This window comes from Pleuronectes platessa, chromosome 7 (assembly GCF_947347685.1).
Source record: "Pleuronectes platessa chromosome 7, fPlePla1.1, whole genome shotgun sequence".
NCBI lineage: Eukaryota > Metazoa > Chordata > Actinopteri > Pleuronectiformes > Pleuronectidae > Pleuronectes > Pleuronectes platessa.
In genome coordinates this window covers 7653556-7714169 of record NC_070632.1, presented here as the reverse complement: position 1 = coordinate 7714169, position 60614 = coordinate 7653556, and the positions used below count along the sequence as shown (strand labels likewise).

The 60614-nt window shown below is 45.6% G+C and overlaps 2 protein-coding genes across 4 annotated transcripts in view; both read left to right on the top strand.

The window, feature by feature from the left end:
* Positions 1–254: 254 nt before the first annotated feature.
* dusp8a (dual specificity phosphatase 8a) lies at positions 255–41987 on the top strand. 3 transcript variants are annotated; one of them, XM_053427376.1, is made up of 7 exons: positions 255–337; positions 6743–7135; positions 17009–17147; positions 38244–38410; positions 38505–38664; positions 39024–39147; positions 39530–41987. In XM_053427376.1, the coding sequence occupies exons 2-7, from the start codon at positions 6899–6901 to the stop codon at positions 40746–40748; spliced, it is 2046 nt and encodes a 681-aa protein (XP_053283351.1). In that variant the 5' UTR covers positions 255–337; positions 6743–6898; the 3' UTR covers positions 40749–41987. The 3 variants fall into 3 exon arrangements, with proteins under 3 accessions (XP_053283351.1, XP_053283352.1, XP_053283353.1); XM_053427377.1 differs by lacking the exon at positions 255–337 and adding an exon at positions 566–689; XM_053427378.1 differs by lacking the exons at positions 255–337; positions 6743–7135; positions 17009–17147 and adding an exon at positions 31957–32705.
* A 16471-nt stretch (positions 41988–58458) lies between these two features.
* The window catches only part of mob2a (MOB kinase activator 2a), a 58008-nt gene continuing 55852 nt past the window's right edge, over positions 58459–60614 (top strand). Inside the window, exon 1 of the mRNA XM_053426251.1 lies at positions 58459–58615. Within this exon, the coding sequence (XP_053282226.1) occupies positions 58599–58615 (17 nt within the window). The 5' untranslated portion in view covers positions 58459–58598. The remainder of the gene's footprint in view (positions 58616–60614) is intronic.

Sequence of the window (60614 nt, the reverse complement as noted above, 5' to 3'; positions counted from 1 at the left end):
AGTGCACCTTCTCTACCCCCCCCACCCCCTTCCTTCAGACACACTATCCCGGTTTAACTTTAACTTTAACTTAGCACGAGCTAACTCGACCCTGCACGAGCCAAACCAAAGAGGAGCCGGCGTGTGTGTGTGTGTGTGTGTTTGTAGCCGGGCGTTCATGTGTCGTGTGTGTGTGTGTTCGGTTCCCCTCGCGCTGTCACCGTCCGTCACCTGCACCGCCCCCCTTCTTCGACCCCAGGTAAACACCGGGCTCATGAAGACCCCCCCCCCGCCCCCCTCCCTCCACACACTCATGGAGGCCCGCTGAATAACACGCAGCAGCCGCGTGGAGCCCTAGGTGAGTGCGTGCGTATGTGTGCGTGTGTGTGTCTGTGTGTGTGAGTGTGTTATCGATTCGTAGCGTTGCCTTTTAATCAAGTGCGTTGCTATCCACGGAGCTAGCTCACTTTAGCTACCCCCCCCCCCCCCACGCTCCTCCTCGTGCCCCGCTGCGGCAGCGAGACTTGTCAGGCGCGCGCACTCCCCCCCCCCCCCTCATACACCCCCACCCTCGCTCCGTGGTGCGCGCTCGTCTTATGGGAATTAAACCCGTCCGAGCTGAACGCATCCATCCTCTTTTTTTTATATGTATATGTTTTATTTGATTTCCGTGCACACGTCGCTCCCGTGTCCGTGCAGCCGTTTGAAAGGTACGTACAGAACACGCGCTCCTCTCCTCGTGCCTTTGCGCCGCTGCGGTCTTTCTTTTCTTTTTTTTATTATTCTATAATCATCGCGATCAATGGAGAGTTTTCATTTTCACATGCGGTCACATCCACGCGTCACAACAACACGGGGGGCAGGTTTCCCACTAAAACAACGCGACCCCCCTGCCCCCCCCCCCCCCTTTTCTCCCGTTGACTTTGTGCTGTCAACGTTGCTCGATGCTGATCTCGTGTTCAGCGCGTTCGTTCTGTTTCTTATTTCTAATCCAGGTCGGTTTATTCTAGTGCGCTGCGGCCGCTCCGCCTCCATCATTGTTATGAACGTTATCACACAGGCCGCGGTGTGACGTCCATGTCTCTGTGTGCAGCATCGCTTCACCGGCCACGTTCAGCTTCTGTGGAATGATTTGTGTTCATTTAATACACATTTATATTTTATGGTTATTGTGTTAAGTAGGTTTTGTTGGTGTCAGCCAGTCATTGTTGTTATGGGGTAGTCCCATGTTGTTATATGAGCCCAGAGTGTGCAGCAGAGTATTGATCATGCAGAGGACAACACAAGGCTTTATACCTGGTAATGTTATTTACAGTGCGATTAAGCTTCTGCTCCACCAGGGCCAATCAGGAATTGATTTTCTTTTCTTTAAAAAATGACGTGATCACCACTCACGTTGCATTGTTTATTTCCGTATGCACAGTGGGGTTCACGGTTTGCAAGTTTTGTAAGAAACACCGGGCTTGTCTACATAGTACAATCACATTTATATATATCCAGCCGCTCACATATTCACTAGAATCAATAAACAGTTGTTTTTAAGGGTAATGCATGAGTTTGAGTCTGGTAAACACTGGGTTAAGGTGTTATTATCTCGAGACCTAAACTGTAATGAGACCAGTAAGTGATGAGACATGTGAGTAGATCTGTTAGGATGGGCCACAATAGGTGTTGTTTATTTAACTTTTTTTTAAGAACAAATTTGAAGTTAATATCTTTTATCGCCAGATGCATGCAATAGATCGAATATTTTTTCACCAATATGCTTATTGAGTTTTTCTTTTAACAGACTGTATAATTTATGTATATGTGTACAAAACAAAGTGGAAACCAATGGCAATAAGCAATTAATAGGAAGAAACCATTAAAATAACGTAGTCCTGAAAAAATAGACGTATAATTAGACTATAGGAAATAATCTGCAAATTAAAATTTTCTTGAGTAAATAGGTCTGGAAGATAAGCACAAAATATAAAAAATTATCATATTATTATTTTATTTATTTAAAGACTGATTCTTGATCCTTGGTGACAGTTGTGGTTTTAAACTCTTGTCTATGTGCAGCAAAATATAAATTATGTTCTATATCATACCTTTTTGGTTGTACAATGCATTAGCGATGTAGGTTGACATACTTACAATATAATTATTATTATTTATTTATTATTTATTTATTTTTATTATTTTAATGCCCAGACCTAGTTACAACTAGTGATATGACGTCATTTGTTTTGAAATGAAGGGAAGTGAGTTAGACATAATTGGATCCAACTTGTTATCTGATATTCAGGAATCAGCGACGCTGTCCTCCCCCAGCTCTGAACCTTTCTGTTGTGTCTTAAAGTGTGAATGACACATGAACTCTCTGAAGAGGCCGGCGGAGCGGATGATAACCATTTGTGTCGGAGCTGCAGACGAGCGGCTGTGGGACGCTCCGATGATGTCATTGTTTGTGGTCTAAACAAAACCTCCCCTGCCTCTCATTGTATGGAGCTGAGAGCCGTTTTTTTATGTCGGCCCAGTTGAGGCTCCGGCCACAGGTGACGTTATGCACAGAGTTAATGAATAACCTGTATGGTATTACATCAGCGTTGGTCGCCCTCCAGTCGCTCCCTTTGTGTTTGCCTGATATGGCGTTATTGAGCTGGCCCATCATGCTTTGCTCATGGTTTTATATGAAGGGGCTCATGAACGTGTCTGTGTGGATTATCTGCTTTATGTATAACAAAGTAGTTACTTCTTCAGATTTATATAGGTGATGCATTACAGAGAAGTCTTTTTATTAGTAGAATGATTGTTATCAGCTGAAAAGAGAGTAAAGTCTGTAGATGATTAGCGTGGCTGTTTTTTACTCGACACCCCCTGCAGGGGTACATTTACGCAGCTATGGGATTTCCTCTTTCCTAGGAACCCCAGTGCTGAGGTCAGGTTTCAACAGGCCTCTATATCTCTACATTAATGGTATTCATGTTGATTATTAATGCATTTGTTGAATCATGTTGCTCAATTTATAATAAGATAACAATCATCTAATCAGCTAGTGTTAAACCTGCTTTTTTTGTAGTTATGGGCAGAGTAGACATGAGATAATAAAACACATAATTTATACTTATTCTTTGATTTCATCTGCTTTTACAATCTGTATAAACAGGGTTTAATCACCAGGTGCCTTTGCATACATGGTTCTTCTGGTTTTAATGACACACTAATTAAATTTGCAGTATGCTTTCCCAACGACATGATAAAAATATCCTTTAAAATTGACCAGTCAATCTGGTTCTCCTGCCTTCTTCCAGTAGTCAAGGTGTAACATGTGCATATTTTCGACTTGAAAGAGGCGCCCAACCTTGTTCGACTACATCTCTGACCCTGTATGTAATCACTAGATTTTTGGAATAAATATCAGAAGGATGTCGTTTTTCCAACCATCTCAGGACATAGACGGAAAAAAGTGATGCTCAATTTTCTGTCTCAGACGAGAGAGAAAAAATGGGCCAAACCGAGACAGCAGAACAAATCAGTATTTTTTATCGTTTACTTAACTTAAACAAAAGAATATCTCCTGAGGGCAGCATGATAACTTCAGCCCAGCCACTCAGCTCAAGTTGTCACAATCTATTGCTCATGTGTCTGCACCATTGTCAGTTTTAGCTCTCTCCGCTCTTTCATCCTCCATCCAGCATCAGCACCAGTAGCATCTCATCAGCCTCCCAGTGCCCCCTGATCGCCCCAACAGTGCTGTTTCTATGGTAACAACAGAATCTGCTCCGGGCCTGTTCTTGCTAGAGCCTCTCTGTCTCTCTCTCTCTGCTTTCTCTCCTTCTCGACTTGTTTTTCCTCCTTGCAGCCGGAGCCTTGCAGCCGGAGCCTCACAGCAAGCTCCTGGCTGCTGCCTGTTCTAGTTGTTTGTTTTTGCTCCTTGTTGTTCCTGCCTGGATGCAAGATGGAGGAAGACGGATGTTTTTTTTGTAAGGGGACGGTTTGTGCTGAGTAAACTCTCTGTGGCTGCTGCTTCTCTCCGTCGCTCCTATCCATCATGTCCCTCTCCCCCCTGTCGCCTCTCTTCCATATCCCCCTCTTCTGTGCACAAGCAGGTTCCACCGAGCGAGGTTACCGTAGGATTATTATTGTCTGGCGGCGCAGAAAGATGCAGAGCACCAGCCCCCCCCCCCCCACCCCCCCACCCCCCTTCTCACTACCACCACCAGCACCGCCGCACATGTAAACCTGCACACCCCTCCCCTTCCCATCCCTGCTCACTGCAAAGAAAGAGAGTGATAGAGAGGGGAAGGATTGAGAGAGAAAACGTGTGAGAGGCAGGGCGAGTGGCGGAGCAGTCGCCATTAGACATTTGCAGAGTCAGATGTTGTGCTCGGCACCAAAGGGAAGGGGCAACGTATAAGAGGGAGAGAAAGATTCAGACCCCTGGAAGCTGTGTTGTTAGCCACTCGGCTAAAGGGCTCGGCACCATATAAGGTATGGTATAACAGGTGATGGGGCAGGTCGTAATGTGGCAGCCGCTGTTTGTGTTGGGGGAGCGCTGACATTGCAGCAAGGCTTAGTACTTGTGCAGAATGGCTGCTGGGGGGTGCATGATAGGAAAAGTGAAGGAATGTCACCAAGTTAGCGTGATGTGTTTTTTTTTAAATTTATTTGTGTGTGTATCTTTATTAAGATGGAATTTAAGAGACGTGTACAAGTCCTTCAGTTATCATTGCTTTTTAATATAATTCTGTATTTATGTAAAGGGGAATTTGTTTTTTGTTGTCTGCTTGCTCGTGTCTTGCACACACCTGTGTGTTTTCCTGATACAGCAGCAGTGTGGCTGTGTTTACATTTGCTAGTTAGTGGCTCCTCTCCATCCAGACCTTCCTCCATGTTTCTGGGCTGCTTCCCTTGCATCAGGCACGTTGCCAGGCAGCAGGAGCATGTGTACGTGTACGTGCAGGTTTGCCCAGCAGCCGGTAGGACTCAGTGTTTGTGACAGACCAGGACTATTTTGAGAATCTGTGGAGAAATGACGCTGTTTGTCACATTTCATTCCACATCCTCGACTCTGCATCTTTGTTTCTAAAGTGATGCTTCTGTCTGCAAGTTTTTGTGATAAGAAATTGTTTATATGAGGACTTAAGTCGATTTTATCATTCCCTTTTTCACTCCACTCCTCCCTAATTCTTGCAACCAGTGACGTTCTCTTCATCTCTTGTCCTCCCTGCTCCATCTTAACAACTGTTCCTTCCCTTGCCTTGAACTGGCTGAGTTGCTAGGCTGGAGGGATCCTGGTTGAATAACATCCATCGCCTCCTCCCCCTCCTGCTCCATCTTCTCTCCTCTCTCCTGTGTCAGAACAGAGGACAAAAGCAGAGGTGCTACCTGGACAACACGATCAGATCAGAAGAGAACAAGTCTCTCCACCTCTCCCTTTCTGTCTCGGCTTTCTTCCCCACCTGCTCACCACTTTTCTGGTGTGCAAAAGGTTTTTCTTGTTCAGCTGCATATAGATATTTCTCTGCCTTCATAACTTCTTATTATGACACATTAGACATTCAAAGTTTTTGTGATTTTTAAACTTAAACCCCTCTCCGCTATCCAGCCATCTTGTACTCTCCCTTTTCAACCGAGGCTTAAACCTCCGTTTAGGCTTCGGGGTAAATGAGAAGAGGCCCATTCATTTTTCATGACACCATGTGCCTGGAGATGAATAAAACAACATGACTGCGTTCACATTCTGACCTTCTCACTTGTCGCTTGACACCTGGTTGACTAAGAAAGTGGTCGTCAACCTACATGTGTTCGTTTTTGTCACGTTCTCACAAACAAACGGTGCTGTGGTTCTGGTAGCACAATTTTATCCCACACACACACTTACACACACACACACACTGTCATTGATCCTCTAACCCTGATAAACAATTGTGTGTGTGTCTCATGTTAAATGTACAAGTGCTTTGGAGAACACAAGCACCAAGAAGATCAGAGTGATTACTGGTGATAGATGGGAGGAGGCAGTTCATCAAGTTTATGGACAGCTCTCCGCAACACACACATTCACACATTCACACACACACATACACAGGATATCGCACAGGCCGGTCGCCTCTGTCCAGACCTGCTCTCTGAATTCCCCTGGCTTAATTTATCTCACGTCCTCAGTTTCCTGTTTCAAGAGCTGCCACGCAAGAGACCCCCTCGATCAACAACAACCAACCTTTACACACACTTCTACAGACACACACACACACACACACACGTACACACACACACACACACACTACTGTTTAATAGTCATGCATTTCTAAGTTAAGTCTTTGGCTTTGTGTTTGGACGTGTGATGTTCCGTCAGATCTCTGTACTGATGAATCCCAGTTGGCTTTTCAGTCTTTAAATAACTTTTTCTTTTCATGTTTAGCATTGTAGCTATTTTAATATCCAAGGTCTGTCAATAAAAGATAATACAAATGTCCCAAAATACACCGCGCACGCAGCTTTGGTCTGGAAATGCATGCACCTACTCCATCACTGTCGCTTAGCGGTGGGGTCTGAATTGTTTCAGTGTCTGGAAAGTTGTGGAATGATTGGAGTGAAGCGGAGGACGAGAGGTGATCATGCCCTCGATGTCTCATGATCAGCAACTGACACTGGTAGTTATGAATATCGCAGCTGTAATGTCGCTCCAATAATCCAACAAATGCCATGAAGAAGACTGTAGTCGCAATGGGACAGCGTTTTAACTTGTTTTAACTTCTCCTCCTTCTCTTTGCAGGCACCATGGATCTCTCAGCGCCTGCTCCGGTGGTAGCCCTCCTCCGCTGACCTCGCCTCCTCCTCCGCCTCTTTCATCTACCCCCTCGTCCTCCTCAACCCTTAACACCCCCACGTCTGTGACCCAGGGTTATCACTCCGCCTCTCCTACACCATCATGGCCGGAGAGAAAGGGCCGACAAAGCGCAGCGCCATGGACATCAAGCGCCTGGCGAGCCTCATCCAGAGGGGGACGGGCCGCCTGCTGGTGATCGACAGCCGAACCTTCTCTGAGTACAACGCGTCACACGTGCAAGGGGCCGTCAACGTCTGCTGCTCCAAGCTGGTGAAGAGGCGACTGCAGCAGGACAAGGTGTCTGTTACCGAGCTGCTGCAACTCAACGGCAAGGTGAAGGTGAGTTAAAGCTCAGAGTACCGGAGGGGTGACGCTCTTCAGGGCGATGAGATGTGAGGCAAGTGATTAAAGAGCCTCTTTATCAAAGTGCATGACTGGATTCAGAGGGTGTGTAGCAACCGTCCACCTCGCTGATAAAAGCAAAACAGCGGCTGGAGCTTCAGAGCTAGTTTTGTATCTCTCTCCGTCTTTGTGAGGGGGACGGATGAATTATCAACATCCATTAAGGGATCCAGGGAATATTGATCTTCAGATATATATATATATATGTATATATATTTATATAATATTGATCTTTTTAACCCACTTTGATCATCAAAATGTGTTCCCTGATTCCACAGACCAGCAAATCCGGATTAAAAGCAGATTGTTTGACTTCAATTATACATCTGTGCCAAGTAAAAATCTGACCTCTGACAAATGAAGAGAAAATATAGCGAGGTCCTTTTGCAGATGAAGGTGGGAAATTATAACTGGTGCCTTTACAGTGCAGTGCGTTAGGACAAGTCAGCATAATCGTGCTGGTTTCAGCAGAATCAGCGCTGGAGCACAAAAAAAATGACTGCAGAAAGGACCGCTGTGACAAAACATCTTGTTGACTAATTCTTTCTTTGAAATGACACAGAGGTTTTTCTTTTTTTATTCAATAGGTACTACTGGAGTATAGCAATGCTTTTTATATCATGCATGTTCAGTATTATTCAGCAGATGCAGCAATTAGTCATAATAAGATTTTCCTTGAACCAGACGTCTCAGATTCCAGTTCTTCTGTCAGCAGATGTTCTCACCCTGCATCCCCCCTACAGCTCAATTTTTTCTCAGAACATTTCCCACAGTCGGATCTGTGCACCGATGTGGTTCTGGATCGATCTCTTTTTGCACTAGAGCCCATGCCTGCACAACATTAGCTGGCGCTATATTTGGCAGACGGAGCGGCTTACTGTAGGTTTGTTGCTTATCAGTGGCCCTGAAATCGGATCCTCCTGTTTTCCATGACTTCTCCTCTGAATATGACAGCCATTTTTTCCATGGCCCGTCCACCTGTGGCATGCTGACTCCTGTATTTTTAGTCGCTGTGTGAAACTGAAGGAACTCTGAGAGGGGTAACCTAAGCGGAGGGCGGTGGGGGTGTATGGGACTATGTATGCGATGTGTGTTGTGCCCTCATCACTCAACAGATTTACATGACTGGACAAATTGTGCGTTTTATGTGGTGTCGGAATAATCGGAAAGTTCCCCCACTGGAAAAGTTCAGGAACAATATCTCGGAAAAGTGATTTTACATACAGCTCTAAATTGTAGCTTTTAATGTGATCTCTTCAAATGTCAATGTATATTAAGCTCTCACAAGCAACACCAAGCTTTATAGCAAATAGAGACGTTCTCATGATTAACATGCACATGTTTTTTTTCCGCTCTTTGATAATGCAAATATTGTAAAGAGGTGTCAAGGTGTTGTCTAAACGTTTAAACACATGAACGCAACACATTTAGTTGACAGCTTCCATGTTCTTCCACATTGCTGCAGATCCCTCGTCATGTCTGCGTTCTATCACCAGATGTTATATTTAGGTATTTGTTGAACCTCTTACTTTTAACCACGACACACCCAATACAATAAAACGCTGACCCCCCCCCCCCCCCCAGAAGCTGATGACACATAAAAGATGACTGAAATTCTGCCCTGAGGTGTGACTCACTGGGTTTGAATAGCATCAACTATAAAACACCATTGCTTTTGTTTTTGTTGTTTCACTTCCTGGTTGCCAGGAGCAGGTCGGAGAGTCTGACATGCCTCGCATCTTATTCTGTTAAACCTACTTATGAGACTGAATTATGAGCTGCTGTGTGTATTTATACACTGAAATATCAGCTCTGGAGTTGTAGCTGACAAACCGAGTCTGTGTTTCCATCTGGTTGCGCCGAGAGAACTTTAATCAACCCCAAAAACACGCCCTGCCCATCAAATGGCAAATAATTATACATTATTGCTGCAGATTATTGCTTTGCCACTCCTGTTGGATTACAGTTAACGCTTGTAGCTGACGGACACTTTCCACATGGTCAGATGGTAAAATGGATGAGAACTGTGGATTATTGTTACTTTCTCAAGTCAAACCACCTTCAGCTCAGCTAATAGCGTCTGTATAATTGCTACATTGGCTAAGAGTACCCATGGTCTGCTGTTTCTCACAGACTCTCTGTTATTCCAATTAGTTTTAATTCTGTTTTACTGCGAGGACTTCTGGCAGTCGTCCCCACATGCCTTTCTTCTCACCTAAAGTTTACCACTGTTCGCTGGACAAGGATCTTGTGTAAAAGCCTCTTGTATTGCCGCATGTACCTGGATACAAAAGAAGCTGCTGAGGCTGAAGGCCACACGGGACGTCCTGCCGAGACTGTGTGATTGACCCCGACCAGACGATGCAGCTCAGCTCAGATAATGGTTTTATGCTGGCTTGTGATGGTGCATGACCTCCTCTTGCCGTCTGCAGAATTAGACAGCAAAAAAAACAACAACAAAAGAAAAGCTGGAGAAGCTGAAAAAGTTGGAGCTGAGGGAGCTGTGAAGTGTGAGCGTTTCATTACTTCTGTCAGTGCAGCAGGCTCCAGCAGGTTTCTGTACTGTTTCTATTGGGTGAATCTCAATGTGGGGGCCCTGTGGTTGGCAGATCTCACACTGCGGCACCCTGTAGAGCCCTGCTTCCTTCTGACTTCTCTCGCTTTCAGTCTAATGACAGCTCTGTCTGCGTGTCTGTCTATCTCCCACATGCATAGCCTAAAGCCTTCCTTGCACTGGCCCCTTCTTCATCATTTATTCCTCTCCTCTTCCTCTATGTTGCCCCATGGCTGGTTTGTTATTATCCATTTCCCACCCCCAGTAAAGAGGATAAGGCGTGCGATTAATGCTAGGCTGGATAAAGCTGGAACTAGCTGGGTGAAAGAGGAGGGCCCAGCAGAGCCAGACTCCTTTGTTATTGGCTAAGCATGACATCATCCCTTTTGTGCATCCACTGGCAGGCTGCGGGCTGGGCACGTGCAGACAGGCTGCGTGGTGTTAAAGCCGACTCCCAGCTAACCCCTCGTGCACACACACACACACACACACACCACACACACTTTACCCCCCACATGGCTCTGAGCAACGCCAGGAGAAGCTTCAGCCAGCCAAGACAGCAAAGGACACCATTGTGGCTCTTTGTTGGGGAAGTGAATGCAGGAAGCGGGAGAGCAGCACTGAGGGTATTCATGGATGGGCTGCTGCCTCCCTCCTCCCCTCCTGCCCCCCGCCTCACTTCCCATTGAGCACTAATAGCCTGCATCCCCCAAGGCGCTGCACTCACCCTTTCATAGAAGCTCCCAACGCTTCAGTTAACCGAGCTCAATGAACATCCATGATCAGCGCATCGGCGATCAAATTGGTGGCCTCTTTCTTCTCGCCTTTTATTCCCGTCACCCCTTCATAATGTCTTTATTAAAGCTGTGTATTCATGTAGGTCAGAGGCAGCTGGATACAGTAGGTGAGGTGGTGGTGGATCTCTAATGGGAGCGGGATGGTGCAGGCTTAGCCGGGCTTCCTTATGCCTCTTCTGACAGGCTGCAGGGCAGGTGGCTGGTTTCTTGGCTTAAGCCCGGCTAATCCCTGCTGCTGTGACGGGGACAGTGGGCCAGGCAGGCCCTGACAGATGGACCAGAGGTTTTTACTACAAGCAGTCAGCCCGGGGAAGCCCCCTTCTTCCTCTATGAAGACATGGAGGCAAGCGAGTGATGAATGGGACCCAGAATGGTCGAGAGAATACATCAACCTACTTGGAGGACACAAATTGCTTGGCCCTGAACTCAAAAACGCACTTGATGAGGATACTGACCTAAGTAAATGGACTGGGTATCATCCAGATGTGACGCAACATTATTTATTTACCATTCAATTTGGAAAAAATTACATGTTTTCTGATCTGGAATCAGTCTGATGCTGGAATCATCATCAAGAAAGTTTAATCGCTACAGGGCTGTTTATTTATTTTTGGGTAATTGATGAAAAACATGAATTAAAAGTCATGAATCAATTCCACTTATTTAGCAGAGAACAGTACTCAACAAATCAATAATCTGACTGACAGGGAAATGGATCGAGAGCAATTCAAAAAAAGGAAAAAATCAATCTGGTAACATGGAGAGAAAACAGCTGTTTTCACATTTTTCTGCTGTTTTTACCTCCACCAAGGAAGATAAGATTTCAAACTAACTACAGGACAGATTAGCATGAAACTTGGTGTAAGGATGCAGTCGGAATAAAACCCTTTTAATTTCATTTATTAATTTATCGACATTTTCACTCAGAAAATAATTTATTGATTTAGATTGAAATAATCTAATATATTTAGGGGACTGATATCTGTGAGTCTTTCTTGGTGGATTTACATGCTTTGAGTGCCATTCTAGTTTTATAATGGAACCATATAATATATACTTGCACGTTTTATTTTTGTGCTTTTCAAGTCTTAAAGTCTTGTACTCGTAATTACACTGTACTTTGTCTTCAAGTGTTGTGATACAACTTAATTGTCATGATAATAAAGTGCAGCCATTATCTGGTTTAATGGCCACTTATAAATAAAGCGAGCCAGACGACGGGCCTGTGATCTCGACTGTGATATTAACTGTCAGGATTGAACGAGCACAGGAGGAAACTCCATTTGACCAACTGGAGCATTTATGCAATGATGATGCACCATTGTGTTTTCCCTCCTTTCAGACTTTCTGTAATGATAAGGTTCACGTCGGGAAATTCACAGATGGCTTTGAAGAATCGAGGGCGAGTGTCCCTGCTGTGACTATGTTGAAGGAAACAATGATGAAATGTCTGTCAGACACGGTATAGACACTGGTCATGTGTCTTGGAAAACACAAAGCAGTTTCCGCAATAGTATTGTTCTGAATACAGACGTTTCCAGTAATTGCAGTACAGTATTTCAAAATGAAGGACAGCACACAAGTGTGTCATGTGTCATCGGCCTTGACAGTAGCTGCAGAACTGGGAACTTCATGACTCACTGCGTGGATTGTTTGCCAGATTACCCGGAGGGCAAAACTCAAGGGAACTTTTCTTTTGGTCTGTTTCATTCACATTTTTTTCCTTTCGCCAAGTTCAAACAAAAACACTGTAGCTGCTGGAGATTTTTCTCCAGAGCCGGATATGTCATGTGTTTGCTCTGATGAGGTCATGACATGAATCATTGTTTGTTTTAAAGATCCGCCTGTTTGATTATAGACACACACTCACACAGTGTGTGTAGTTTCAGACGTAACGTACGGCACCGTGAAGCGGGAGTGACATGTGTATAAAAACATTTTTAGGATGTTGAGGAAAGACAGAAAAAGAGTCTTTGAGATGATTTGCAGATATAAAATGTGGTTTTGATTCCATTCAAAGGCGAGGAGAATTAGTGCGGTAGAACCGGATCTGCAGCATGCATGTGCCCTTTTACTTCAGACTGTGTGTGTGTGTGAGCCCGGGACAGGACGGCTGAGGAGCGCTGAGATATTTAATACTTCTATGTAAATGTATGGTGGCGTTACTTGCGTCTGAGTGTGTAACCTGTGTGGGACATGGTGTGTACATGTGTGTGTTAAAGGTCCTCTGACATTCAGCGGTGAGAGGGTGTGACCAGATCAGGTGACCACGTCTCCTAAATGATCCGTGGTGACCTCACACTGCACACACATCAGGGACTTTCACCACCCTGCCACATCTTCACATCCTTGTCTGAACCCCCCCTCCACACACACACACACACACACACACACACACACGATTGTAATACTGTACTTTCCACTGATGGCCTTCATTCCTTTACCCGTTCACCCGAATCCTCAACTTGCTGCTAAACCTGTAACCTAACTCTCATTTTGTAGTTGGTCCTCATAAGGGTAGGAGGACAGGAGCTCCATGAAACACATCACACCTACTGAAGCATGCATGGAAGTGGCAGCTGCCAGTGCCAGTCAATGACATCATCTGGCCCCGGGGTGGTATCTTTACAGTGGCGAGTCGTATATGTCGCACTCCGTCTTAAACCGAAACATGAACTGCTCCGGGAGGTCGCTGCCTGTTGCAGCAGGTCCTCTATCAGTATGCAATGTACTGTATGTAGCGGGAGGTGCGGCACCTTGTGACCCCCCCCCGTTAAAAAATGATTGTGACGACAAAATGCACGGTATTTTCCTCTCGTCTTTATTGTCCGGCTCTGCACAGTTTTATGTGCATAGTTTGAGCTGGAAAACGCCCGTTGGTCAACGAGAGTTCAAACTGCACTCCACTCGTTCTCAGCGGGACTTCCCGGAGAGGACGCACTGAGAGGTCCCAGGCTGCACTTAATGAATGTGCTGGGCCATTTTTAGATTGTTTGTGCTGATATTGTGACACAGATCATAAACACACACACACACACACACACACACACACACACACACACACACACACACACACACACACACTGACTGTCCTGCTCAGCACATGACCTTGTCCCTGGTCAGTAGATATTGCGGGGGTCAGGGTAAACCATGTTTCTCCCTCTTACACAAGCACTTACTGTATGCGGAGGCTGCGGGCTACCACGATTCTACAGATAGCTTTTGTTGCCAGGCTAACCATCATGAACTATCAGGACCAGTAGTGTGTGTTCTTTGTTCAGTCATCCTTCAGGGTGCCTGTCATGGAGTGTTAATGTGTGTCCCTACAGAAGAGCCTTGACTTTTATGTTTTATGACACAGGGTCAGTGGGAAAGCTGCGGGGACTTCTCACTGTTTCTTGTGCAACACGACAGTTTTTTCATATTTTCTCTCATTTCTAACTTCACATAATCGAAACCGAAAGGCGCTTGTCCTCCAGTATCTCGTCTGCTCTGTCTCCTACGTTCTTTGCAGGTTCTTGTTGACTCCTTTTGCAAATGGCAGGAGAAAAATAACCTCTCCCTCCTCTGACCGCTCCTTGTTAATGACCCGCTGAGATGCCAGCCTTCACATTGTTAAAAGTAAATCTTGGCTGCAGTGGGATTGTCGCAGTTGGTCTTGCAGTGCCACCTTCTGTCCCTCTCTGCACCCTCCTCCTCCTCCTCCTCCTCCTCCTCCTCGTTACCCCTCCCTCCAGATCCTCAACCTTCCTCCATGATCCCCTTCTCCCCCATTCGTTCACCTCTGTTTCTCTCCATCGCCTCTCCCTCTCTTTGCCAGGGGCATTCCTTGCTTTACCTGCAATGTGCATGCATCAGAGCGGAGGGGCCAGTAGGGTAGTAACAGTGGTGATGCTGCAGCACTGCAGAGAGGCGCTGCTGCAGTCTGACAGCCAGTCCCATGCTCCCCTGGGTCATTGACCTCTAACACTGCATCATAGTCTTAGCTTTACTCCAGCAGCATTCACACAAAATCATAAGTGAAGCTCATCTCCTACTATCTGTATTCATACACAAACTTAAATATAGACTGCTATTTGTAGGCTGCTATTTTTTTTGTATTCAAAGAGAATGAGAGAAGTTGTTATTTCATTCTGCCAGAAATAATCTTCCAAAGGTTCGTAAAGGAGTTTTAAATATACATTATTTGAACCTCTTAAGCAAAATTTTAATATTTTATCAACAACTCAATATAAACCTCATAAACCTAAATACAATGCTAGTTGGTAAGTACACAGTGAGAAAAATATGACCCAGATAACAATTTCGATACCTAAACTTTCCGTTTATCGGCCGATACCAAGTACTGATCCAAAACTGGTGTATTTTAAAAAAAAAAATGTTGAGAAATGTATTTCAAAAGTGACGATTGCTATCACTGGTGTGAGGCCTGGCTGAGATTAAACCCTTTGCAGAGAATTAGATGTAGATCTCTCCTCCTCTCCTTGAAACTGAAACCTTCCACATGGTAAACTACAATGTTTCACGTGTGGGACTTTCCAGCATGAAATATTGCTAAATTGCTACACTGCCGGAAATACCTTCTTCCCATTTCTACTTGCTGGTGGCAGTACAGCGCAACTGCTGTTGAGGAGAGACAAAGGAGAAGTGATACATAACATATACTTAACATGGCATACGTTTTGAAAATGTAAAGCAGGAAAGAATGACTCACTGTTGAACCTGAACTTGTTCGACAGTGAGTAACAGAGTGATTAACTTTTCTATTTTAACATGAGTATGTGCTGTGTTGTGTGTGCATTTGTATGTGCAGCCTGTTATCCTCACACTTTGACATCAAGCTCTCAAACTCGTTCTGATCCCATTAGGATTATTAGCCCAAATTATCCAGGGTTAGTAAAGATGGATGGGGCTTAAAACAAAGACACTAAGATTAATATTTAATAACAAAGAACGAAAGAAAACAAAGGGTAAACTATTTGTATTTTAAATTAGCTCATCATTGATACCTTTCATTGATAAATACACACCTACATTATCCATATCTTGAAGTACATGGTGCCTGATGCTGCAGATCAGAGTTTCCCTCCTCTGCCTTTCATGTTCTCTTGTCAGATTTGGTTTTGACACAGGCAGATAAGTCGGGTTAAGTTGGACCCGAGTTGCTTCCATTCAGACTTTAGATGCTGAATGTCTGAATTACCTGCATGGCTGTCTGCCAAGGCGCTCTGCAACTGCTGCTCTATAAGCAGAAAGCGTAATCAGTCGCATTCCATGCGTACCGTGTCGCTGTGTATACCAAGAGCTCTCGTCCCCGATGTGTCTTCCATCACACACAGGGTGAGGAACGAGCTGGGAAGCGTTTCGATTTTTGACTCGAAGCTTACAGATGTTTTTTAGAGGGTGGTTGTTGAGGTAAACAAAGACAGTGGGTCGTCCTGTCTCATCATGTCTCCCCTCCTCCACCTGCCCCCTTTTCCCCACCTCAGGTCTTTCTTTATCCTTTTCTTCGATTCCCTCTTGTATCTTTCTCCATCTCATCTCCATCTTCCCCTGCCCCACTACACCACTACCCCCCACCCTCTCGATCCATCCCTCCCACCCTCCTGCCCGCCCTCCCCTCCCCTCTCCTCTCCTCTCCTGTCCAGTGGCGGTTCAATGATGCAGTGATTCATAGCTGCAGTAGGCGCTGCCTCATGGTCATGTGACCAAAGCCTGCCTGACAACATGGAGGAACAACACACACACGCACGCGCACTCACGCACACACACAGGCCTGGACGCACTAGCACATGCACGCACTGTTTCTTGCAAACACACACTCATTCATCACAACGGCGCATGCTCATTTCTCTCATTTCTCTCAGAAGCTGATACAAACACCATCACACTGATGCACCGATGGACAAACGTACAGTGAAGACACTTTTTATGATTTTACTGTTACGACAAACAATTCTCTTTGCAGTATCGCCACCTTAAACATTAGACTCACAGCTGCATGGTGCAGTACACAGCACTCATTGATTATTCATGAATCTATCTGACTCAAAAAAATCACCTCTACTTCCTCGTGCTGACGGTTCTAATCAGCAGGGCCGGTGTTTTTTCTCAAAACTCCCATAGGTGTGTTTATGAGTTCATTTTTCTTTTCCTTGTTGCTGCATCCGTGTACTAATGCAGCAAAGTGGTCACATGTTCAGAGAAACTTTCCCAGGGCTGGAAAACTTCATGTTTGATCCCTGCAGCAGCTCAATTGTGTTTATTGCCTGAATGTCTTTTAACAATTTCATTGCCTCACTCAGCCAAGACAAGATATGTTCCAGTTCCTATGATGAACTACAAGAACATAAATGCCGGATAGATGTTAGATCCCTGTCGGTGCAGGATGCATGTCATGTTTTCCGCTCATGAATAATCAATGTTATTCTCTTCCTTGTTGTTTATCCTTTTGTGCAGGTGGAGCTGGGCAGGAAGCAGGAAGTGGTGGTTTATGACCAGAGTTCCAAAGAGGCGGGGCAACTGTCCAAAGACGGCTTTGTGCACATTCTCATGGGGAAGCTGGAGGCCACCTTCCACAAAGTCTCCCTGCTCACTGGTACGAGAGTGTGTATGTGGATGATGATGATGATGGTGGTGTGAGCAGAAGTTGTGTTGTGTGTGTGTGTGTCATTCATCCCTGTGCTGGTTTGAATGGAGTTGTGTGTCGTGGCATAGTTTGGTCAGCAGATGTCACTGATGAGCTCGACAAAGCGTTCCTGTCCTCAGTCACATCATTGTTGTTTCTCGGGTCTTTAATCTGCAGACGTCAGACTTTCACAGGTTCACAGCTATATGTTGAGACAGAAGGAAGAGGAGCAAGTATGAAATCATGCTGCATGGATACAAAGCCTCTCTGATGACTCTTTGATGTTTAAGCTTCCCCGGAGTCTTTCTCTTACCCCGTCGTCACTGGAATGAAGCTGAAGCTTAACTTCAATCCTCTGGACTTATTTACCACAGTTATTATCCTGTCATAGCGTCCACTAAGCACTCTAAGACTTATAATTGAGCCCCGGCAAGACTTGTTAATAGCCTCGTTGAGTTAATAACATCTCGATTTCGGTGGCTGCAGCTTTTTGAGGGATGACATTACACCCACAGTCACCAGCGGAGGCTTATGAATCCACTGCAAATGTGTCGGCGCAGAGAGGAGGGCGTAATCTGCCTCAGTCAAGATTTGGAAATAAGACGGCAGGGGCAAATCTCTGCTCCCTTCTCCGCATCACCCGCATCCCCATTCTTCTGCCGCTCCTCTCAGCCCTCTCCCTCTGCTGTGGAGATTAGCGCCTTTTTCATGAGTCATTCATAGATGCTGAGGAAGGATGCCTCAAAGCACCCAGGCTCCACAATTAGTTGCAGTCACAGAGATGTACAAATCACATGCTTCTGCTTGGGCACACCCACACATACTGTATGCACACACACACAACCATGTTCAGTGTCACACACACACATACTCTGATTGTCTCTGTAATCCTGGATTTTTTTTTATATCGGATATCTTTCCCTTCTTAATGAAAGACCCTTTGTCAGCGATTACCTCCTCCTCCTCCTCCTCCTCCTCCTCTTCATCACTCTCCTCCGCTCACTCATGCTACATTTTTTTTTCTTCCATTCCTGTCCCTGCTTTTCTGCTGTTTCCACGACAACAGTGGCAGAGAATATTCCCTGAGAGGACTCAGCCAATGGCGTCGGCTGTTGTTTGTGTTGTTGTAATATTGGGGTCAGTGGAGCTAGCAGCCAGTGTCTGTGCAGACGTGATACTTTATTTGTGTGTTTGTGAGTGTGTGTGCGGGTGGGCAGATGGAAGGTGTTGCGTGTTCATGTCTGCACGCTCGCTGGCTTGCATGCATGCGTTCGTGCATCATGACGTCATGTGGACGAGTGCTGCAGGATCTGCTTGTGTGTCAACGGCAATGCAGAGTTTTCACGGGATGATGTAAGTTATGTAAGGGGGGAATTATGTATGAGGGATTTTGAGCAGTTTCCTCGTCCGGTCTGGATTTCTTGCAACCAAGAATTTGTCTTGCGAGGAAGCAGGCACATGGTGACTCAGACCAATTTACGTCTTATGTGACGACAGGTGAACGCTTCTGGCTCTTCCCCCCCGACTGCTTTCAGCAACTGTGGATGATGATGGCCCTCCATCCAGTCACCTGCCAGATATTCATTGAAAGGAGCTGCTCTTTTGCAATCCGTTTCCAATGAAGCGTTCCCTGATGGTTCAGGGTAACACACGTCAGGTTCCGGTAATGAGCAGGCGTTGAGGTTCGGGGGTCGTCTTCACAGACCAACCACCTCAAACATGCAAGGAGGATATTTTTTATAATTATTTTAAGAATTTTCTAATGGTCATATTTCACTATTTTCTGACATTTTATGGGCAACAAAAAGCCAGATAGATTAACTGACTCAAAAATATCACTTATTGAGGCTCTCCATTTTTTCATCCTTCCTTTTTGTCTCTTTCCCCTCATCCCTGGCTTAGTTTGTTTTTTATTCCTCCTCTCACGTCGTTAAAGTTTCAAGGTACCATAAAATATCTCTTTTCTTTACCCTCCCTCTTCCCCCTCTTCCCCTACCGCCCTCTTTTCCACCCCCCTCTACCGAGCCTCTGATTTATGATGCTAATAATTCCTGTGATGACTTCATATCTGACTGACGACTTATTTTCAGCCTCACACATGCAGACCACACACACACTCAGCCACACAGTACACTCACACTGCAAATCATGCAAGGGATAACACAGTGGGGACGGGGAAGGGGAGCGGGTCAGATAGAGTGGAGAAAAGAAAAGATTCCATAAATGGGATGGATAGGGTGAATTTTTTTTTACTAATGTGGATTTTTGATTTTCATATGTTTTCTTGTATTACAGTGATTTATAATGAATTCAACCAGTGTAAGCTGGGACAATTAATCAAGCAGAGATGGCAGATAAGCTGCTTGAGTAGCATGTTACACAACCTAAGTGCATGTACTGGGAATGCATTGATCCAAAAAACAATCACTGGCTCCTTTTAGATTTCTCCATTCACAGATAATCAATAAGTCAGGCTGAGCACGCCACTTCCGACATGTAGATGATGTCATGGAGCTGCGTCCCAATAGAGCCATTGTTGTTTTGTGAATGACTCAAGTAATGTGTGTGACCAATGACTCTCCATCTGTGTTTAGTTTAAAATACAAACATATATATATTCACACCGGATGTGGCAGTGCTGGCTGTTGGAAATAATGTATGCGCAAATTAAGTCACGTGCATGCTCGGATCATGCGTGTTTGCATGTGTGTGTGTGTTTGTGTTACTTCGTCATGAACTGTGTGAAAGTATTTGTGAGAAACGTGGTTCTCTAAGGACATGTAGGAGGTTTTTATTTTTTTACCACAGCAATGATCTCACCCAGTTGGAGCTCAGGCTGATGTCTCTTGCCTTTTTCAGAGCTCTGACTTTTGTGTTTGTGTGTGTGTGTGTGTGTGTGTGTTTTGTAGAGGAGGAGAACATCTCTTGGTTTGAGCCAGCTGCCTCCCCAGTGGCTCTAAAGTTTGCGTGTTTCCCACCAATCTGCAGCACACAGTCCCCCCAAATAAAGACGACACTGTGTGCTCGTGTGTAGCTAGGTGGTATGTTAGCTGGTGCCCACTGTCTAGCTTTGTAATGCGTCACATCAGCTCTGATGTGTTCCTTCCAAGACGAAACTTTTTGATGCTGGCATCCGAAAGTCGTGTAGCAGAGGAAGCTGCGGTGACCGAAAAGAAAGTATAATAATCAGAGAAAAGAGAGAAGGAGAAAGAGTGGAAAATGTTGTGACGTTCTTCAGATGAAGAGAAAGTTGGATAATAGTTTCAAGAGGACGGGAGGTGGTGATAAAAATAAAATTGTATTCATAGCACACATATTTTTGTCAAAGTGCTGTAAGCTGACAGCCGAGAATATAAAAAAACGAATGAAAAACAAGTATAAAAGGTTTTTGTCTGCTTGTGCGTGCTTGTGTGTATGTGTGTATGTGTGTGCGTGTGTGTTTGCAGATGTGCAACACTGCACCCAATCTTCTTTAGCACCATCTGCCAGTGCTTTTCACAGGATTACCACCAACGTGTCACAGCGGTGGGTCACAGAGACGCAGCGAGTGGGGAAAAGAGGCGACACACAAGGAAATGAGATAGAGATGAGGAGGCAGTGGTGAAGGCACGAGCTGGATGAGTCTCAGCTTGGCAGAGTTGGAAGGCGGCACGAACAGGACATCTGAGCTCATGTGACTTCACATACGCTCCAGCATTATCTTTAATTATTAGAGCTGAAACGAGCATTGGATCCACAGATTTATTTTGAAAGGATTTATTGTTGGAAGGAAGTATGCAGAACTTCCTTCACTGTTTCCTGACATTTGAAGACCAAATGATGAATCAGTTGCCACAAAAAAACCTATAGAATAATTAACAGTAAAACTAGTTTGCAATCAACCAAACTATATGTCCACAATGTGTAATCCAGATAGACAGATATGTGCGTAGTTGTGACCTCTGACCTCCACCTTTCCTGCGTAACTTAAATAGGTTCAGTGACAATTGAGCAGTTCCACATTCCATACTGCATAGTGCCGAAGTCTAATCAGATTTGAATATAGGTGTGCTTCATGCTAAAGAGTGGAAGATGCAAACATCTGGACAGGATTTATGGACAAGGGTGATGAAGAGGGAGGAGATTCAGTTTAATGGTTGTATCATTTATTGTCCAGGTACATTATGAGGAGCAGTAAATTGTCTTTACTGCTTTGTGTTTGTGTGTCGAACGTAACCGGGACACTGTTGTGTTAGTATACGGATCAGCATGTTCACTCTCAGGCTGTCAGGCCTCCAGCTCAATCATAAGAACACAGGACAAGACATGATGATGACACACTGATGAGAGGTATTAGGAGATGAAAGGTGCCTCTCGTTCTCTCTCACCTACCCCTACACACACACACACACACAAACACAAACACACATCTTCGCACTCAAAACACACAGGAGCTGCTGTGTACCCTGGGGCTTTGATGAGATCAGGTTAGGGTGTGACTGCACCGACAGAGGTACAAAGGTCAATTTAGTTATGTGTCATTCTTCTGTGCAGTTATACAACAGGGAGACTGTGCGTGTGCATGTGTGTTTGTGTGTGCACACTGTGCGTGTGTGCGTGTGCATCAGAGAGAAGCTGAGGAGGTGAGGTAATGGTGGGAGACCGAATCTCACAATGCAGCCGTTCACAGACACATTCCAATGAGCTGCCATGAGGAGGTCTTTTTGTGTCAGTGTGCGTTTGTGTGTATTCATGTTTTTGTGTGCATGCGCATGTCTGCATGAATATGTGCATATGAAGTAGCGTGTGCATGATGCAAAGTTTGAAAGTGCATTTAGGAGGAAACAAACAAAGACAAAATAGCCGGAGGAGAGCTTTCGCGATGAGGTAACACACTCACTTGTGTTTGTAAGGAGGCGTTCAGTTGGCTGCATGTTCACGTCCACTTGTGTGTGTGTCAGTCGGAGTTGTGTGTGGTCGAAGAGGTTTTTCAGTGAGACAGACGGTCATGCTGACCTGTGCAGTGTTTGTCAGCCTCATCCGAGCTGAACGTCTCCACATCCTCTGAACCAGTTTGACAGGAGAGACACAACTCTACCATGACAAACGCACACACCTGCATATTGCTCCACACAATTTACATTGACATCCTGAATTTTTCAGTGTCCCGCAGTAACTCGACGCCCAGATGTGCTGCCAGTGCATCTGCATCTTGAGTCTCGGCCTTGTGATCAGGTTTGAAGTTTTCAATCGAGCTCTAAATACTCCTGCCTCCAGGTGTTGTTGTGTTTAGTCTCAGTGCAGGTCAGAGAGGTTGCACAATAATAATGGACGTGCGTGCCTGAGGTCCGTGCTCGGCCCCTCCTCCACTCCACTGCCTTTCCTCTTACCTCCTGCGTCTGTAACCTCCCAGCCTGCCCTTTCTGCACCTCCTTGCCCCCCCCCCTCTCTCTTCTCCCCTGTTACCTTCCACCTGACCTCGCTCCATTACGCTGTGGGGAGGTCCAGCAGATCAATGATTTCATTGAGAAGGAGCCAGTGGTGCCATTAGGAGGTGAGCTCACCTTCCCAGGGGAGTTCTGACACATTATTCTCAATGACCTCGCCTTCCTGTCCATCCCTCCTTCCACTTCTCCTTCAGCCTCTTTTAACCCCCACCATCCCTATTCCTCCATAGCCCCTTCTTTCCTCCTCCTCCTCCTCCCTCTCTCCTCTCTCCTCTTCTGTTTCACGGTGCTGAGAACAGAGCTCTATTTTTAGGCCCAGACTCCTGCGGTCGTCACATCTGGCGCCAGTGGCCTCGGTGCTCTCACCCTGGCTTGTAGATACACAAACACACACACATTCACACCAGGCCCACCCCACCCCACCCCAGCCAGCACAGAGGGAGGACAAAGGTCAAAGAAAATGGCCCCACAAAAATATCTATGACATCACCCCGGTGCTCTGCAAAGTGCTGCAGACGTTAAGAAGCCACGGAGACGCACAGTGACCTAATGCTCTGTTTTCTACAGACAGACACTCTGCAGCTATTTAACAAGCTCAGATTTCCTCCGCACACCTTGATGAGGTGGTGTGTAAATGTTTAAACTTGCACACGCACAGTCCAGCATGCGAGGAAATGCATGCCCATACGGACAGACTCACTCAGTCACACATACACACACGGAGTAAAGTAACAGGGTCCAGACGCAGCCTGAACTGAGATGATTTTTTTATGTAACAATGTTCTGTTTTTGCCAGTGTTCTCACCCCCTCCGTCTGTCTCACCGGCCTCACATGATGAGCTTGATGTCATTTTCCCCTTCTTTCCCTCAAACCCGGAGAACAAAAACAGGCCCAGCGATCGTGTGTAAGTGCATGCGTGCATCTGTGTGCGTGCATGCTTGTGCGTGCGTGTGTGTTTATGTGAGCCGTTGCCAAATGTTTCCAGCATGATGTGATCTCACTGCTCCTGCTCCTCTTTCCCTTCTCCTCCATCACTAAGAATCCCTTGCTGAATCTGAGGGCCCACACACACACACACACACACGCACACACACTTACTCTAACCTTAACCGAAATCTAAACCTAATCATATCCATAACCTAACCTTAAAACATGCTTCGCCTTAAAACGTAATGATTTTTAATGATATAGACTTGCTTTTTGTCCCCATAGTGAACACCCCCACACACAAACACACACAGTGAAACATAGTATTTATAGGCAGGATGAAATGTTCTCCCAGGACCGTGCATATGTGATATGTGCACAATCTAAGTAGTGCGGACGGAGATGAGGGCTCGAGACGTCAGCAAAGACAAACACACTTGAAATTTAAGCTTAGACGTACTTAAAGGCAAAGTACACATCATATTTTATACGTATTGTATGCAGACAGAAGAAAGAACAAGCACATTTATGCCCTCAAACACGTAAAATGTAAACTTGTAACATAGTGTAAGTGATCTTAAGTCTCTGGTGAAGAAAATTAAATCTCAGTAAAAGGGTGTAGTTCCCTGAAAAAGTTGTCAAGTGACACTTTTGTATCGCATTTGCAAATTTAGTTGATATATATATAACTATGAGGCTCAAGCTCATAAAATAATCCACAAAATGTGAAGTATTTGTTTGTTGTTGGATACAAACACACATGGTGCATTGTGAGAAGCCTTAAATATAGACCTTAGGCTTTAATCCAGAACATGCACGACAACCTTTCATCTCCTTTCATTCGAGATGCAGTTTTATGGAGAGTGAATGTGGTTGAAAACTCCTGTGGGACAGCGCTTGTTCCACACTGCCCTAAATCCACAGTTGTTTAAGCTGCTTTGTGTATACAGTGCATTCACAGTGCATACCTCCGGGCTCCTGCTGCATTCGGAATCTATCTAGAGACCTTTTGAAGATCCCAACCCACCCCTGTCATGCATTCATGCAGGATGGAGTAAAAATAGATTGTTTAAACTGTTACCTAGGCAGTGTCAACACATCGGGTCAACAGGAGCTGAAGCTGAACAGCGTGCTATCCCAGGCCGCCCCCCCCCCCCCCCCCCCCCCACCACCACCACCCCCACCCCTCTCCGTGCTACACCCCCATCAGCACCTCATAACTCGAACCTGACCACGAATTTGGGCCAAGGGCACGGTAGTTTGGTTGAAGTGCCAACAGTTTACAACGGAGGCATTTTCTCCTGATGTCTCTTGACACACACATGTGGAGTGGAAATTTCCAAAGGCAGAAGAAAGGGGAATAGGAGCAGCTCGCAACTATGCTGGTTTATCCTTCTCGGAGCTGGCCCGCATCCACCAGATTCCATTAATGCTCGGACTGCCCACTGCCACTCCTGTCATACCGTCATTCCCGGGAACAATGGTGGATTCCTGTTTATCGCTGTGTCGTCTTTGATGCACTTTATCTCTGGTATGCCGTCGCGCTGCTTCCTTAGTCACCTCCTCCTTTTTTTTTCTTCTTTCATCTGATATAGACTCCACCACCGCCATGTGGATGAAGTTGTGTGTCTTGGCAGCCATTTGAAGTATGTTAACGTCTGAGGAAATCTATTTAAATGTGCAGTTTACTAATCATTTTCCCCCGCAACAAGGAGGAGATTTTATTTTCCAGGCCCGCTGGTAGACGGGGGGGGGGGACTAGTTTCCTGTAGCAGAGCGAAAAAGTTCTGATCCTCGCCAGTTTTAACACTTTTCCCTGGTATGTACACAGACTTGTAACCGAGGCCCTATTACCGTAAATACGTGCTGACCACACACAGACTTTTGGACTGAACCTCAGGGGCCGCTGCCCCTTCCTGATAGAGGCGGGAGATTCCAGGCCGGCCCAAGGCCCCAAATTAAGGATCGTAACAGTTTGTGATCGTTCCCGGTAATTTCTGCTGTCCCCCCCCCCTCTGCACACACATTAACACACACTGAAGAGTCTCTCCAACACAAACAGATACACAGATGAAGGCAGCGCAGAGACAGGCCGTTTCCCTTTGTGTTGTGCAATCATTTCCTGTTTCTGATAAAAGTGACATCAGGGGCTCCCTGGGTACAACGGAGGAGATGCCCAGGGGATTTCAGCATGTGTACAAACATGAGTCCTGAGCATGTGTTTGTTTCTTTATATTTCAAAAGGCTTTAAAAAATCATATTAAATCATCATGAAGGAGTTGGCCAGGCGCACACAGCAGCAGCTTGTCCAGTTCCTCTCATGGCATCACGTAATTCCTTCTCTATTGTTCTTCTGTAGCTGTCGGAGTGATGTCACTGTCGGGTTGTGGATGTGACACATTCACACACACATAAACATGCTCACATACACACACACATACTCGGTCCCATGAGCCTGTAATGGCAGGAAAGCTGATCCAGTGTAGCGATAGCCGCTGTCACCATGTCTTGTATGCCTAAATGCTGGCCCTCCGGGTGTAATGCCTTTCATCTGCAGAATGTGTGAGAGGACGCTGCTGAATGAATACAAGTTCAGTAATGTGCTGTTGTAATGTGGTTTATCTTTAAATAGATTTTTTTAAATTATGTTATTCACCAAAAATCTTATTGTATATTTTTTTATATTGCTGGAAAATGAGCACAAATCTTGTAATTAATCTTCCTTTTTCAAGGAAAAAATTAAATAATAGTAACCAGTTGAGGGAAGTGGAAAAACAGAGTCTGTCACTTCTGAGTCATATTTTCTTCTCCAGATGCGATAATACGTGTTGTGTAGAAGAATATTTGGGGAAGCTCATCATGATGCTCAGCCACAGGCGCAGACAGACGCCCTACAGAGGACTGAGAAACACTTTGGTACTGTCTGAGACAGGCTGAGCTAATTGTGAGACAGGTAGACAGGACACTGGTAGACACTGAGGAGTGTGTTGTGTGGTTCTGTGTGTGTGTGTGTGTAACTAACAGCGGACCAGATGGCTCGGCCTCCAGCACTGTTGCGCGGGCAGCGTGTCTGTCAGTCTGCCTGCTGCGCTGATAGGAGCTAATTAACTCTGTACTGATCTGAGACCTGCCTGTCGTTCCGTGTGTCGCAGCGGCACAAGCTCATTAAACACAAACTGATCTGCAGTCAGCTTCTCTCTGTCAGAGCATCGTGGTTGCCGCAAAGTGTGTGTGTGTGTCTGTGTGTGTGTGAGAGTTTCCAGCATGCGAGAAACAATGAAAGATGCAAGATGTGTTTCTAGTGTGTCGCTGCATTCGAGTGCTGCAAGGACCCCGGTGAAGCCAATTTGAGCGATTAGCATTCAGATTGAAACAACCGTTCATCCATTCTGCTCAAGTGAACCTGTGAAGAGAAACTCGCCTCTGGGGAAATCAGACGAGAGCAGAGTGATCCTTTCTGCACTCTAATACACATGGTTCCTGCAAAGTGCAATACAGAAACACAATGTATTACAAACTCGGTATATACACACTATACACAACCTCTGTGATGGGTGAAAATGAACTTTCACTCCATATGCTCATCGGCGATGAAAAGGCCTTATATACATGCCTGAGGTTATCAGCAGCATTTCATATTCATCTTGACAGTGCCCCTACAGTACACACACACACACACACACACACACACACACACGCTACTACTGAACATATCCAACTGGGATTTTTAAGTAGTTCATCTGGTTTATGAAGGCCCGTCTGGTCATGAAAACCCCCCTTGGTGTGTTTGATAGCTCACCCTCTTCTTCCCTCTCAATGTGTGTGTTAGTGGGTGTGTGAGCGTGGGTCTGCTCGACTGAGTGTGTATATTTCTGTGTAGTGTAAACCAATTTCTTGCCAGTGAGGCAGATTTACTGGTGCAGTAGCCCCGAGTGCTGAGTTCCTCCGGGGGGTTAAGTTGCGTGGAGGGCAGGGGGTCTGCTGCATTACTGATGCAAGCAAGCCTCCCTCCAGGCTGCACGGATAGAGATGAAACTATCTCCTGCATGAGCACACAAACACACACACACACACACACACACACACACACACACATCACCAAGTAGTTTCTGCCTTAAATTGCATTAAACCTCCCTCCGGTATAATCTTTAGATCTGAAAAGCTCTTTCCTCAGTCGTCCTCAGATTTCTTCCTTGTCTACACCTCCTTGACCTTTCTCTTTGACCTTATCTCTCAATCAAAGCTCCTGTTATGTGAAAATGTGTGAAAGGGGAGTAGGAAGCTCTGTGGGGGGGAGGGAAGTCGGACAAAATATTAACACTTGCCTCCGTCAGATGTCAGAGCAATACTTCATTTTGGTGCATTTTATAACCTCTGTGTTGCAAATTTTCTCTGTTTTAGAGCAATAAATATCAAAACCAACAATAAATAAACTATTGATCTTGTATAGTGTATGTGCACGTGACACTTCCCGACTAATGTCCCCTTGAGAATTGACCCACATCATTTCAGCTACAGTTCCCCTATGGATTCAATCAACCCCCTCTCCCCTCCAGCACCCATCACCCACCATCCCACCCTCCTCTGTGCCTCCCCCACACTGATTTGCTCCATCCCCTCCATCCATCCTCCGCTCTGTCTCTCCCCTCGTGACTACCTCACCCCCCAGGCATGGCAGCTGTGTTCGCCTGTGGGCATTACATCACTGCAAGAGCAGCCTTGTTACTGATCCCCTGACAACCAGCATTATCAACACACACACACACACACACACACACACACACACCACCAATATGCATGTACCTACAGAGATAGACACACACTTGTGCACGGGCACATATGCTTGTGTTTATGCATATTAGTGCAGATAACGGTCTGCCAGGTCCCTAACGCCTGCAGCAATGTCCTATGTCTTCATCTCACCTTTTAGGGATCATCCTCCTCACACATGGTTGCAAAACATACACACAAGATGAACACACACACACACACACACACACACACACACACACACACACACACACACACACACACACACACACACACACACTGACTCAGTCTTCATCACTCTAACCTACCCTATCCGGAGAATGACGTCTCTCTTTCCCATGGTGTCCTGACAGATGATCTGTGGTGTAGGATGGCGCTCCTGTCGCTGCCTGTCTCACTCGGGAAGGAAGTGGGGAAATGCCCTGATTGCAATGTTTGAATTATTTTATGACACTAGTGCAAACACACCTGGCAGATTTGACTTCTAATAAATATCTGTATAGGGTTTTTGTTAGGAATAATTATTTGCATTGGTCGGATTAGCTTCATTTGATCGGGAACATTTCTTGAAATCAGAACTAATAGTGTGTCACTATTGTCGAGAGTAGATGTTGTAAGCATATATGCTCAGCAGATTAATCTATAGTAAAGATATTCATTTAATTATAGTCCTCTATACAAAAACATGTGTTTTCCGGGTTAGATTAGATACAGTAAAGTCCTCTGTCAAACGAAGATGGCTCTTTACATTGATTTGAGTCTCCTCCCACTCTACTATTGAGAAGGTGTTTGATATTTATTCATCATACATTTGTGTTACTAATGTACAAAACATAATATTAAATACCTTTAAGTACATACAGATACTTGTAAGGGATATACAGATAAATAAATCCTACAGTTTCCATAACTCACCTGCTGTTTCAGTATATAGAAGATTTACATTCATGATACTTGCACCATGTTCCAATAAACACACGTAAGTAGATGCTCTTTGAACCCAGCAGTTATCTGGTGCAGAGATTAACACTGAAGTTGAAAGAGAGACAGACTTTCTAACATCTAACAGCTTTAACTTTCATTGCCTTGTGCACGAGCCGTGTCCAGTCCCTGTTTAAACCTTTTAAAACACACCTTGTTCGGAGAGCTGCGCCATGTTTCTCTGGTCTCTAAGGCCCGTCAGGCACCTCTCTATCTCATGCTCATCTCCGTGTCTGTTTTGGCTGGTCACTATGTGTGTGTATGTGTGTGTACACTCCCCGTCGTCCCAGTAACAAGCCCTCTACCATAAAAACACGCTGTAAATCTAAGAGATGTCAGAGGTGGGGGGTGTCCAAAGTGACAGTCCCACCTATTTCTGTCACAGCGAAGCACACATGTGCCGTCAATAAAGAAGGGCTGGCTGTCATTTATAGCGTCTTGGCTGTAATCCTCTAATTAACACACCTACTATTCTGAGCCTTGTTACCCTGCTGAGGATTAGAGGAGGAGGAGAGGGGTAGAAAGAGACTGGGGGGGGGGGGGGGGCGGGGTATTTACTTTTGGAGTTTGACCATTAAAACATCAACCAACAGCTACTTTGTTCTGTTGCTGTTGGCAGGTGTGAGGAAGTCCTGTGTTTTAAACCTTCTTCAGGGCCGCACACAAACACACACACACACTGACACACACACACACACACACACTGACACACACATAGAGCAAATAAAGTGTGGACACAAACCAGGGCGACTATTTGTGTTTTTGTAGCGCAGTAACCCAAGTTGACCACTATGGAGTGCCACACCTGCTGCAACCAGCTGCAGAGGAGGAACAATGTGTATGTTTGTCTGTGTGTGTGTGCGTGTGCGTGTGTGTGTTTGCTCACAGTCACAACTCGCTCCCAAAACCAAAGTCTGGAGTTGTATCTTTTTTTTCTACAAAGCCCATCTTCACCAAAGTGACTTATTTCCTCTCGCTGCCGCTCTCAGTGACCCGTAGTCAAACAGAAGGGTGACGTAAGGCTGTTCTCACCCGTGTGTGATCATCCAGGGGTCTGTGGCGATGGGATGAGGTCAGTCTGTCAGCATGCAGCTGGCCCCCCTAACTAGACAACCTGTGTAAGCTTATTTGCCTTTTTTGGAGCATGCAGGGGGCCGGCTGCACGATGACTTGATTCACTCGCAGCTCATCTGACCTGGTTTGAATGTAATCAGCGTACTGTGATCTCTTAACCTTAGACTGAGCAGACGGTACCTTTTCACTCTCTGTTCCAGTGAAAGCCGTGAACAGGGACATTATAGTTTTGCCCCCCCTGTCATGGACCTTGTGATATTTCAGGAAATCTGTGAGGAAAGTTCTTTAAATTTGGAGCAAATGTTCTCTTGGACTCGGGGAAGAACAGATATGTAGATATAAGTGGACAAAGGTCAAGGTCACTGTGACTTCACAAAACTTTGGCTATAACTAAAGCTTTCATGGACTAATTATAATAAAATAGACACAATAAATTCAATTCAATCTTTTCTTCGATACATAAATTATACAAGTCTGACGGATACTTTTCGGTCTTTGTGCTTAGTGCATAAACATTTCTCAATTCAAAAGAATTCTCTTTTGTTTTCAAGGTTATTATTGCATTTGCGTCTTTAAAATGTTTTTACAGCCTCTGGTTTTGCAATAAAACTAGTTAACATTCAGTTACCATTGAGTCTCCCCCAGCGGTTATGTTAAGTTGAGTGCTGCTTTGTTCCCATAGTCGGACTTGTGACCGACATGTTTGTCATTCCATAGTAAAGTACCATGAGTCTGTGGCCTGTCAAATGGATGATGGCTGCCAACCACAAGCTTGTTTGGTCTTCTCATCATTTCTAGTCTTCCCTTTGTCTGCTTTTTGTTTCTTTCCCCCGTCTCCTCCCTCTTCCACAGCTTCACTTTCTTTAGCTCCTCTTCTCCTCTCCTCTCCTCGCGACCTTTTCATCCGCAACAATGAGAACACAGTGTCCAAACACAGGCGCGTTAGACATGAACCAGTGCAGGAAACGTGGTGAGGTCGCTCACGATCCTTCATCCTTCAGAGACAAGTAAGCTTTCAACACACTTGAACCGGAAATATGATGAGCTTCCCAGCCACGGCAATCCACCTAAGGATCCGCTCACTGACACCTATCTGAAAAACAAGATTCTGTGTCTCGTGTTGCTTCGAAACATCCAGTTCCCAAACATGCAAACACTGGTTCATGCTGAGGAGCATAGTGTCAACACTAGTCTCTTGTTATCAAGCTAAGCATTTTACTTCTCTGTAAGAAACAGAAAACGGAGACTAATCCGTCCTGCAGCAGTGTTATGTTTAACGATAGCTGCTGATAGATCCCTGCTTTGCAGCTAGGCCCCTGAGGTGGCCGCATATTTGTTGAGTGAGTAAGGAATGTGGTTACATGCCTTAGACATTAGCTATGACGGAGTGCTGGCTCCGCAAGAGAGGGAGGGTGCAAGGGTGGAAGCAGAGGAGCAGGAGGGAGGGAGGGAGGGAGGGCTGAGTCTGAGCTCACGGCAAGTGAGCTCATTCACCCCCAGAGCTCGAGGAGAGAGAGTGCAGCTCCGTCATCCTTTTTTGCACACGGAGAGAGAGAGAGAGAGAGATAGAGAGAGAGGGAGGGAGGGAGGAGGTGGCAGGGAGGGAGAGGGAGGAGCGTAAACCAGCAACTGAGCGAATGAGAGACGAGGAGAGGGAAGCAGCACAACAATAGTGGGCTGCTCTTCTGGCTGTGCGCTCAGAGACAGATAGAGCGCTCAGAGAGACACACCGACGCTCCGTCAACCAGCTGCAGACAGATTACAGCTGGCGGTGGCATACAAGATACAGGATACTCACTTTAGTTTTTTCTGCTGGCTCGCTCTGTGGCAGCCATTCTTCTGCAAAAACCACAGAATTGCTAAATATTGACGCGGGAGCATTTCACAGATTTTTGTGGTCATTGCATGGGATTTTGGCCTCAGTTGGACTTGAGGAGCGTGTCCAGAGACATTTTTGGACTAGTTTTTGCTGTGCTCAGTTGAATTCTCTGAGGGTCACCGCCTGGACATTGGAACAGCTGACGTGCACTTTGGCGCCAGTGGGAGTTTTGGTCAACTGTGGGTTCACCTCCGTCAGCCCCTTTGAGGAGAACTTCTGTTTGTTTGCTCTGACATTTTTTGTGCAGCCAAGTGAGGGGAGGGGGCTTTGATAGCTCCATCCCTGAAGAAAAGGAGCACTAGAGCATTTCCATCTGTGTGCGTTTGGGTGAGACGAGCGTGTGTTCTGGGGGATGCCGCTGGATGTGGTGATTGCCCCAGCAGAGGACTGCTTTTGGCCGGACCTCCAGGACACAGACATGAGGCTGAAGATCAGGGTCCGCCGAATGAAAGAGGGAAGAGAACTACGAGGTGTGTATCCACCTGGACACAAAGGAGAAGAAGTGATGTGGCCTGTGTGTGTGTGTGTGTGTCTGTGTGTCTGTGCGTGTGGGCAAGTTCATGAGAACATTCCTTTCCGTAGAGTAATATGTTGAGGATGTAGGCCTTGGTGGATTGGGGCTAGAGAGCTACCATACATAGTGAGGAGGGAAAAGATGATTCATTATGAATTTGTCGGGCTGTAAAAACATGAAAGTGTGTTTGCTGGGGATTAAACTGTAAAATGCACCGTTGTTAAATGCAGGATAGAAGATGAGAAGGTGGGGAAGCCCCTGATAACGGCTTGTGCACTGCAGATGAGCACAAAGGCTCAGCGGCCACACAGGTATTGAGGTATTCCAGTCCAGGCACGCTGCAAATGAGGGATAGATGTGAAGTGAATTTTAAGGGACGTGTACTGGATCAATATTATTTACGGCCACAGCGCTCTATAGAAGAAAACATCACAGGGACCCCGGCCAGAGCCATTAATTGTTCTCCCACCTTTTTGTTTCCTGCAATTGATGTGTTTAGAGACGCAGAATAGCAAGAAGGGGGATTAAGAGGATGACATCATGAAGACAAGAAGCGATGAAGAGGAAAGAGAAAGGGGGGGGGGGGCATGAGAGGCGTATGACATAGTGTTCATGCTCTCTCAGCCTGTGGTCATTGAGATGTAAAACCATCACAAAGGCGCTTTCTCTCTCTCTCTTTCTCTTCCTCTGCGCTTGGCTTTTCTCTCTCGCCCCTGCACACTTTCTCTCTGCAGAGTGGCGTCTTGTGGAGACTCTGTTATCAATATGTGTGCAGCGTGCACTGCAGGTGTTTAACGCAGCACCTCTTCACACAGAGCGATGAGGCAATCCGAAGCAAAAAAACGCACCAGCGCAGATACCTGCACATAATATCTACTCATTCATTCAAATTTGTATTATCTGGTTTTATAGTTGGATCCTCTGGGGTCATAAATGTGTGAGGATGTGAGAGTGAAGTTTGCATGTAATTTAAGATGCTATGTGCACACACCAGGGCACATCAGAGCCTGTTCAAAGCAGTTAGCAGAGCAGATCTCCACACCTGCCACTCTTCACACTGCTAGGTGTGTGTGTGTGTGAGAGAGTGTTTGTGCAGTTCTCCTCCGCGCAGCCAGGTTCTGCTGCTTGAAGTGAAGAGAAAGCTAGCAACAACCCAAAGAACAAAAAAAAAAATCACACGTTTGCCTTCAGCAGATGAAAATAGAACAGCGTCTGTCACCTCTTATTTTGAAATAGATGTGTGAACGCAGGCTAAATTACAGAAGGGTTTATAGTCCCATGTTGCAGTCACGTGACACTGCTGAAACAGCATCTGATCAAAGTGACATATTCCTGCTATCTGCCTCTGCGAGATAAGGGGAACAATAAACGGTTTAACCATCAGCCAGGATGACACATAACAGTTGTTCACGGCCATTGAAAAGCAATGACCTCATCCCACTAGCTCATCTATGGCCTGTCAATCTGCGTGTTCCTGACAGACGCTGCCCTAAAACAGACCCTCTCCTATCGTCCCTCCAGGCTGCAGCGCGGCCTTTGTGAGGCTGAGTGGGGACATGTGTGCAATGATGTCATGTTGGGAGGTGGTGGGCGCGGGGGGTGGGGGGGGGGGGGCTCTTATTGAGATGCTAATGTCCCCCTCATAGTAGCGGGGGGACAGCTGGAGGGGCACAGAGGATGGCGTCATGTCTCCCCTGATATGAACCACAGAGAGGGGGCGATGGAGGGGTGCGGGGTAGTTATTCAAGCAGATCAATGCCCCCAGGCTGTGGACGGTTGTACATGCCTGCCTGCCTTTATGTGTGTGTGTGTGTGTGGGTGTGTGTTTGTGTGTGTGTGTGTGTGTGTGTCCTCGCCATTAACAGACAAGTTAAAGAGGCCAACTGAAAACCACACAGAGGTGGGATGGATGGGGGGGTGAGCTCATATTGATGAGGCAGTCAATTGTAGCAACAGCAGTGATGTAACCGCACAGCTCCCATTAACCACAACAGCCAGGCAGGTGTTGTGTGTCTCTAGTCCATCTGGTCAATATCTCCGGGATCCCACTTCCATTCATCTTCCAGCTCCCCCACATCGATCTGCTTCACGGGCACGGCTCCAAGAAAAGAGCAGAATTTGATTCAAACGTCTTCTGCTCAACACGCGCCTGTGTTTCATGTGTTTTAGAATAATAACCTGCAAAATCTCCTATACACTGAAACGTGAATATTAGATCAGTGGGAGGAAGTGATTGACGAGGAGAGAGAGAGAGAGAGAGACCGGCGGTTCTCTGTAGCAGCAAACAAAGGAGGCCTGAGTGCTCGGCTGTGATGGGGCGAGAGAGGAAAATAAGCAGTTGTATAAGTGATGAAGTGGGCAGAAGGAAAACGGAAAAAGGAAGTCACCGCTGGCGAGCACTGCTGCTGGCGACACAGTGCCCTCCTTCCCGGTTGTGTGTTTTCTTTCAACCCCGAGGTACTTTTTTTCTTTTTCGAGAGCATGTGTTCAAAATCGGGGTTAGTCACATCCTGTCCAAGTACATTTTTCCAGAAGTGGGAGATACATGACGTTGCGAAGTGCAAGAGAGGGGATGCAGTCGCCCAGAAGTTAAAGTTATGCGGCGCAAACTCATGACTTCAGCGCGACGGCTCTTATTTCTGCACAAGTTCATTTTCGAATCACAACCGCAGTGGAGGCTTCAGCTTCGTAGCCACTTTTTCCAAGTGGTTCTGTTTATATCTTGAGTTTAATGTAGCGGCGTGTTAAGTCTCCGCTGATTATCAGGCCGCGCTGAAGGTGAACTCATCTCTCCCAGTTGACTTTCTGATGTCATCTCGGCGGACAGCTGGGCTGGCGTGTGTGTCACAGGGTATTTTCGGTGACCTCAGTGTGAATGTACACACTGTGTTGGTTTATGTGTGCTCTCTGTGCGCCTAGATTGGAATGGACGGGATGTGTCATCGTTTTTCTTTTTGGGAATGTGAGGCTGAGGGGTTATTTAGTGCTCTCTGTGCGTCTGTGTGTTCATCTGCCCTTTGGACGCTCAGCATTTGTGTTTTATTCACTCTTGACATCACTCAGGGACGCGATGAGCCAACTGTCATCAACATCACTGCCCGTCCTCGTCATCCTCACAACCCTAAGTAAAGCGGGGTCAGTTGACAAGGTGACAATAACATGCTATCTCCTGTGTGACTAACGTCCATTAGCGGTTGCTGGGCAAACCTCTGACTTCACAGTAGGTGTTTGTAATTGCATTGACGTAATGTGACTGTAATGTAAATGGCCCCTTAAAAAACAGGCAGGCAGACACACACTCTTATCTCTGACTCCAGTCTACCCTTTATACCAGTAACCCCTTACTCACTCTCCCAGTCGCACACTGGCTCCGCAGCCTTCCCGTCGGTTCACTATTTATTTAACACAAGATAAGCTACAGTAATCACGTATATGATTAGTAATACAGACATACACAGGAGATTTAACAGGCGAGAATATCTTTAGGAGATTATTTTCATTCATGTGTTCACTTCCCCCTCGTTACGAACAAACGCACTTTCTCCTCAGCGTTGAACACACAAACAGCGACTCTACCGTGGAGCATCCTGTCTTCGGCCCTTCTAACAACTCTCTAACAATGTCCTCGCATCCAAAGGGAAATGGTTGAAGTGTGACGTGAGGCTTTTCCTGTTGATTTAACGGCTTCCTCCTCGCAGAGATACAGTATATATGTAGCACCATTTATTTTCTCTGTGTGCGTGTGGTGCGTGCGTGCAGGCTCCATACCAGCAGCTTGGGAACCAGGAAGAAAACCTTCAAGAACTACCCTTCCTGCCTCTGCTTTATCAATCAGTGACTCTGTAGCACCGCCCAGAGGATCACTAGATAGAGGCTCTGTAGGAGATTTACAGTGCCAGTGCTGTCTAAAGCCAAAACTACAAATGTGTGTTTAGTCTACTCTATTAGAGGCCTAAAAGGTTAGATCACAGAGTCACGCCCGCACAGCAGCGATCCCTCAACGCCTCGCTCTCTGCGTTAAGCTTTCCCTCTTGTACCTTGTAAGTTATCTGATCGCTCTCCCTGCATCTATCCATCTATCCTTCCCTCCACTCCACCCCCCATGTGGAGCGCTGATGTCATCGCTCCGCTGGTAGCCATTAATAGCTGGAAACAGACGGGCCTTCTTCGCTTTGCTCTTAAAGGGGCAGTGCACCCAGAATAGCACTGGGTCATGAGGAAGCATCCAGCTTCAGAAGCTGCGTTGTTCACAAATAGCTCCAAACGCCAGAGCTGCTCTCCTCTGACTACTTGCATATCTTTTATTTTGCAGCTTCTCATTATTTGTTCCAGATCTCTTATCTGTAGAAGACACACTGCAGTACATTCTGCTGACATATGTGTGTGTGTGTGTGTGGTTGTGTTGGCCAGCCGTTGCTACATGATCGGTGCAGCTGGGTGTTTGTTACAACGGAAGGCAATGTCCTGCCTGCACTGTGCTTTGTGTGCTACTTTAGAGCAGTGATGTCATGTCTCACTTACTCTCACTCTGTGATCGCCCAGTGTGTGTGCGCGTGTGTGCGTGTGCGTGCACTACGTCCCATGTTGGGTCAGGCAGGGCTGAACGTAGATTAGGTTCTAATCTCCTTTCTGGGGTTCAGTGTTTCCTTGAAGCACTTCCCTCCTTCCTCGCTGCTCCTGAGCGAGGTCATTACTCTCCTCAACGCACCCCCCCACCTCCACCTCCCCTCATCGGCCCCCACTCTGTAGTTATACAACCGCTGTACTACAGATGTAGTGATGAGTTTGGCTATTTATGTGTGTGTATGTGTGTGCACGAGCAGTGCAGTGCTCATATGATGTGGCACTGTGCATGAGAGTTATAGTTAGTGAGAGTGAATATTGAGCATATGTTGACTGCAAGATTATGTGATCTTGTCATCAGATTGAGGCTTGGAGTATATCATCTTGTTAGTGTGAGTGTGTCTGTATTTGTGTTAGTGTGTGTGCGTGCACTATGCTGTTGTCAGGGGGATGTTACTGGGCCTCTGTCCTGGCCCTGCACCTGTGGCCTCTTTCATTCCCTCAGCCTGACGCAATGCTCTGCTACAGGACATGAGCTCATGCAGGAAACAGAGCCCCATACACACACACACACACACACACACACACTCATGTACACATATGCCAAAAGTGGAGCCGCCCGCCTCTTAAAGGGCCAGACACGCATTCCTAGCCGCCCAACATTTAACCTAACTCGCACACAGAAGCCCAGAGAGCCTCTTTTTTGTTCCTGTTGCACTAAGCAGGACCCAGACGCTGTAGCCCAGATTCACCTCTGAAAGTCAAAAGAGCGTCTGTATGCTCTGCTAATGGTGGTGCAATGTTTTTTTTTCAGTGCTCTCTGTGAGCGCATGGGAGTGTTTGCAGAGTTCCCAGTTTGTTTTGTAACTGCTGTGTGGAAAACCATTAGTGGACCTAAACCCCTCTCTGCTCGCTCTCTCTCTCTCTGCAGGAGGTTTTGCTGCTTTCTCCTCCTGTTTCCCCGGCCTGTGTGAAGTGAAGCCTGCCACCGCTCTGCCTATGAGCTTGTCCCAGCCCTGCTTGACTGTGGCTAACGTAGGGCTCACTCGAATCCTGCCACACCTCTACCTGGGCTCACAGAAGGATGTCCTCAACAAGGTAGGTTGTTTAATTGCCATCAAGCAAACAACTGACATAAAAAAATATACATGTATATATATATATATAAACCCTTGTATCTCTTCTTTTGCAGGATCTGATGGCTCAGAATGGTATCACCTATGTGCTGAATGCCAGCAACACCTGCCCCAAGCCGGACTACATCAGTGAGAGCCACTTCATGCGAATCCCGGTCAACGACAACTACTGTGAGAAACTGCTTCCCTGGCTGGACAAAACCAATGAATTCATAGGTAAGAGGATAGAAAAATAACATAATGTGTCGGTGAAGTTTAGAACAATAGCCTCGAAGACGACTATCTTTTCAACAAAGTAAATTCAGCTCAAGTTATGTGTGAAAGAATGTACGATACTCAATACGACATATCCACTCTTTGTCACAGTTACTAAACGCTCACGTGCAGCTTAAGCAACAATAGCGTCAGGTAGAACACATCCGATGACCCCCTGTGCTCGTCCAGGAAAATGTCAGTTTGTTTTCAATAGAGACTTTGTGCTAAAGATGAGACCTGTCAGGGATATGCAGTGTTGTGCACATTTGTGTACGATTGTGTGTATTCATATCTTTTCTCGTTTCTCCTCCTTTCAACAGACAAAGCTAAGGTGTCAAACTGCAGAGTCATTGTGCACTGCCTGGCTGGAATCTCGCGTTCAGCAACCATCGCCATCGCATACATCATGAAGACAATGGGCTTGTCGTCAGACGACGCCTACAGGTACGCTCGCTCCTCCCATCCACCACCAGCTGAGCTAAGGTGTCAGCCTCAGTAAAAAGGCAACTTAAGGTTAAAAGAAATGCTAGACATTTTCTCAACCCCTCCAGTCGGGAGAAATGAAATTGTTAGATGGCTGCCAGGGAACAGAGTGTGTACAAAAGGCTTTGAGTTGCCTTGTCTGAACAACACTAGCACAGGATTAGGTATTGTGCATCAGTAAAACTGTTCACACACTATGTCTAATGCATTGAAGGTAATTCCCCCTTTAAACATTCGTCATGAATTTATACAGTTCATTAGACATAGTGCACTTATCACACAACAGTTGCCTTAAAACTCCTTTGTGGTCACTAATATTTTTCATATCTTTTCCTCCTAACAGGTTTGTAAAGGACCGGAGGCCGTCAATATCCCCCAACTTCAACTTCCTTGGTCAGCTGCTGGAGTTTGAGAAAGGCCTGCAGCTACTCCAAGCTTTAACTTCCACCACTGACGACCAAATCTCAGAGGTTAATGGAGTTGATACAGGTTTTGAAATGAACGGTCACCACAGCAAATATGATTCATCGGTGGCAGAGCCCCACATCCCAGCAGAGCCCAAGCTACCGTCACCCACCTCCCTCCAGCAAGGCTTCAACGGCCTGCACCTCTCTGCAGAGAGGATCATGGACACTAACCGGCTCAAACGCTCCTTCTCCCTGGACATTAAATCTGTCTACTCCCCCAACAGTCCCCGCTGCCCTAGCCTGGCCCCCACACACTCTGAAGACGTCCCTAAGCTGTGTAAGCTTGACAGCCCAGGAACAGGCACTTCCAACGGTGTCTGCTCCCAGTCGCCCGTCCTAGACAGCCCCAGCTCCTCTGATTCACCATTCCCCTCACCAGGCTGCGGGGGCAGCATCGGAGGTTTGGGGTTCGGAGGAAGTGAAGTCCATCGGTCGAGTTCTTCCTCATCCAGACCCAGAAGGAAAGCTAAGCACAGCTCCAGCACTTCACCAGTCCACTCCCAACCACACCAACCTCCTCAGTCCCTCAGCTTGTCGCTGGACCACAAGAAACCCACCCTGGACGAGAACCTAAAAGGCTCCCTGCTCCTCACACTACCATCCCTGCCCACCGCGGGGTCTGGGGTCATGTGGACCAAACACAGAGACACTGTCCAGGCCACCACTCCTGTCACGCCTGTCACCCCCCCCACAGATGCTCCCTGGCATTTTGGGGCAGAGGTGGGCGGTGTCGGAGCGATGGAGCTGGGAGGTGGCGGAGATGGAGGAGGAGAGGAGTCGTCAGTGAGGTTTGGGAGCAGCTCGGCATATGTGGCGTTTGGGTGTAGCGAAGGTGTGCGGTTACGAGACAAAGCCCAGAGGGAGAAGTCCTCACCACCACAGACACAGAGAGACCACCGGGAGTCCACCTCGTCGTCCACTGTGTCCAACAGCTCGAACATCAGCGGAGCTGCGTCAGAGAAGCAGTTCAAGCGACGCAGCTGTCAGATGGAGTTCGAGGAGGGCATCTCTGAGACACGGTCCAGAGAAGAGCTGGGGAAGATTGGGAAGCAGTCAAGCTTCTCTGGAAGCATGGAGATCATCGAGGTATCCTGACAGATAATGGACATGAGCAGAGCTGTTCCCTGGGGACAAAAATTGACCTGTTAGAAGGAGTTCAAGAAGTGGACAAATGAGGAAGAGCAGAAGAGAGTTTTGTGTGCTCCCCTCTCAGACAGTGTTAAAGACTCCAACTGAGAGAAGGACAAGTAGCTACACAATGTGAAAAGGTTAGCAAGCTAACTAGCATTTGCACCTGGACAGACAGGGCCTAAGATGTGATGCTTAGCTGACCATAACCATCCTGAACTCTCGTACAGATCTGAGGAAAGCTCGGGTACAAGGGGGGGGGGGGTGAGCTGACTATACTGTAGGTACTGAAAATCTTAACGTTTCTGAGCTCTGTCCCAGACTCTGGGGAAAGTGACATTTGCATCCTTATTATATAGAAACCCCCTGTTTTGACAGAGTTCACACACAAACTGCTTGCCTGTGGTCAAATGTTGTGTGCTTCAGTGGGTGTATAGCTTGTGATTTGAAACCAAGCCCCGTGTTTCCTCCCAAAAGCTTCACCCCAATGTCGTAACGCCTCGAAACCTTCGCACGGACAGCATCCACCCCCTCCCTTCCCCAGTGGCTCTGCCCGCTGCAGCCTCTGCATTACGACGATAACAGACTCCTGAACACCGTCTCATCACATGGCTCACAGCACAAGGCAGAGAGAGATCCCAGGGACTTGATGGAAAGGCGGTACTGCATCCAAACAATGAAGGATCCTCAACTTTTTTATTAAAGAAAAGACTTTTAAGCAGTGACCGGCGGTGTCATGTCTCCCCCCCACCCACCCTACAAAGCACAGTGTGTCTTTCCTGACTTTGGCTCCCTTGTTTCCAGTGTTAACGGTGTGTTGGGACTGAGATTTTTCGGGACGGTGACAAGGGTCCAGTTTAAAGGCCCTTCAGCTCCTCTTCAGGCCCCACCCCGCCCCCTATGGTCACCACTGAGCATGCACCAGAAAGGCTGACAGACAAAATACTATATATACAATACGGATATATATATATAGCAATTTTAATGGACTTCTAATGGACTTCTTTTGTTGTTATCGTCTTTAATTTATTGTACTGGTTCATTCTGGTAATGAGAAATAATATAATGTTTTGTGGATTTATTTCCTTTTTTTTTCTTTTGTTGAATTATTATTATTATTATTATTATTATTATTATTATTATTTGCTGTATGGTATTTATGAACACACCCTCATACAAATACACACATTCAACAAATTCAAGAAAGCAATATGTTTTGTTCCTTCTTTGGGGAGAGTGATGAATGACCTTTGAAATGCACTTTTCTGGTTTCCGATGAACAACTTTGAATTTCATTGCCACTCAAGCAACAAGATACTCAGAAAGCCGAGTGCTCGATAGTGCACAATCATATTTTGCCGGAGCATGGTACAGACGTCCTTGTGGTGAGATCTGATCTGTAGGAGCGGGTGTTTCTGTTTTTGGCTCGTCTGCAGCGGGAATTCATCCATTTGTCACGATGGAAGGCTCAGGCGTTGATTAAACACACCTTTTTTTTGATCGTGCAGAGAACGACAGAGCAGCCAAACACACAACGATCGCTCTTACACAGCCAATCCTCTTCTGCCACTTCCAGGAAGTCTGGCATTACAACAACTATATGCAAACAGACACATGCTCTTTCACAGGTATATACGATTGAAACACTCGCACCTCTCCCAGCAAGCACCAGTTCATCAGTCATCATCACAGTGCATCCCACCAAAGCTGAAACCAACACACACACACACACATTATGCACTTATATTCACACATATAAAGCATAGGCCCTACACATGCGCCCTTTTTTCATTCTCAGGGGATCTTTCAGTGAGCCAAGCCCGACACAGGGCACATAGCTGCTGGTACATCAGCACAATGCATGTCCGTAAAGCTCCCTCGCTTTCTCTTTCTTTTCCTTTTTTATTCTTATTTCCTATTTTCCAAAGCTTTGATTAAAAAAACAACGACAACAGCATAACAAATAGAAAAGGGGGGGGGGGGGGAAGAGGATGTTCGCATCCTGAGGGGGAAGAAATGAAAACTTTTGCGCTTCTGGTGAGAGTTGGTTATTTATTTATAATGTAAAATGTGTTTAGTTTTTCCTTTGACCCCGTTGTCTCTGGCGATCTTTGACCTTTGACCTTGTGCTGCTGCAGCTACAGTAAGTTCGGATAGATTCCTGTGTTCCCATGAGGCTCGAGCAGCCTCTCCGCTCCTTTCCCCTCGTCCCTATATTTTTAAGAAATGTTGTTAGAATTATTTATGACATGTAACAAAGATGATGCAGGCTGTCCCATTTGCTAAAATTGCTGTTATTGAATTATTATTATTATTATTATTATTATTATTATTAAGTGTAAATAGCAACGCATCTAAGAACACTGATGAATTTAGATGAGTTTTTAAAAGAAAATCCTGATACCTTAGGCTGCTTGACGCAAAAATACCTCAGGTTCTATTGAAAGGCTTTTCCTTCCCCTGTACATGTTTTGTGAAAATGAGACAAAAATACAGACATGACAAAATACAAACTCCTCTCTGCTTCTTCTTCGTCTTCTTCTTCATCTTCCTCTTCTTGTGTGCGTGCATGCGGGGTGAACAGGGCCGGGAAGGGAAATCCACCCAACAGATGAACAACAACATTACAACATCCCCGAGTCCTGGAGTCTTGCTATTGATTTTGTGTTAAACAAAGTCCACTCCGACCACACAACACAGCTTTATTGATTTTTCTCTTACAGACACTGGCATTGCCACATGCTTCTCTACGCTGATGGGCTGGTGAATTATTTAGCAGAGAAGATGCTTTTTCAAAAACTTCCTAGAAACACACGCCCACCTTGTTTTGAAATCAACAAGAAAATATTGCTAATGATGCCTAAAGCTTGGATGACAAATCAACGTGAATATAGTAATAGTAGAGATAATAATTAAAGGTAGAAATTTAAATGTTGGTAGCTGTAGCATAGATACATTATAGTCAAATCTAAATAGTTACTTAAAAATACAAATGCATAATGCTTACAGTACTATATAAATATAATTATTACCTTTTTTGCATTGGTTAGAGGGTCAACAACAACAACAACAACAAACAACTGGTTTGGGTTAGACTTCTGACATTGTTAGCATGCTAGCTACTGCTGAAGATATGCTAGTACACACAACACGGGTCGGTGAATATTGTATGCCTCCATCAATTCAATGCAATTTTAGTTGTGTAGCATCAAATCATAACAAACCTTATCTCAAGGCACTTTACATAGTAAAAAATGATTGAGAAACCCAACAGTTCCCTTGATGAGCAGCACTTGAGACTGGAGAGAAAAAACTCCATCGTGAACTGGAAGAAACCTCCGCAGAGCAAGAGTCAGTGTGGTCGACCTTCTGCCTCGACCGGTTGGAGTGAGCGGAAACAAATGGTGAGGAGAGGTGGGTGGTTTTAAAGCACCATGAAGGACAAGAGGAAGACCTGCGAGACATTATGAACAGGAGCGTTCCTAAGGACTTTAAAGGGCCTAAGGCAAAAGGAACCTGGGGGTGGGGGTGGGGGGGCGCGGCAGCCCTACATCAAACTGCACTGACTCCAAACCACATCATTCCAGGCTTCAAACTAGTTTTCAACAAAATTCCACACAAAGTGCACAGAGAACCCCACAGTCGTCCCAGGCACATGTAGACTTTCTAGTCTTCAACTCAACCTCTAAAATTACTAAGCTTTTGGCTGACAGCTGGCGGCATGGGGCCTTGGTAGGGGGTTTCCAACCAGGGTGTCAAGGCCAATCGTAGAATTTGCATGGTTTCTCACAAACTTGTTGCTTTCAGCCTCGGTTATGGAAGAATATAACTGTGTGTGTGTGTGTATGTGTGTGTGTATGTGTGACAATAGGAAAAGGACGTGTACAACCACGCCTCAAAGGAGCGTCACGCACTTGTTCCCTGTCTTCTGTCAGAATGACACATTATCCGTCTGCTTCCTCTTCTCTGTGCCAACAAACACACACACACACACACACACACACACACACACCACTGGTTTTCTGGGCTTTACCCTCCGTCTCACCCGCTCCACCTCTTCCTTATCCGACTGTGTCTGTGGGCACAGGCGAAGGAGGGCGGTTGGTGAGGGTGTGGTGTTTGCCGATGATGTGATGTGTTTGAACAGTGCTTACCTCCAGGGTATGAGAGAATGAGATGACGTTGAGGTGTGTGTTTGTGTGTGTGTTTGTGTGCGTGCGTGTGCATGTGTGCATGTGCATGTGGGTTTGTGAGAACGAGAAAGACAAAGAGAGGCATTTGCTCCCCCCCCCCAGAGAACACAGTGTACACCGATGTTACAAAAAAACAGCGTCCAAATCCAGCGGGGGGCCAATTCATCGACTCCTCTCAATGGGGGCTTGACTACAAAGGCAGTTTTGGTTTCATGATGTCATGGTGGAATTTCACCTCGTGCAATCAAAGTACATCCACAACTCCACAAACAAAGCATCCCTCCCAAAGCCCCTCTGTTCGGTTCAATGTAGCCAGGAGAACCAGTGTGTTGTTCTGGGACTGACGAGTGAGGTAAGGAGGAGCAGGAGCAAATCCTTTCAACAGACACACACACTTGCACACACATACACACACACTCAAATATACACATGCAAAACCAGATGGCCCTCTGCCTTTTTCAGTGAGCACAATACTGTCTTAATGAGTGTTTCACTGAATCCAATAGGACACCGGCGGAGGTAATGGCATTACCGGCATCTCCAGCTGAGTCCCCCTGCTTTTCATGTGCATGCATACCTGTGTGTGTTTGTGTGTGTTTGTTTATTTTATGGTCATCAAGGGAATTCTCCCTGACAAGACCACCACAGTAATGGAATACATAGCAAATCCCACCTTCTCACTTTCATTGTCCCTGTAATGACCGGCCTGCTCGGCATGTTGTCGTCTGTATTTATCACCTGGATCATAACGGATAATCCCATCACAATATGCTCCCTCAGTGTATACACTATATATGTGTGTGTGTGTGTGTGTGTGTCTGTGTGTGTGTGTTGGTCTGTTTCAAGGTGCCCTCAGCTTGTATTATATGGATCTGTATCTCGGGTAACCTGTCCGTCTGCAGTCTCCCCTCCGCTGTGCTGAAGTCTGCACTTCTCCGCAGGTTTCCTGTTGCCATTGTTCTGTTCTCCCTCCTCAAATACCTTTCCGATGCAATGTTTCATACATTTCCTCCGGTTCTTTCTGAATGAAGTTCCTGAATGCAGCTCTGCCTGGCCGGTTTTTTTCATTAAAACAAATATATGGGAGAGTCAAGGTCAAACGGTCAGCCTGCAAGAAAGTAAATGTTTGCGTTTGGATACAAAGGAGTGTGTGTGTGTGTGTGTGTGTGTGTGTGTGTGTGTGTGTGTGTGTGTGTGTGTGTGTGTGTGTGTGTGTGTGTGTGTGTGTGTGTGTGTGTGTGTGAGCAGATATCGGATGTGTGCATTTCACTGGCATCATATATTTACTTGCACATGTTTATTGTGTTAGTGTATGTGCGTGTGTGTATATGAATGCTAGTTTTATGTATGGCTTGGCACAGACTGCTCAAGTCAGAATGATTTATCTGGAAAATACACAGAAAAAATGAAATGCTGCTTTTTGCAGTGAAGTATTTTGAAGACATGATGACCGCACACAAAGTTCCTATGATTTTATTGGACACAATGAGAACATGAACATACCCTCCAAACCACATGGGACATTAGTGCACATGTAAATGTACTTTACATAACTTAGGTCTCTGAGGAACTCCAGTTTCCTCCCACAGTCCAAAGACATGCAGAATGGGATCCGGGTAATTGGACTGAATTCAACATAGATGTAAATCAGAGGGTGAACTGTCGTTTGTCTCTGTGATAGGCTGCTGACCTGCAGGTGAAGACCACGCCTCTCACCCAATGTCAGCTGGGATTAGCTCCAGCTCTCCTCACGACCCTTAAAGGAAAAGTGGTATAGGATGAATGGATGGATGGACAGTAGATTTATAGACAGAGGGAAGGATGAATGAATGGATGGATGGATGGACGGTAGATTTATAGACAGAGGGAAGGATGAATGAATGGATGGATGGATTGTGGATGGTGGACAGCACCGTGGGTCTTTACTCTGAAATGTGGTGAGTCCTAGGCCTCACCTTCAATACTCCAGCATCTGCATTTGTTTTGTTTCTCCACTCGTTTATTCAGCTGTTTCCTTTGATATATCTCCTGTCTGAATGAACTCTACGTGCATGTTTGCACGAACGCTTGGCATCTGTATTCGTGCATGCATGTGGCATTTAAGTAAGTGTGTGTTTCTGTTCCTGCATGGATCCGAGCTCATGCATACACACATGCAGTGGGTTGCATGAATGTAGGTTGCATGTTTGTAAATGCACGACTGTGTATCCTCCTCCTCCTCCTCCTGGTGGCTGATGGGTACCAGACACATGCTGAGGGGCTGCCTGGCGCCTGGTCCCAGGCCTTCTATATGGAAACAGTTAGGAGCCGTTACGTCAGCAGGCTGCGGCACTCTCTCTCTCTCTCTCTCTCTCTCTCCACTTTTCCACTCACACACAAACACATCTAAAGTGCACTCACACACGCTACATGCACATATTTTTCACAGAACATGCCCCTTCTCTCTTTCCCTCTTTCTTCTCTCCCAGTGTTGCCCCCTGTTTTCTCACACACTTTCATCTCAAACGCACACTCATTACACACCAACGCTGCTCGAAAGTTGCGTCAGCGCAGCATTCCACTCTTTTCCACGCGTCACCAAGGATGGCTGACTCCAAACAGCATTTCTTGCCCTTTTTTTTCCATGGAAAACACTTGTCCTTATATAACCCTGTTGTCTGGCAGCCTGCTCGTTCTAGTATTTGTCTCTGTCTGTCTCCCTTTCTTGCATCCCTATCCATCTCTCACGCAAGCGGTCGAAAAAGTCGAGCTCTGAGGGCTGAGGGCCCGTGGTAGCTCCTCTCTCCTCCACGCTAAGGCCGAGAGGAGCCGTCATCAGTGCATTCATAAGTCCGACTGAGTTGTAACTCGTGTTGAAACGAACGCAGGGAGATAATTAGTGCATTCTGTGCAGCAGCAGGCTGTGGAGTGAGTGCGTGTGGTGAGGAGGAATCCCTGCCCGGCTCTGGGGCTCACCAGGCCTCAGGTAATCCAGCTTAATGCAGTTAGCGTTGTCATGGCCACCTGTGTGTTTCCCACTGCAGCGGTACAGCGAGACGAGAGGGGGGGGGGGGGGGGGGGGGGGGTCTAGACGGGCAAATCAGTGGAAAACAAAGAAAGTCTGCGAGAGGCGAAACCGTGCGGTCAGGGGCCTCTTACATGAACAACAACAACAGAGCTCACAGAAATGGGTCAAAGTAGCAATTACAGGTCCACCCTGTTTATTTCTATCAAACCACAAAGGCTGATTTATTATATCTCCCAAGGATGAAGGTGATGAAGCTCCCACACAGAGGTTTGCACCAGGAAACAGACGCTGTCATCCTGAGAACTCACTGCATAACTGACTGCTGCCACCTACTGCTGGCTCCCAGTCAAACTCAGCAGCTCGGGTTCGTCCTCCGACAGGAAGGTGAGAGGCGATCGATGCTTCAGATTCAGCAGCCAGGCCGGCAGCAGGGTGAACACACATCAGTCTGTCCGTCCTCAGGTTTCCTTTCAGGAATCAAACTAAATGAATGGACAAAAAGATAAACTGAGAGAGGGGGGTTTCTAACTTCTTTTTTCTCTGTGTATGAGTGAGGCACACCCTCTTTACTGTCATCCACTGTGTGCTTGTGTGTTTGTGTTAGTGTGTTAGTGTGTTTGGGTGTGTGTGTACTCACACAAAGTGCTGACAAAAGCAGCTGTTGGTGCTGACATCTGTCTCTGTCTTTCTAATGGTGGAACAAACTGCCTCTCTCTTAGCGTCAGCCTCATCAGCACTCTGCTCAGGTCCACACCCCATCAATGTATCAACACACACACTTACACACACACACACTCACACACTTACACACACACACACACACACTACAGGGGCTACAGCTTTGCGTAGGTCAGTCACCTGTGAAGACCAGCATCATTTACCCCTGAACCAGTGCGGAGAAAGGCGCTCCCTGGGCCACAGGGATGAGCCAGCACCACGCCACTACGCTGCCAAGACACCAGTGGACACAGGAGCTGGGTCCGAACTCATGGGTGCGGATGAGGGGGATTTTGATTAGGGCGAAACAACTGTTGTGTCCCTACCATTTCAAAAGAGAGATTCGCCCTCTCGACTGTATTCAGAGAATCTTTTCAAATAGAACCGCGCTGTTTGACTCATTACGGTAAAACCAGCTTTGCAACTTTACTTTCACAATTCGATCTTCAAACTAATTTTGAAGATCTTTTTAGTTTGTTCAATTTTTATTCATGTATCACCCAACAATTTGCTATCTATGTCTCGTCTTCCTGGGGATAATGGTGCATATTTTCGAATGATAGCAGTCCATTAAAGTAGTTCAGTTTACATTTAAAAAAATATATATAGATAAAAATTGTTTTAATATAAAATTAAATATTTAAATTAAATATAAAAAAATCAAATTAAATTAAATTGGGAAAAAAAAAACTGCGCGCGCACATCCTGCGCAGAGGCCCATTGCGCACATCCTGCGCAAAAGGCCATTGCGCAGGAGTTGCGCTCGCATTTATTTATTTTTTATTTAATTTAAATTATTTTTTTTAAATATTTAATAAGTTTAATTTGAAATATATTGCAGTTAATAGAATTCAGAGTTCAGTATATTGCCGGCATCAAGAGAGGAAAGAGTGGGACTCAAACTCGCAAACTCCTTATTGAAGGACAACCACTTGGTTCCTCTGCACACCAGCTGTTGTCCTGAATGAGCTTTGCTGATTAAATAATACTGCATAGTAACAGGCAGTATGCGTTGAGAGCACAGCATCCTGGTTTAAATGTTACAATCAACACATCTCCTTTGGTACTCTGTGTGCAACAAGCATACTGTCTCAGGGTGAAAATTGAAATGAATTACACTGCATACAGTACAAGTGCCACAAAAGTTTTGTAATAACAGGAGAAAACCTCCTTCAAAGTCGTACACAACACAATATGGATGATGGGTACACAGTGTTAGCGATGGTGGATACTTGTGTATTCAAAACAAATGAGCTGTTAAAAGACCTACCTTGTACATAAATAACTGTCAAGTAGATAAACTACTAATAAGAAGAATGTAGATAAACCATTAATATTAGAAGAAGAGAATTTCCTTCTCAAACAGAGAAACTGTCTCTGTTTACACCTTAATACTAATACAGCACTAAAAGCCAAAGCAAAGAATTAAATCATTTCAACATGCATCAGTAGACATTCAATTATCTGAAATAGTTTTAATAAAACATGCACTTGTCAAAGTGTAGGTGTGCTATGTCTTGAAAAACAGCTTCAGATTCCTATCACTTGTCTGTGCACATGTATTAACTTTCTAGTGCCAAGTATGAATTACGAAATGTGAAAATGGATTAAAAAAAAAGAACTGTACTTGTGTAACAGTGTATTGTATAAAGGTGCATCATTGTCAGCTGTAAAGCCAGTTACAGTTTATAAGTAGGGTCGCATAGAAAAGTAATTTCACGTAAAAATCATTTATAAATTTATAAAATCAAAGTATTCACACAATGTGCTCCTGAGCCAATATCAGTAAACAGCTCCAGAAGTTTTTGAGGTACAATCAGATACTCTGAAGGGACATCAAATGGAAGGATAGTCCAAAGGAAGCGGAGAAACAACACATCAAGGCAGAGCATGAGAGATGGATGAGCTGATGTGCTAATAGTCCAATAAAACCAAGTATATTTCCTGTCAGCTTCCGTCTTTAGCAATGTGCAATATTGAATTAGCTTGGACCCCTAAAGAATGTTTGTATTAAACTATGAAAGTCGCAATCTCCTTATTCGCCTTCCCTCAATGTTTCTCCTCCCTCTCCCTATCCCTCTCTCAGCAGCAGAATGACAGGCTGGAGGTGGGATCACATCAGATACCATGCAGCGAATCCATCCTGAGCAGCAATCCAAGTCGCAAACAGAACCTGTCCCGCTGGGTGTCAGAGTACGGCAATGGCGAGTTGACCGGCACATGCCGTTCCACTCGACGCCGCTGGATGCACAAAAAGAGAAAACAAACCTAAACAACAACCTCACAACAGTTCATCATAGCAGCATGATGCATACAAAGAGAAGTATGAAAACCTACTCATTTTGGCAGCATAGTAGGGACATTTGCTGATGTCACCTCTCGTGACTCCGTGGACAGGCAAGCCAGCATCTAACATCCTCCTAGATTGCCCCCTGTGTTAACAGTCAGGCGGTGGCTCACACAGAATGTGCGCTTCCACCTCAGGTGTGTCCCTGACGTACACTCTGCGGTCACAGACTGCGGTTAGAGTCAAAGATTAATCAAAAAAAGATTAAATTATCAGGTGCACAATTCAGAGAGCACCGCAAAGTAGAGGAGGAGAAGAAAGAACAATATAGAGGTAAGAATTACCCCGATTGTGGACATCATTAATGTTTATTTTTGTCGACATAACATGATATGCTATCAGTACAGCTGATTTCAGACTCTATATATATTTGTTATTATATATTTTTATTGTTTTTTATAGCTTACAACTTTGTCTGCCTGTGTGTGCATCTGTATACAGTCCAATCGTCTTGGGGATAAATGACAGTTTGCGTGTGTATGTTGGGGGGGCGCCAATTTGAAATCTCGCCTAGGGCGCCAACATTGCCAGGGCCGGCCCTGCACACACAGACACACACAAACACACTGTCCCTGCTGCTACAGTCAGCGCATATCCCATATCCCAGCGTCTGCATCTCCAAAAAACCACATCCTGGAGCAGCACAGAAGAAGACAGTGCTTCAGGTGGATGTGGCTCCGCTAACTCAAGGTCAGACACTGCCTCATCCCTCTGAATGATGGAGGCGAGTGAGGGAAGAGGTAGTCGAGATGTGTGAAGAGTTTCCACTCAGGTTGCAGAGGCTGCAGGAGTTTTTGAACCAACGACAAATTGAATTAAGAACCGCAGCTGCCGCTTTGCAGTATTTCAATGCCCATGACTTTTAAATTTGATCCGGTTTAATATTCCCCTTTTTTCTCGCTGCCTTAAAATGAAAGTGATCAGTTGTGTTCCTGACTGAATCAACACTTTAGAGAGCAGCAGACCAGTTGTCTGGATTGGGGGATTTATTTTATTTGAGCTTGTCTTAATGAAACCTACATATATCTGTATCTACTTTTATATAGATAAGGCCATATATATACAGTTTATGTACTGTATTTATGCATGTTTTTATGTATAAGTAGCTTGGTAGATGGATGCAAGGATAGATAGATAGATACATAGATACATTGATACATATATAGATACATACATAGATACATAGATACATACATAGATACATAGATACATTGATACATTGATACATATATAGATACATACATAGATACATAGATACATACATAGATACATAGATACATTGATACATATATAGATACATACATAGATACATAGATACATACATAGATACATAGATACATTGATACATTGATACATATATAGATACATACATAGATACATAGATACATACATAGATACATAGATACATTGATACATTGATACATATATAGATACATACATAGATACATAGATACATACATAGATACATAGAAACATTGATACATTGATACATATATAGATACATACATAGATACATAGATACATACATAGATACATAGATACATTGATACATTGATACATATATAGATACATACATAGATACATAGATACATACATAGATACATAGATACATAGATAAATAGGTTAGTATGACTAACTTGTAATCTTTACCTATAAAAATGTTATAGGTTAAGATAAAATTATGATATTTGTTGATTGATTATTACACATTATTATTATTGCTTAATATAGATGACATTTTTTACTTTATTTAAATTTTTATAATACACAGTTTCTTACACTGGGCCCAGAAGTCACATCTGTAATACACCCTGCCAATGTGGTGCCTCTCATCAAACCATTCATTTTGATGATGATTTATGTTTAAAATAAGAGAGACAAAGATCTGTCACACAGCACACTAACACTGACACACACACACACACACACACACACACACACACACACACACACACACACACAGTGTCTTCTTGTCGGTTATCTTTTCCCCTCCCTGTGTCTATGACCTCAGAGCCACATGCAAGCTATTTCTGTTCAGTTGCTTCTGGCTGAAAATGACTTCATGTCTGATTTTGTTTGAAACAGTCGGGTGGGGGGAGGGCGTTTTGTATCACTTGTATTCATGGAACATGCAGTGCAATGACACAACATGCTTTGACTGCTCACTGGGCCATTTAGGGGTTTGATGCACCTGAGGCAGGACTGTTCTACATCTCGTCTACAACTTCCCCTCTTTTTTTGGGGGGGAAATCCCAAATGGGTATTTCTCAGGGTCTTAGATCAGCCAATCATTCTGGTTTCACTTCCCTCTCTTGTTTTTATCAGTTTCATCTCCCCTCAGCTCCCCCCCCCCCCCTTTCTTTCTCTCTCTCCCCTTCGACCCACTAAACAACAACAGTGTACTCGTTCTCCGTAGTTTCAGATTCATCTTCCCTCCTCCTCCTCCTCCTCTTCCTCCATAAGACTGGAGTCACTGGAGACAGGTAGGTCTGCAGACATGAGTAATGTGGCTCAGACTGACTCATACAGCGAGACATCAGCCGTCAGTGTGGAGCCAGAAATGACACAAGCACAAGAACAAACACACACACATACACACACGTTATATACTGCATCGACACACAGGCAGACTTGTTGGTGCCGACAATATGAAACCCAGTCACGCAATTTTCCATTATCATCACCTTATATCGTGTGATCATTATTGAGAAACTTAAAATGAAGCCAGCAGTGATGAGATCAGACTCTTAACAGTAAACAGGTCTGTGACACAACACACACACACACACACACAGAGACTCACACACATGCACACAAACATATCTGCCTGTGTGTCTGGAGACTGTTGGGATTTTACATTAAAATATGCAACAAAGTGCCGGTTGACAACTCATAGTTTTCTCTTTTTTTATATTTTGCAGAACATGAACATTTCAATTTTTTGAATTATCGTCAGTTCAGCTGAAATCTACAGAAAAACAACTTGAATGATATTTAAGTGTAAGTTTATGAACATAATCTACACTTAATTAGTAGTTATTGTGCGGTTTATGCAAAAAACACAAACACAGACAGACATTCACAAATATACTCTCCTCACTGCGTTTATTAAGCATTTATTATTTATGCAGGAGTAATGTGAGGTGTCTCCATTTGAATGCCTCCTAATGGTTTTTTGTGTTACCGCTGCCAGCGATGAATAAATCATATCAGTCAGGCTGCAGCCAATACCTCACTCCCCCTGGCAGCACTGAGCTGATCTATAGGTATGTGGTGTGTCTGTGTGTGTGTGGGGGGGGGGGGGGGGGGAGTTGTGTGTGTACGTTTACACATTATAATCTCTTTCTGATTAAAAAATTTACTTTAAAGGGGTTTGAGAATTTAAAAAAAGCCTGAGGTTCTGCTGTGTTGTTCTTATCTTGATAACGCAACACGTGTAAAGTGTATGAACGTGTGAGTGTGTGTGTGTGTGTGTTTGTTTATGTGTCTCACAGCAGGTTAAAAGTCACCTTTAACAACATCAAACACTGAGGTGCACATAGATCTTGATAGAGGATCATAAGTGTGACAATTCTACACATACACAGTGTGTGTTTGTGTTTGTATGTTTGTGTGTACAGCAAATCATGCATGTTCACATAATAAGTAACACACTGTTGAGACGTCAGATATTCTGACATATGCTGTGTGTGCTAAGAAAACATATTTTAATACACATATTATAATGTTTTCACCATTAGGAAATAAAGCTATCCGATTTTTGTCTCTGTTTTTATTTCAGCCACTGACGTCATGCAGATCCCCCCCCCCTCTCTCCCTCTCGTGCACTGCACTGGCTGGGCTAAAGTGGAATGGGAACATATCGACCCCTGGGTGGCTCAGTATTGACGACTGGGTGGATTTCAGGAAGTGACCTTGGCTAACTCAGGCGAGCACCTGACCTGAGGCCAGCTCGTTTTCCCACACAGCTCATCTCTGGCACCAGCTCTGACAACACACAGCAGCTTTGTGTCCGAACTGTGGTCGCTGCAGGGTGATCATAAGTCGCTGTCGTCATCCCTAAATTGCAGTCATGAAGCTGTGAGGGGGAGTTTTTGACAGCACACATTGACTTTGCATGGCTCTGGTGTCACTAATGAAGTTATCGATGACACAGTTCAATTCGAGTCCCCCTTTGTTGTTTAGACGTAGAGTCAACCTGCACAAGGACCCTGAACGTGAAACACATAAATGGACATAAGTCGTCATTTAATTGTAATATTTGCTCTGGAGCTGTTTCCAACTTGGTATCACTGAAAAAGGCTTATTCACAAACCACTTGTCCACATATCAACACAACTAGACAAATATATATATTTACTCTGTCAGCTGAGGTCTTATCCAGATGTCTTTTAAAAGGTCCCAATCAAATGAAGATGAATGGAATCATGTTTGTAACAGGGATATCCTCTATGTTCAGAAATAAGTTTATTTTTTAGAACATAGTTAGTATCATAAACATTGGTAGTGAGTGTAAAACTGAGACCACAGTACATTCAGTGCAGTGTCTGCACGGGCCTGCTGTCAACAATCATCCCACACCGCCCCCGGGTGGCTGACACAGGCATCACATCACTTTTGACCAATTCCAATCGATCCCACCAGCCCCCTGTCAATCATCACCGTGACTCCGCCTCTCCGCGAGCTGATTGGAGGCAGGGTTGTCAACGAGCCAATCGCGTGGCTCTGCCTCCTGTTAACAGGGCTCCTCTTCCGCGTGCCCTGTGTGGTGGAGTTATTTATAGAAGCCTGGGGGGGCAAGGAGGAGGGAGCAGAGAGAGGGGGGAGTAAACGAGAGACAGAAAGAGAAGAGGGAGGATGATAGGAGCTGAGAGAGAGAGAGAGAGAGAAGAGGAGAGCAGTCATTTTCTCAGGACCCTTTTCATATTGATCTCATCTATTCAACTGCATCAGCCTGATTGATGCTCTTCTATAAGAGGCTGAAGAGAGAGGAGGGACAGAGCTATTTAAAGTCCCTGTATACAGAGGGAAGGGGCAGCAGGAGGGTACTCCAGGAATTATATGATTCAGTGTCGTCCAGCACCGAGATAAAACTCACAGATTGGAAAGAAGGCAAATGATACAGACACTAAAACACACATTGTATTTTTTTACTTGCAGTTATTTTAGAAATATTTTGACATGTTTCTCTTTAGGGCCGCGACTAACGCCAAGTTCATGATACGTTATCTCATCATCCATCTTTAGCCTAATATCTTAGTCTATACAAAAGACAGACAATTGTGAAATCCCCTCAGGATTGATAAAGTATCTATCTTTCCATCCGTCTGTCTGTCCGTCTATCTATTTATCTATCTATCTATCTATCTATCTATCTATCTATGTATCTATCTATGTATCTATCTATCATTCCATCCACCTATCTAAATCCAAATACTTGATGATTAACTTTCTCCTAATCACACAACTGGATTATAAAAACTTGATCCTACTTTGTATCCAAATCTTGTAGAAAGACATCAGGATGGTTAACTTGTGTAGAATTCTTATTGGCTCTGCTAGTTTTTGATATTTTTTCTAAATAATGGTGTCTGATAAGCGTGTTGTGCACAACACAATAATAAAAATCAATCAATCAACACCTTAACTGATCAAACGCCGTCTTCTCTCTCTCACTGAAGGAGGAGGGGAGTAGCAGTGAGGTCATCAGTGAACCTGAGAGCGGATGCAATGAAACAAACAACGAAACGTAAAGTGCAGTTCTTTCTGCCTGAGGGACGGTGGTTTTATGAGAGGTAGAACAATGGCCGACACTGTGTTTTAATTCCACCAGTGATATATTGTTCATTACTGTAACTGCCGTGCCTGCACAGCCTCGCAGAGAGGGGTCAGTGCACATGAACGCCTTTCCTGTTGAGATCTATGGCCCCCGATGACGTCTCCCTCTGGGTTTCGTTTGAGGGCTTATTTATGTTCCGTGTCTTCTGGTGGGGAAAATTAAAGGAGGCTGAATTAACTGGGGGACCCTGGCCCCATTGACCCCATCAGCACCACCACCCCCGACAACCTATACCGCTCTTTGTGAATTGTACACGCTGCGTATGTCATCTCTTAAGTTTCCATTAAGTACATTGGCCTGTAGCAGACTGCACATGGCATCCAAAGACTGTGAAATCAAATGACTCGTGTGCCCGGATGATTCCACCAGGGCCCGAAGGTTTCTCTGGGTCAGTGAGTTGTTGAGCTTAAACGATAAAGCTCTTGAAATTAGATTTTTTTGCACATAGCACTCTACAAGTCAATGTAGGGCGTGATTTAGCCAACATTGCATGAATCCCTGCAACATTTGCAATCATTGAATTTAGAGAAAGCTGCAAAATATACAGTAAAACCAGGTCATTTTGTGCCTGAAGATGATATTTGCACCGAAGGAGTTTGTCCAGTCGTATAAACTCCAAGGTTCAGATGAAAAAAATGTTAATGACTGACAGAAAAGCTATAAAGCCTTGTTATTAAGTTATGAACGGGTTGTTAGAAGGTTTTTCCTATGACTGTTTACAAATGTTATTGTATTCCTTTAAAATAAAGCATTTATTTGTGACCCCTAAACTCGCTATGGGCATATGTCTTTGCCTTAATGGATTTGTCTCATTTGAAGGTGGAAGTTTATGGGATTTCACAAGAAAAATACCGAACGACACAGAAACATATTGTTTAGTTTATCCCCCTAAACGATCAGATGATCTTTCTTGGTCGGATCCATTAGCTGCAGTAGAAGAACACGACATGTGATTAGAGATTTACATCCAGGCTCCATGTGATGTAAAGTGCAGATGTAACCAGCTCCATGAAGGTGCTCACTCGTGGACGTCTGCTTGAAGCATGAGCACAGATCTCTTCTCCTCTCCCCGGGTTCTGTCTCACTACATCTCCCACCGCCTCCGTGTCCACAGCCCCCCCTGCGTGACACGCATTTTACGCACGGGAGAGACGGAGTGGGTCGGGTCTGTGTTTACTTCCGGACTCGGATTTAGACTCCGCTCAGAGAGCAGCAGCCCCAGTGGTGGTTCAGGCTGTCAGCTAGCACAGTAGCCATACAAGGCTGCATGACAGAGGTTACAGGGTTGACCGGCGGCTCCCCACCGACAGACCAGCCTCGCTCGGCGCCTCTGCAGACCGGACACCGCGACTCCGGGCGGACCCGCACCGCTCGCCCCTCCGCTCCGCGCCTCAAAGTCACCCGATGCTGCGCTCCCGCTTCCAGTTAACACGCCGACCAGACTGCGCTCCTGCCGCTCCATGATCCCCGCTAGCCGCGGATCAAAACAAGGACGATCGCTCAAAGTTTAAGCGGCGTTTTGCATTCCACCGACCCGGGATCCGGCATCTGGGAGAGAGACACGGGCCCTGGGGGACAGCGACGGGACTCGGGGGGGGTCCAGGCGGCCAGGGCAGCGAGTGTGGTGGCCGGATAGACTCGGGGCTCGCCTCCAGCTCCTGCTGGATTTATCCCCTGCCGGCTAACGTTAGCTCCGCTATCTGCACACAGCACCATGGACTGGCTGATGGGGTGAGTACACACGGCTAACTTGCTGAGCTAGCGTGCTCTCGTCTGACAGGTCCAAGTGCGCAGTCCTCAAATCCACCGCCCCGGGGCTGACACCGCCGAGGTCAGCGGGAGACGGGTGCACCATCGCGTTGGACACCGTTCGATTCCCACTTTGACGCGTTAATCTGCCTCTTAAGCGGGTAGCTTGTTGCCTAGCGTAGCTTTAGCATATGCGATGCTAGCTCGGGAGCGAAGCTGGCAGCGGCGGAGCGACCCAGTGTTACCCCCAGAGCAGGCGGCTTTTCTGGGGCACCTGTGTGGCCCGCGGGTAGCTGTCCAGCCGGAGAACATTTATATATTGAGGGGCTTATTCATAAGAATGGTTGCACAGCAGCTGGGTTGACGGTACCCGTCTGTCACTGTGGCTAACGCGGCTCTGCCTGGTTAGAGTTTATTTCCTGTGCAAGGTGCGCCGGGGTCCTGGAACTAGCATTAGCCGACATGCTAACCGGCTAATGAGCCACATTTGGGGAAATGACAGAAGCTCCTGTGTCAGAGAGAGATCACTGATGGAGAACATGTCTGTCACACCTGAAGGATGAACACAGGTTACACAGATGTTATGTGACCACACACACACACACACACACACACACACACACACACACACACACACACACACACACACACACACACACACACACAGAGTCCCTCGATGCACTGTGGTTAGAGCTTCATCTTTGTGATAGTCTGGCCCTGATGTTGCAGGTGACACGAGCTGATGATGCTGTTTCCTCACTTTATTCTGTTGTGGTCCATGTCAGGAGTTTGGTGGCCGTCCCCAGTGGATGAGGGGGAACATGTCTCAGAATGACACCTGCTGTGAAGCCAAAGTTCGAGGCCTGTGGGTGCAGCCGTGACATCAGTAACACTCCCAACAGCTTAGTCTGGAATCGTAGACCTCACATGAGTTATCGAAGCATTTGCCATGCAAACATTGAAGCCACTGGATTGTCTTGTCAGAACGAAACCCGAGTTTGCATGAAAGGAATCACAGTGTTTTCTCATGCACGGCGTAAACACAACATGCCTCCATACTGCTCCTGTGGTGTCATCCAAGTGTCTGCAAGCACAGACATTCATATTCAAACCAGTAACTAGGTGGAAGACAACAGCGTGTAAATGACGCTGTTTCGAGTCGAATTTGAAAGTCGAACTCCTTCAGTGTTTTGTGGATTCAAACATTCACCCACCATCTCCATCAGCATAGAGGTGAGGAGATAATGAGTGACTTTTCATTGTTTGGGTGAACTTTCCCTTTAAGCTTTAATTTCACCCTGTGATGTTTCATTCTGAAGCACAGACTTGGACTTCCACAGACAGGTGTGTCTCTGTGACATTATTATGTTATTTTTCCTGGCTCCTTATCAGGTCGCACTTTTAAAAGCAGCTCTGGGTTTAGGAAGGGTGGAGGCCTGCTGTCGGGGGTGTTGCTTCACGTCGTGACATTTTGGCTGAGAGATAACCAAGCAGGCCCCAACCAGGCTGTGAGCCTGCTGCCACCACTGTTTCTTAAATGTTACCTCTAGCAAGGAGGTGCCGTACGTGGCCCCAGCGGCTGGTCTGTTGATTCGCAGGATATCTGAGAAACTACTCTACAAACTTAAAGTTGAAGTTTTATAAGAAAACTCTTAACTATATATGCAAGGTGTAAGAGTTATCCAGTGTTTTGCTCAAGCGGATCTTTCACCGTATTTACACAACAGTCTTTAAACCTAAATATAATATCTCTGTATGAGATATCAAGATGAACCTGAAAAATGTTAACAAGTTTTTGGTATGTTCTATTTTTCTGCAGCGTTTTGTGTCACACTATATGGTCTTCCTTGTTCTTCCTTACTTTTAATTCCCAGCCCCTAATGCTGACACTTGTTTTCCTGGTTTTGGTAACTGGTTCTTGCATTGACTTGTCTCCAGTTGCATCAGTTCTCTCCGTTGTAAATGGGATCAGTATGTCTTC

Excerpts from the sequence above, each read along its gene's own strand:
- dusp8a (XM_053427376.1), top strand. The coding sequence starts at position 6,899 with ATGGCCGGAGAGAAAGGGCCGACAAAGCGCAGCGCCATGGACATCAAG. Across the intron at positions 17,148-38,243 it reads CAAAGTCTCCCTGCTCACTG|GAGGTTTTGCTGCTTTCTCC; the intron begins GTACGAGAGTGT and ends CTCTCTCTGCAG. Across the intron at positions 38,665-39,023 it reads CAAAACCAATGAATTCATAG|ACAAAGCTAAGGTGTCAAAC; the intron begins GTAAGAGGATAG and ends TCCTTTCAACAG.